General features: G+C 33.8%; 2 protein-coding genes across 3 annotated transcripts; both read left to right on the top strand.

Moving 5' to 3' along the window:
* Positions 1 to 16,156: 16,156 nt before the first annotated feature.
* Positions 16,157 to 19,900, top strand: LOC107921352 (proline-rich receptor-like protein kinase PERK12). Its single transcript, XM_016851223.2, has 8 exons — positions 16,157 to 17,696; positions 17,779 to 18,225; positions 18,312 to 18,398; positions 18,543 to 18,613; positions 18,699 to 18,775; positions 18,941 to 19,088; positions 19,193 to 19,354; positions 19,433 to 19,900. The coding sequence occupies exons 1-8, from the start codon at positions 16,805 to 16,807 to the stop codon at positions 19,712 to 19,714; spliced, it is 2,166 nt and encodes a 721-aa protein (XP_016706712.1). The 5' UTR covers positions 16,157 to 16,804; the 3' UTR covers positions 19,715 to 19,900.
* A 750-nt stretch (positions 19,901 to 20,650) lies between these two features.
* Positions 20,651 to 59,805, top strand: LOC107921482 (protein furry). Of its 2 annotated transcripts, XM_041086530.1 has the most exons (19): positions 20,651 to 20,778; positions 20,979 to 21,097; positions 43,622 to 43,740; positions 44,837 to 44,882; positions 45,136 to 45,208; positions 45,291 to 45,348; positions 45,591 to 45,686; positions 46,226 to 46,343; positions 46,432 to 46,698; positions 52,403 to 52,504; positions 52,680 to 53,037; positions 53,116 to 53,229; positions 53,516 to 54,147; positions 54,227 to 54,423; positions 54,822 to 55,044; positions 55,273 to 55,392; positions 55,584 to 56,351; positions 56,556 to 58,442; positions 58,568 to 58,690. In XM_041086530.1, the coding sequence occupies exons 2-19, from the start codon at positions 21,002 to 21,004 to the stop codon at positions 58,574 to 58,576; spliced, it is 5,283 nt and encodes a 1,760-aa protein (XP_040942464.1). In that variant the 5' UTR covers positions 20,651 to 20,778; positions 20,979 to 21,001; the 3' UTR covers positions 58,577 to 58,690. The 2 variants fall into 2 exon arrangements, with proteins under 2 accessions (XP_040942464.1, XP_040942463.1); XM_041086529.1 differs by having other exon boundaries at positions 56,556 to 59,805.
* The last annotated feature ends 12,284 nt before the right edge of the window (positions 59,806 to 72,089 follow it).

The raw sequence follows: 72,089 nt of genomic DNA, 5'->3' as shown, positions 1-72,089 counted from the left end.
TTAAACCATTTATTTTCAAGCATGATTTTGTTCATGATTAACTAAACTTTTTTTAGCTTTAACCCGAAAATTGTTCTAACAAAACAATCGTGAGATATGAACCCACTCAAAAAAACCTCTCAATACAGTATTTTCTATTTTCTAGTATATGGGATAGTACAAATTCGTCCCTTAAAGTTGATTTGGCTTCGATTCAAAAAGTGCACGTTGGGTTGGAGTTGTTTGGCGTACAGTTGGGAAAACGAATTGGCCGTGCTGTGTTCGAATTCCTGCCAACAAATTAGCCTGTCTAGGTGGGAAAAGCCAGTTGGATTCTGTCAAGGGAGATAGAGATCAGATTTAAACGACCCATGCGGTTGAGGCAGTTGATTCGAGTTGGGCTTTTCAGATTGCAAGGCTGTCGAAATCTTAAATAACGAACATATGTATCGCAGTTAGAAATTTGGCAAGAGTCAGTTTGCAAGTCGTACCGGGATTGACTACATCAGGAAAAGTTGGTGATCGGGACGTTTTAGGTCGCTATAACCAGCTTATTACTTGGAAGGGAAAATCTATTTCAAGGATGGATTCAAGATTGGAGTACACTAAGGCTAAGACTAAGCTTAAAAAATATTTTATTTATCCATTTATTTTATTTTCTTAAATTTATTTTTGCATTTTCGAATCTATTTTTATTTTATTTTTCGTATTTCCTTATTTTATTATCTTAATCAATTTAAACCCCTATTTTTATTTTTATTTTTATTTCCAGCATTTCTACGCACAGGTCGTGGGCATGATTGTGACCACGACAACGATTCTGGTCATGGAAAAAGGCGAAATTAGATAGCCAATGCCTGTAGATTCGACCCTACTGCTCTATACTACTAATTACTGTATTTTGTCATAGGAATTTTAAATTTGATGGTTTCGACGCCCACCAAAATTTGGCGCCATTACTAAGGATTGGTAAAAATTTCTAATTTTTGTTTATTTTCTTTATGACCAAGTCAGAATTGGGGACTCTAGCATTTGAATCAAAAATAGAAAAGTTGGTTCGAACACTTCGAAGAGAAGCTATTCAGCGCGGTAAACAACCACAACCCGAATTTGAAGAAGGATCTTACGCCGATGATATTTACTTATCCAAAGATTCAAACGACATGGTAGATCAAACTATACGCCAACTTGCAGCTGCACCAAATGGACAACAACCACTATGCATAACTTATCCAGCGGGCGAAACACCGTTCGAGTTAATGTTAAGATTAATACATTTATTGCCTACTTTTCGCTGTTTGAAAAATGAAAACCCTCATACTCAGTTGAAAGAGTTGCACATGGTTTGTCTGAGCATGAAACTAGAAGGAGTAACTGAGGATTAAATAAAACTACTAGTTTTTCCTTTTTCATTAGCCGACTCTATTAAAGAGTGGTTGTTTTATTTACCTCTGGGATCTGTTAATACCTTTACTGATATGTCTTGATTGTTTCTTCACAAGTTTTTTCCAGTAGCTCGAGCAGTCGAAGTAAGGAGAAGTATAGTCGGAATACAGCAAAAAGGAAACAAAGTCACTCTATGAATATTGAGAGCGATACAAGAAGTTGTACGTAAGTTGCCCACAACATGGCATGTCTGAACAGTCACTTTTACAGTATTTCTACGAGGGGTTACTCCCAATAGAAATGTAGATGATTGATGCCACTAGTGGAGGGGCTCTTGTGAACATGACTCCCCAAAGAGCTAGGGAATTAATTTGGACCATTGCTGTAAATTTTCAACAATATCGACCACCTATGAAACCTATGAGAAGGGTTCATGAGCTAAGTACTCCTTCCATAGTAAATAAGATTGATGAACTTACTAATGTGGTTAAAAATATGCTTGCAAGATAGACAAATCAAGCTCGGTTATGCGGGATTTATGCTAAGCCGAATCATCCTACCGACTCGTGCTTGATTTTACTTGAGGACACAACTGCACAAGTATATGCCATTGGGAATTTCCCAGTGCCACCGCAAAGGTGCTATGATCCATACTCGAACACGTACAATCCAGGGTAGAAGGACCACCCAAATCTAAAATATGGATCGAATTCTCGATATAATCAATCATATCAACCAATACCATGTCCGCCTCAATAGTATCAACCTCTAAAGTCATCTCTTGAAACCATAGTAGAGAGGTTAACCTTTAGCACCGAAAAGTTCCAACAAAAGACTGAAGTGCATCTCCAATAAATGGATCAGCAAATAAGTAAGTTAGCACTTATGATAAGTCGTTTGGAGAACCAAGGAAAACTATTGTCTCAAACTGAGCCAAATCCATGTCAAAATGCAAGTACTGTGATCGTAAAGGATGGAGCAGACTCAAAACTAGTGTATGGCACAAGTCGTGACCACAACGCTGAACAGGAAGAACAAGAGGCTGAACCAATAGCTCTCATTGAGCTGGCACCTCATAAACCATTTGTTATAGCTCCCCCATACCTTGGAAGGCTCGCCCAAGTTAAAAAAGAACGAGAGGAAAAAGAAATCCCTAATATATTCCGGAAGATAGAAATTAATATTCCCTTACTTAATGCAATTAAATAGGTTTCACGCTATGCGAAATTACTTAAAGAATTGTGCACCAGAAAAAATAAGCTCCAAGGAAACTAATGGGTAAATATAGGGGAAAACATTTTTGCAGTACTACAAAGGAAAATCCCGCCTAAGTGTAAGGACTAAGGTATGTTTTCTATATCCTGCAAAATAGGTAATATTGGTATAAAGAAAGCCATGTGTGATTTAGGAGCACCTATTAATGTAATGCCTTTATCTATTTTTAAATTACTAAACAAGAGTCTTTTGAAAGAAACAAGGGTGATTATTCAATTGGTAAATAGGCCATTCATATATCCAGAAGGGGTATTGGAAGATGTCATCGTAAAGGTAAATGAACTAACTTTTCCTACAAACTTTTACATCATTAATACGGAGGACGACCGCTCAAGAAATGCTTCTGATATTTTACTCGGGAGACTATTCCTAAGTATCGCACATACAAAAATTGATGTTCGAAGTGGAACCCTCACTATGAAATTCGACGGTGAGGTGGTAAAATTTAATGTTTATGAGGCGATAAGCCAACCTAAAACAATGTCGAATATTTCTAGTGCTGATATTATTGAAGCACTAACGAAATTTCATTTTGAGTATTATGAAGAGGATGGGTTACAAACTGTACTTTGCAATAGTTTAGACCTCGATACGATGGATCAATTGGAAGAGTTAAGGACGTTCAAAAAATCGATTTGTGAAATCGTTATTCTATTGGAGACTCCACAATTTCCTAAAAGTCAAGGTAAATATTTTGAACTTTCTCCTTCTAAAACTAAACTCTTGCATTATATTTTACAGGTTTCAGAACTGGAACTCAAACCACTATCGAAACATTTAAAGATTTCAATAGAGGAAAAGGTAAACTTGAACGGATAAGCTCAAAGGTGCCTTAATCCATCAATAATTGAAAATTTCCAAGTGCACATAATGAAAGAATTAATTCTTGAGAAACCAAACTAATAACACTCAGGTCATCGAGCTAATGACGTTAAACAAAAGCGTTTTATGAGAGGCAACCCACATTTTATTTATTTATTTATTTATTTTAATTTTAAATTCTAGTTTAGTTTGAGAATTAAATAAAATATTATTTTAATCTGTTTTATCGTGCTATTTTGCAGGAGCAACCACCTTCAGCTGTAGATGAACGACTTCATCGCATTGAAGCTCGCCTCAAAACAATGGAAGCCAACATCTCAAGCATCCTCACCATTTTGCAAAGCGGTCACTTCCTCCGTCCTCCGGCCTATTAAATATAAATGGGGAGTATGCTTTTCTCCACTCTTGTTATTTTTTTTTGCACATTGGAGGCAATATGGGTTTAAGTAGGGGGATTATGATCATGCCATACTTTCTTCTTTGCATGTGTTTTGCTAAGAATAATTTCTTAATTCGTTTCGAAAATAAACCTCCAATTCTTATGTTTAGTTTATTTAAATAAGTGGGTGAATCATAAATAACTATTGCTTTCTTGATCAATGAATGTTTTGTAGAATTGAAAATGTTATGCCTTAGTCGATATTTCATGAAAATTGTTGGGTTTTTTTTAACTTGCCTAATGAAAGTACTCGTTTTAAATAAAGTTGCTAATAGCTTGGTTAAGAGTGAAGATTCAAAAATGTGACCAAGTTGAGTAACTAGAATGAGGTGCTTGGGTTGTCATCTCATTTCGCGTCAAAAGGTTTGGTGATGAGCCGAAACTTGTAACACTCCGCTAACCGATTTGCCTTGAGAAATGAGAAATAAACCAAGTAGGGACATATGAAATTGAGTAACCGGGATGAGGTGCTTGGGTTGTCATCTCGTTTTGCGTCAAAAGACTTGACTACGTTTGAAAAAATAAAAAATAAAATATTGATAAAAGTATATGTTGGGTATGATCATTTCGCATGTTTGGTTAAGCCTAAATTTAGTGAAATAGTTGAATTTGACATACTGTTCAAGATTTTATAAAATGCTTATTGATTGAGTTTAACAATTGTTTACTTTTTATTCACCTAATTGTACCCAATTGTTTGAAGTATGCTAGACTAGGAAAGAGGATTTTGATTTTGAAAAGGATTGACGAGTTATTTTTAGTGGATATTATGCTTGAAGTCAAGCATCGGCTAAGAAGGGGAATTAGATAGCAAGATAAATTCGTATTTTTAATATATTTATTTTTGGCTAATTATCGAATAAAATGCTATTAAATTTGGATTTTTCTAATCAGGAATGAAGTTAGTGTGCTAAATTCAAACTCTTACAAAAAGGAGCTAAATTGGAACAAAAAGCAAAGAGGAGGGCTTGATTGAAAGATTGAAGATTCAAGGATGACTGGATAAAGATTGAAGGGTTGAAGATTTCTTTTAAAAAGTGGCTGGATAAAGATCGAAGGATTTTTTATATTGTTACAACTCTGCAATTAGTTTAAATTTAGTCTCTAGTTTAAATTTAATTTTTAAATTTTGAATTATTTAGTGATAATATTTAGAAGTATTTAGTAATAATATTTAGGGTTATTTAGGGATAATATTTAGAAAAAAATTTAGCTAAATTTTAACACTAAAAGTGTTTATAAATACCTAGTGACTACAGTCAATTGAACACACACTTTACCTATGGCATTTAATAAATTCTTTATTTTTTTTCTCCCTTCCTACTTGAATGCTCCATTATGCTATTTTAGTTCTTTTTCTTTTACTTTCAACTTTTTGGTTATTTTCCTTTCAAGCCCTTCCCATTCCCACTTTCAACAATTCCATTTAAATAATTTATTTTCAAGCATGATTCTTTTTATGATTAACTAAACCCTTTTTAGCTTTAGCCTAAAAATGACTCCAACAAAACCATCGTGAGATACGAACCCGCTCAGAAAAACCTCTCAATGTAGTATTTTCTATCTCTCCAGTATATGGGATAGTACAAATTTGTCCCTTAAAGTTGATTCAGCTTCGATTCAAAAAGTACACGTTGGGTTGGAGTTGTTTGGCGTACAGTTGGGAAGACGAATCGGCCGTGTTGTGTTCGAATTCCCACGAACAAATTGGCGTGTCTAGGTGGGAAAAACTAGTTGGATTTCTTCAAAGGAGATAGAGATCGAATTTAAATAACCCACGCGGTTAAGGCCGTCGATTCGAGTTGGGCTTTTCAGATCGCAAGGTTGTCGAAATCTTAAATTGCGAACACGTGTATCGCAATTAGAAATTTGGCAAGAGTCAGTTTGCAAGTCGTACCGGGATTGACTACATAAGGAAAAGTTGGTGATCGAGACATTATAGGTCGCTATAACCAGCTTATTGCTTGTAAGGGAAAATTTATTTCAATGATCGATTTAAGATTGGAGTACACTGAGGTTAAGGCTAAACTTAAAAAATATTTTATTTATCCATTTATTTTATTTTCTTAAATTTATTTTTGAATTTTCAAATATGTTTTTATTTTATTTTTCGTATTTCTTTATTTTATTATCTTAATCAATTTAAACGCCTCATTTTTATTTTTAGTATTTCTACGCATAGGTCGTGGGCACGACTGTGACCGTGACAGCGATTCTGATCATGAAAAAAGGCGAAATTAGATAGTCAGTCCCTGTGGATTCGATCCTACTGTTTTATACTGCTATTTACTATATTTTGTCGCAGGAATTTATTTTTAGTGGTTTTGACGCCCATCAAATGTAATTATAAAATATTTAGCTAATTTAGAATAAATTATATTAACGTTATTTAATCTTAAAAAATTAATATTACAATAATAAAAAAAATTATTATGGTTTGAAAATTAATATTAATATATTTATAGATTATTCATATATTTATAGATTATTTAATTTATATATTGTTAAATTAATTTATTTTAATGTTAAATTTATTAATATTTTCGTTTAATTAAATTTTATTATATATTTGAAAAATATAAATTTAATTTAATAAATGATGTTAATATGTTTTTTTTTCTAAAACTATATTTTAAGCTTAACAATTTAATATTTTATAAATTTAATATTATTTATTTGTAAAATTATTTTAATTTTGATATAATGCATTTAAATATGGTGACTAATTTTTCATTTGGGTTAAATTTATAATAATGTTGACTAAATTTGAAGTGGAATAGTACCATAAATTTTCACTGCGGGATATTATTATATAATGTTTAGTTTTGTTCAAGAAAAATGTTTAGTTTGAGTTTTGGGATTTTTTTTTTTTTGAAAAGTCAAAGAAGTAACATTTTTTTATCATAAATTATCCTTTCGTATGGATTTCAATATTCTCAATTTAATGCAGAATATAGCATATTTAAATTATGGAATGTGAAAACATTTAAAGCTTTGAATTGGATATATTATAATCCAAATAATTATCTAATCATTGTGTGACAAATGTCAATCATTTAACTTATTTAGAACTCATTATTACCATACATGCTACTTTGGATATATATACGATACCTCTAATTGTAACCCTTAAATTATATTTTGTTTTCACTTTGATATTTAAAATATTTGTTTGTTACGTTTTTTAATCCTTTTTTTTAATAAACATTAGGAAAAAGAAATTCCACCAACATGTTTATCGCTTTAAGTTATATTTAAAAAAGATATATTTTAATTAAATGGAAATAAAAATTTCTATCTCTCCCTCTGTCTCATCATTTTTCTCTTTTCTTCTCACCTGCCATCACTTCCGGCAGCCTCCTTCGATCAGCCCGCAAAATGGAATGATGGACTCTTCATTCTTTCTAATTACTTCAATTTTCACCCTTCATTAAAAATTGAAAAGTAAAATACACTCAATACAGTGAAACCTATTAATTATAATAATTACCTTAATATATTACACATGTATAATTATAAGTAATTTAATCAAATTTAATTAATAAATAACTTTACAAACACACTTAAATTATATCACATTACATTTTGCAAACAACAAATCATCAAATCAATTCAACTTAATGTTAATTAATCCAAATAATTTAAACAGCTCGAGTTCTTCAGCAAAATATTAAACATATAAAAAGTCTCTATTGGATCTTTGGACCTAAGGTGCTTTTTATTGTACATAGTCGTTGGTGCAAAACTTTAATATAGGTGTTTCTTTTGTTGTCTTTCGTTGCTGTTTATACCTGTTTATAAGTTGGGATATTCGTTTAAACTTGAAAGTCAGTCTGAAATTTAGAAGGGTTTAGATAAAAATATTAAGCTTAAAAAATTGACTTAGACAAAAAAATTAATTCTAGTTAAAATACGGGCTTGAACATTTAAGATTTGAGCACAATTCGACTCGTTTTTAATGTTTATAATATATTGTATTATGTTATTTTTGTATTATGTAATTTATAACAGTTAAATTAAATCTATAGTAATATATAACAGGCTTATTGGTAAAATAAGCCCTCAAAATTTCTTGAAAAAATCTATTAAGCTCCTCCCAACCTTTTGCACCCAATTTAACAAAGTCAACATTTGAGATTTTGATCATATTTGAATTTTTAAAATTTTTAAATTAAAAATTATAATATATTAATAATATTAATTGGAGATATATCTTTAATATAATTTAAAAATACAATTCCATTTATTAACTACTATAAAAAAATATTATTATATTATTATATAGAATGTAAAAATTTTATAGAAATAATATCTTCACTAAATTTTCTTTTTTTATTTCATGTAGAAAAAAAAACTAATTTTACTAAAATATAAGACGATATCGTGTTATAGAAAACTAAATTAGTAAAGATATACTTCATACTTTATGGTTGTTGATATAGAAGAAAAGTTATTATAGAGGGTAAAAATAAGACATAAAAAATCAGTTCTACAACAAACTTGGTTATATTGGGTGATTGTTATAGAAAGGGTTTGCTGTACATCATAACATGTGTGAAAATTTGTAATAGGTCCTACTATAGAGGCCGAACTAAATTAGTCACTCTATTATTAAATGGACCAATTTAGTCCTTATACTATTAAAAGGAATTAAAAAAGGCCAAATTGTAACAAAGTTGACATTTATTAAATGGACCAATTTAGTCCTCATATAATTAATAAGCCCTCAAACTTTTTCGGAAAAATCAATTAAGCCACCCAACCTTTTGCACCTAATTGAGCCCCTTAACTAACAAAACTGGCCAAAGGCCATTTGATCAACATTGATCATTAGTATTTAACGAAAACGCTGATGTAATTGTTAATAGGTGTCATGTCAGCACTATTTGCTAGTGCGGCACTGTCACGTTATTGCCGAGTGTTGGCGTGGCAGTGCCACATCATTCTTTAATGTTGATGTTGCAATGTTACATCATCACCTATAGTTGATGTGTCACTGCCACGTTAGTAAATAAATAACTAAATAAAAGTTAAAGTTGTTTTTAAAATAATTACACAATAAATTTGGACAAAGAGTTGTCCATATTCGTTTGAATATGGATACCCATTTATCTAGATTGATTCCAGAAGTATAAAAAAATATAAAAAATTATAAAAATGATTATAAATTAATTACAATTCATAAAAAATATAAAAATATAAAAAATTATAAAAATTATTAGAAATTAATTAAAAATCATAAAAATTTATAAATTATTATAAAGCAATTGAAAACATAGTCTAACACAAACATAGTTTAACACAAGCTCAAAGATGAATGAACCCTGAGCAAACTGTCTCTCTCTATAGATTTTAACATAGGTGGATACAAATTCTTTAAAATTCCATTAAATGCTTTTTTATATTCTGGTTTTAATAAAATTTTATAAATTTTTTTTTGGTTACGGTAACTCTAGTTTAACTGGAGTGTTTCACTACCCACCAATGCTTCAAGTAGATAGGCTTCTTCATGTGTTCCATGAATCGGGCTAGTGCAATTGGATTAAATGAGCCCTATTTCACCAGTTGACCTCTATGGGATGGTTTGTGTGCATCCATCATGGGCTTTGATCCACGGCTAGTGACATTCTCTCTTACCCATTCTCACGATGTCCTCTTTGCGTCCTCAGAATGACATTTATTTTACTCATCTCGAAATTGTCTTAATGCCTCAGCCAATTCCCTACTAACCTCTCTATCAGGTAGTTTCGCCCCTCGGAAGATTCGTTTCGGCTTATGTCTCTATTGTCGCCTAACTCGAACTGTGTTTCTCTCTTGTACATCTCGATCGTAAGAGGTCACCACTCTTGCTTTCCTTCATTATTGGGATCCCCTTAATTAGAAAAAATAGGCTTCGACAAAACCACGTTGTGTTGGAAAAAATCCTATTTGAAAAATGTTTTCTTGTACAGTAAAAAATTAAAAATTTGAAAACCGATCCTATTTATGATATTTATAACAATAAACCCTAACCGAATTCATACCTATATTTTTGGTATAGCGAACGTTCGTTGTTCCTGGCTTTCAACCAAATGATCTTCTCCACTATTCTCGTACCACAAATTACTTCGATTGTGGGCTCAAACCAATTGAATCAAAAAACATAACTAGAAAAATTTTCTTTCGATTATTTGGGGTGAAAAAGAAAATTCTCTCTTCCTTAACAGAAACTGGTAGAACTGTTATTTCGAAAAATATATTTAATAGTTGAGAATAAATTCTCTCTATTTTCAACAGAGTAACAATCTCTCAAAGTTATGTATACCGGTGCTATCTATTTATAAGAAGAAAATGTAGAACCCTTATTGAGTTGTAGTGGTTTATTTCAAATAGAAAAACTTCCTACTTAGAGTAGGAGTGGAGTGGACGACACACCCTAGTATTTCTACTAGGGTTGTCGCCCCTTCATGTTATATGAGAGGTTTTGGGCCTCTCTCACATTGGGTCCAATTACGAGTACTTCATGGGCCTTTCGACCCAATACTTTATAATGTGATCCAACCCGATTCAATTTTTCTATATCCTAAAATAAACTTTAATGTTTTATATTAAAAAAATTTTGTATCCCTATTTTACCCTAAATAAAATTTTGACGATTTTACCCTTGGCAAAAGTTTGACAATTTTAACATTGATAAAATTTGGAGAAAATATATTTAATATTTCACAACTCAACATGTCCACTGTGACCGGATGGTTTGTTTTAATTTTCGAGCTTCAAAACAGTTCAAAAAATATAAACTCATTCTTCCGATAATTTTTAAGTAATCCATATAGAATTGCAAATGAATAATTTCCATTTCCATTTCCATTTTGGAAACCTACATTCATTTCCAAATGATTCCATTTTTCCATTTCGAAAAAAACCATAATCATTCCTGAATGTTCCCCATTTCTCTTTTCCTATTCAAATACGCAATTCATTTCTGGTTTGAATGAGCTAGCTGAGGGACCGGTTGGACATATCTAATTAGGGATCAAATGATTTATAATTAAGTTCCGGCCTTTTACCTATTAATTATAAACTCATTAAGTCACAAAGTCATTCCACTATAGTATCGTGACTGAGCTCTCCCTACGACATACCATTATGAAAGTGTCACGGGACTAGAACTTTAGTTTCGCAATCCGTGTGGCCTTAGGTAATTTTTTCGCTCAAAAAATACCTATGTCAGCCCAACTCCCAACAATTAATGATTCAAACAGAATTCCTCCAAAGCAACTCAAAATTTGAAAGATCTCGAAAGATGAACAAAGCCACAAAAGTAAGAACACAATAGAGAATGTTTGAGTGAATGCTCTCAAGAATTCTATTACTAAATGAAGGAATTACAATGAGGGAGAGAGACTTCTATTTATAGTTGAGCCCCTCTAAAATCAATGGTACAGATTAAAGTACATCAATGGCTAGAATTAAAAGCTATCTACAAATCAAATCTCTAAGATTATAGAATCATATCTTCTAAGATTACAAATTATCTCTAAGATTGCATATTTTTTAAAATTGCGTTCCATATTGGCCCTGCTTTGTAGATAGGTCTTCAATCTCTCCAAGCAATGAGTCAGTCCAGTTGGGCCAAATGACCTCCCTTGAACATGATGGATCACACAATTGTGTCATGGTTGTGGGCTCCCATGCGCAACCCATAAGAAAAGTATTTACTTAATGCATGTCTAATGACCATATCATAAGTGTGTTACCCTCATAGTATATTCTTTATCTCTTTAGGATAATATTCGTTTTCCCAATATGATCCTATTTTATCTCATGGTAATCATTACATCTTCCTTCATGAAAAGTCAATAAATATCAAATAGTGATCAAGTCATCCATCACAAACACGAACGACCAACGACCACGTTTACTTTTCATCAACCATGTAATGCCTATGAGAGGATATCATTTAACCATGTCTTGGGCTATGAATTCTATTATTGTAAATGATGTTACATATTGAAAAAGTTATACGCCCAACTCACAGCTTTTGGTTCCTTATCTATTTGAACTCAAACTTTTACTTACAGTAAAGTGTACGAGTCACACATACATAGTCCACCATCCACTCAAGATTTAGGTATGTCACACTATGAACTTCACAAGTGAATAAATCCATAAACGGATTCAAGATCTATTCTGCTTGGGTCCTGTCCGAAATGTTGTCAATCCAGTCAGTCACATCTATATTTTTATATTCTGGGAGTCATCCGCTCATATGCCCAAGACAAGGCATCTCCCCAATTGGAATTGATAGATGATTTATTAGTATTTCAATTGGTTTGCTCATGTTTGATTAGACTAAGGACATGTTTAGGTTCGTTTGCTAATACAAGTTGTCTTTCTATACTACAATCTGACCATTTAATGTCGCTTTGTATTATTTGAAATAATAGACAACCAATGAGTAACATTTTCCTGTATTTTACTTTGCTTACAAAAACCATTTGAGAACAATATTATAAATTATATTAATTGTAAGAAATAAATGTGTTTTATTAACCAATCTGTTCGAAAAAATTACAAGTTTACAAATAAATATACTACACTCGAGGTAGCAGATCTAGTAGTCTCCTACTTGCCCTAGTGAAGTAGATGAGTTGTATTCCACATTCTCATGCTTTCCACGTGTTTCTCAAAGCTCCTAGCTAGTAGAGTCTTGGTAAACGGGCCCGTAGGTCGTCTTTAGATACGACTTTGACTACATCCACGATTCTATCTGCAACTATCTCCCTTATGATATGATACTTTCGGTTAATATTTTTCATCCTCTTGTGGTTGTTAATATTTTTCATCCTCTTGTGGTTTCTTGTCTCCTTGGTATTAGCTATTGTCGTACAGTTGTCACAATACAATGTGATAGTTTTTTCCATACCAGGAACGACTTTCAGATCTGTGAGGAACTTTTAAAGCCATATTGCTTCTCTGGTAGCCTCAGAAGCAGCCACATATTCGACCTCCATAGTGAAGTCAGCAATACAAGTCTTCTTTATACTCTCTACACAATGGACTCGCTATCTAGGACAAAAACACAACCAAGGCACATTCATAATGCACAAATAACATGTCATGATTTTATCTGACTGAATGAACAACCAAGGCACATAACATCACTAACAACATTTTAATACATTTAAGTTAAGAGCATAATCAATGATTATGATTAAGTTGAAAACAAAAAAAAATTGACAAGCATGTTCATCAATGCAAAACAAACTAAAAGTAAAAAGAGGAAGAACAATAAGACAAATTCAATGTTTTTCTACTCGTGCTCCCTTCCTTCTTTCTTTCTGCTTCGCTCATTTTGCACAAATCTCCTTAAGAATGCCAAAATTTTACTACCCAACATGCCTTTAGAATTGCTTCTCTAAGCTTTTTATGTTTTTCTCTCAAATGGGAAGTAGAAAAATGGAAGAGAGGAGAATAGAAGATGAGTGAGTAAATGATGAATTGAGTGATCATTTAGGGCCTATTTATACATGGTGGGAGTGGCTATTTTTAGCAAATTGAAACCTTGAAAATATCTCCCCCCATGGTCGACCTTTAGCTTTAAGGGAAGGGTGTTGATAGCTTTGCAATTTTTAGCTTGGTGCGTAAGAGAAAAAACTTGAAAAGATGAGGGGTTTGAACGGCAGTATGATAAAGTTTGTGGTTGTTTTTTAAATATTTTAAATCAAATTTGGATGGCTGATTTGGGCTCTTTGATGGACGATTAGGCCTCTCTCCCTTAATGGGTAATTTCAGGCTCTCTTCTCTTTAATAGACTGTCCAATTTTTTTTCTGCCCAATTTCTGAGTTTGGTCAAGCATATCCCATGATCCAATAATCCCTTAATTGGGGCGTCCAAAGTTGATTATTAATCATCCCTCCTTTGTATGGCTTGTGCTCTAGGGATGCTACAACATTTGAGCTCCAAAATGTGACCTCCAAAACTGTCATTTCTTCAAATGCACCAAATTGCTTCAAATTGACAAAATTGTGTAAGTTTAACATATAAATAATTAAAAATAAAGATTTGTCTTTAATTTTGTCCAACTTAGATATTTTGTAGTAAAATTACAAAAATATGATAAAAAAACACTCGGAATTTACATGAATTGTTAGTCATAAAGTGCTATAAAGGTCTATATGTTTTGAAGTTATCAATATATAAGTTCTAATCGTATCTGCTCTTTTTGACAAAATACCTAGAACTATCCATAATCTCTACCAACTCATAAATAAGAATATTTTAAAACAAAATTTTAATTCAAAGTTAGTATGCTCAATTATTAAATTATTTTTTAAATATTAAAATAATGTGTACATATTTTACTTTTCGTACTTAATCAGTGCATTTAAAACTTATTTTAACTACTGACATATCTATTTATTATTACCATTGTAATATAATATTTGGAAATCATAGAATAAAACATATATTGATTTTGTTATTAATATAGAGTCAACCAATTAAAGTTTAAAAACTAACTAAATGTAATTTTTTAGAACTATTTAAACAATATTACATTGACACACATTAAAACAAATTAATAAATAACCTGTAAAAAAATTCTTAATAATATTTTAAATTATAATATATTAATATTAATATCCAAATCATAATAAATTTATATATTATTTTAGAGAAATTGTTTGATACATTGTGAAGGTTTTAGACTCTACCAGCAGGATCATGGGTTGATAAGTGTCTTATAAGAGTAATTAAAAAAATAAATATGTAAAAAATTTAATACATTTTTAATATTTACATTACGGTATAGTATTTTTTAATTTTAATATGATATAAATTATATAATATATTAAATAAATAAAAATAAAATTATAAATTTAAAAACAAATTAAGTTGAACTGGACTCAAGCTTTAAAAAATAAAATATAAACTTAATTCATATTTTAAATAGACTTATTTCTTTTTTTATCTAAACTCATTTTTCAAATTTAATTATTTTTATTCGTATCGTTTGAATTTTTTAATAAACTTTGAAGCGATTAACAGATTTACACCACTATTACCGAGGAGTTAATCACCCAAGACTCAAACCATTTTGCTTATCTTCAAATGCATGCATGAAAGCATGAGACATGGGATCATATAATTGTTTTTTTCTTTTCATATGTTGAGTCAGTTTTGAAAAAGCTAGATTAGGAGTTAGCACAACTCAAGCTCTAAATTGTGCCTTAATTAGCATCCATAATCAGTTGTACATTCTCTACTTAGTACGGATGGCGGCTTCCACATTAAGCATAACTCAAGTTTGATATAGGCTGGTCTAAGCAAATAATGGGACCTAATTTTGGTGTATTTCACGAAGAATAATACCAGATTGCTACATGCTATTTTGGGTAATATGATTATTACATTTTGGGATAATTTGACACATTCTATAAAATCAAATCACACTCAACATTAATTAATATAGAATGCCAAATGTTTATTGTAGATGTCGGAATAAAATAACTCTAAGAGAAGTATTTCAAATAAACTAGAGGAGTTAAAAGTATTATGAATGTATCTTTATTAAGAGTTAGATTACATTTTACCATTTTTACTAAAAAAAATGAGTAAATTAATAATTGTACATTAAATCAAAAAGCAAATTGGTCATTACGTTAAAATTTTTATCTATTTTTGCTATTAAAAATTGATTTCTGTACTTCAGCATGGGGTACACCTGACACAACACATGTCATTGTCTAGTTATTCCATCAACTACATAAGTTTTTAACAGTAAAAATGGATGAAATTTTTAATTGCAAGGACCAAATTGCACTTTAGTCTAATGTACATGGACTATTTGTCTATTTTTTTTAAATAGAGGAAGCAAAATACAATTTGACTCCTAGTACAGGGGCCTTCATAATACTTTTACCACTAAAACATATTCATAGGTTGAGAGTGAGTTTGGATGGACGGTGCGTTTATCTGCGGTTAGTATAAAAGAAGCGGTGGTGATAAGATTAAATACTATAGCGCAAGACAAAAAGTAAGCTAAACATATCGTATCACACCTCAACACTTATCCAAACTCACCCTGAGATAGGAGTTTAAGGAAGTATTCCATTTTGAGCTGCACTGTTTTATATTTTGGTTTAAATTTATCATTTAACATAGATATTATGAGACGGCTAAGGAACAGACAACATTGTTGATGGATGATTTTATTTTTACAAAATAGAACAAAACTTTCTATGTTGATAAATAACAATAACAATATATGCAAGTGTGTTGGGATTATTACATATATCAAATGTACAAAATGAAAGACAACAAAATAACAAAAGAGATAGAAGCACATTTAAGTTGGACGGTAAGCCGAAACTCTAGGAGAATTTCTCTCAAAAAAAGAAGAGCGGCTGTTACTACTAACAAAAACCCATTGTGCCTGCCTAAAGGCTACAACTATTAACTAACTATACATAATGAAAATTTTCCTTAATTTAAGTAAAGCAGAGAATTTCTCATGGTTTAGGCTCCCTGGATTCTCTCTTTCATTTTCTCCTCCTTCAACGCCCTTCTTCTCGACCTTTAATTTGGTTTCAACAAATTTTTTTTCCTTTTGGGTGTTGAAGACAAGGGTTTTCTCATGGTTTTATTTTGCTTCTTTCCTCAATGATTATACGTGCCGATAGATTATATTTTACCAAGCAATGCTAAGAAGTTTGAGGAGATAAAAAGGAGTTGAAGTTGGATGGGTATAGGATATTGAAACACACAATTTTTGTCCGTGTGGGGAGGGACATATTATTGATTTTGTTGCATTTTGGTCCTTGAACATATATAGAAACATTAGGATTGTGATTGAGATATATAGAGATAGGAAAGGAACGAAAGAGACAATTAGTTAAAGAGGAAGCTGGAATTGGGGAATGTCAGAATCGGGGGGTGGTTCTTCTCCGCCAGCGATGTCAGGCTCCTCCCCTCCTGCAAGCGGCGCTGGCAACGAAACCAACAAGAATACACCAACAGCACCCTCTCCGACTTCAACGTCAACTTCATCACCTCCTCCTCCTCCTGATGATTCTTCAAATAACCAGTCATTTTCAGAAAAGAAGTCACCTGAAACCTCTCCACCCCCTGCGCCACAGGAAAACGAATCACCCCCGCCTCCATCGTCTTCTTCAACGCCATCATCCTCCAAACCACCTCCTAGCCCTCAAACTCCTAAGCAGCAGCAATCACCGCCAGCGACACCTCAAACGCAAAACCCTCCTAAACAGCAGCAGCAGAAACGTCAATCACCACCAGCTCCCAACACCCATTCTAAGGAATCATCTCAGTCTTCGTCGGGAGGTTCTTCTTCTTCTTCCTCTAGTTCTCCAGATAATTCCACCAAAAGTAGTCCTTCACCACCCCGACCTTCACCGGGAACCTCACAATCACAATCTTCAGCCAACTCCACTTCATCGTCTCCACAAATATCTTCATCTGCTCCAGCAAATGGATCTTCTACTACATCATCGTCTACTTCTTCTCCTAAAGCATTAGGTCCTACGACTCTAAGTACATCAAAAAGTCCCAGCTCTAACTCAAGCGATGGATCCTCCCCTTCAGGAGGCTCCAATAATAGTAAACAAAACAATGTTAGTGGTCATGACAAAACTCTCAACTATGAAGGTGTGATTGCTGCGACGGTGGTGGGTGTTTTGGTCGTTGTATTCATTATCTTGTTTTTTTATTTAAGGGGAAGAAAGAAGAACCGAAAAAGTCCCTATGCTAATTATAACAGGCCACCACCGACTAACTTTTTAGTGACTTCAGGTATATATAAACGTGACTCTCTCTTTTTTGTGTGTGGTGCGTTAATTTTTAGTTGATTTTAATAATTATCTTAGTCATACAGATGCTCAAGTGGGACATTCTCCCCAACATGATGCCTTCCATTATAATTCCCAATTACATGGCCAAGAATCTAGTATGGTAAACAGCCCTCAAAAGGAACAGAATTACCATGGTCCCGACTCGGGTATTATGGCTGGTTCTAAGACATATTTCACGTACGAAGAGTTGATGGAAATGACCAACGGATTCGCTCGTCAGAACATTATTGGTGAGGGTGGGTTTGGTTGCGTTTTCAAGGGTTGGATGGCTGATGGGAGAGTTGTGGCTGTTAAGCAATTGAAGGCAGGTAGTGGGCAAGGGGAGCGAGAATTTCGAGCTGAAGTTGAGATTATTAGTCGCGTTCATCATAGACATTTGGTCTCTTTGGTTGGATATTCTATGGCTGAAAAACAAAGATTGCTAATCTATGAATTTGTTCCAAATAACACTCTTGAGCATCATTTACATGGTAAGAATCGTTTCATTCCCTTGCCCCTAGAACGAAACCCATATACTTGTTTAGGTTATAAAATTGGGAATTTTGTTGTGCACCAGCTAAAGAACTGTCGTTGCTTGAATGGGACAAAAGAGTCAAGATTGCTTTAGGAGCAGCAAAGGGTTTGGCATATTTACACGAAGATTGTATGTATCTCTTCCTCCTACTCCTAAACATATGGATTCAAATATTAGAAGCACTACATACCCTTCAGAAATTAGTACTCAACTGATACTCATATCTCTGTTCATCGTATTAGCATTTCTTACCATTCCTATCATGTGCTATAGGTCATCCAAAAATCATTCACAGAGACATTAAGTCGGCAAACATTTTATTGGAGGACAATTTTGAAGCAAAGGCAAGTTAACTAATTAACTTGTGAATCCGCAAGACTAATTTGTGAAGCTTAGCATTACATGCAAATACTAATTTGTTGAAAACAGGTTGCAGATTTTGGGCTTGCCAGACTTAACGACACTAGTCAAACGCATGTTTCAACTCGAGTGATGGGGACATTTGGGTAGGTAATGGTTTCAACAGTTGAGGCTCTTTCATGGGTTGGAACTCTTGTGTTTTTTCTCCGAGCATTATTTTGTGTCTCTATAATCCGCAAACTTTATAACCTCTTATACTAAAAAACCGAGTTAAGACTATGCATGGTGATATAATTAAAGGGTTTTTTCAGGTACCTGGCACCAGAGTATGCTTCAAGTGGGAAGCTAACGGATAGATCAGACGTTTACTCATTTGGGGTGGTGCTTCTAGAGCTTATTACAGGGAGAAAACCAATTGATTCAACTCAACCTTTGGGAGACGAAAGTTTGGTCGAATGGGTACGAAGGGATTAGACCAATAACCATGTCTTTTTGAGTCTGCTATATATGATACGATCAGTGTCGAACTGAGAAATGTCAATCATATTATATAATTTTGGCAGGCACGACCGCTCCTTATACATGCCCTTGAGAGTGGTGATTTTGGTGAACTAATAGATCCACGGCTTAAAAAACATTATGTAAAGAGTGAGATGGTTAGGATGGTCGAGGCAGCTGCAGCTTGCGTTCGGCATTCTTCTTCAAAGCGGCCTCGCATGGCACTGGTAATAACATTAGCCAACTACCTCTAATATATATAATTACACTTTGATCATGTATGTATGTTCGTATGTATGTTACAGGTCGTAAGAGCTTTGGACTTCGAGGGGGATCCCGATCTCTCAAATGGGGTGAAATACGGTGACAGCATAGCATATGATTCAGGCAAGTATAGTGAAGAAATTGCCGAGTTCAGAAGGATGGGACTTAGTAGTACTGAGAACAGCTCCGAAATTGACATGTATAGTAGTGAGTACAATTCGAAGGAAATGGAACGTGGACAGTCCGACTTTTGGAAGTCCCAAAACAGTTCGGGTGACTACACTAGTGGGGAGTTAGAAACTCGAGCCTTAAAAACTAGATAGTATAGGGAGTATACAGGAGGAAGTGCCTCTAAGCTACACTAGTTTTGCCTTCAGATGAATCTTAATTAATTATTCCCACATCTAAATCCTACTTTGTTTACTTCCCCTTGATGGAATATCGGTGTGGGAAAAGCTTGTAAAGCTTAATAATATAGGTAAAACTAACTTCACATGCTTTCAGAATTACATTTTACTCCATTTATCTAATAAATAGATAAATTAGTTTTTAAACCATAAAACTTGAGGTACTATCATTGTCTGATTATTCTGTTAACCATACCAGTTTTTAACCGTACAAATGAATGAAATTTTAAATAAAAAGGATCATTTGCTCTTTTATCTAACCTATAAAAACTAATTTATCTATTTTCTGAGTAAAAAAAGTAAAATGAGATCTGGCTCTCGATAAAAAGACCTTCATGATACTTTTACCCTTTCACTTCTCACCAACAATCTTTTGATTCCAATGTAAAATCTTAGGTTCTAATTTTTATTTTTATTTTTTAGAAATTATGTAACCAAATTGCATTTCTCCTCATTCATAGAATTGCCGACTTAATGTAGAATTTGGAAACACATCTAACATACCAACTTGTCTTGCAGAAACAAAACTATGAAAAAAAAGAAATCCTAACATTTCTTTTACTAACAATGTCATTTTAGAGTGTATCTCATTGATTAATTTGCATATGTCAAGTTTAAAATCATTTTATTATAAATATACTAAAATATTTATAGTTATATATTTTTATAATTACTTTTAAAAAAAATAAGTTTTATTAATTAATAATATAGTTAATCAAATTAGACTAATTTAACCAAAAAATTCAAAATTTGATGGATTCAAACCGAATTTATCGTATCTGCAGTTTGCAATTACGCCTTATTTATTCCATAAAAAGAAAAAGAGAAAAATCACAAATAGTTTTTTTAATTAAAAAAGCTCGATTAATTTAATTACCGACATCAAATTGAAGCCAATAATTTTAATTAGAGACGTCAAAATCAAAAGTATTAAACTCATCTTTAACCATCATCGATCAGGAAAAAGGAAGTAACAACAGGTCTAATCCTCTTCATCTCTATCTTTCTACAAATTTAAAATGTTTTATTATTCATACGAACCCTAATTTTGGTTATTACTTTGTCTACCTCTTTCCCATTTTTAACTCGTTTCCTGCTTTTTGATTTAGCAAATACACATACATATATAGTAATTGCTTTTTGAACACTATTTTCTTCTTAATGTTTTGAAAATTTGTAGGTTGAGAACAAAAGCGACAAAAAATGAAGGCAGGAAGTGCTGCCAAGCTGATCGTAGATGCATTGCTACAGCGGTTCCTTCCTCTCGCTAGGCGCCGCATCGAAACAGCTCAAGTTCAGGTTTTTCTTTTCTTTTTCTAGTATGTTTTAGCTCAAAACCTCTTTCATTTGGAAATGTTTTAGTGGAAAAAGATTTTGAGCAGAAAGTACACAGTTGGTTTGAAAAATGTTTTTTATATGAAAAAAGTTTTTTTAGAAAACTTGATCATTGTTGTTTTTTGAAAATTTAATGATGGATAAAAAAGTAATTCAATTAGAAAAATATTTTTCTAAAAATAAAAAATTAAAAGTTTGAATTAAAATCTCACAGTTTAAATTATTTTTGTTTAAAACAAAATTTGAATTAAAAAAGTGGTTTCCCGTAGAAGAAGAATGGATTTTGCTCATAAATGACACTTTTTTTAAACGCGTGGAGTAAGGAATTTTTAATTAGATGCGCATACTTTGTTCTTAGAACATGAGTTTGACTATCCTCTATAACGAGTAAAATGCTTGGATAAGAATATTGTTGTTCTATAACAACAATGTCATGCTTAAATCTTATGAATTAAAACCACTCTTGTCCTTGGTGGTAGTATCTAATGTGGATTGGCTTTGTTTTACATGAGGTTGGTGTGGGTCGTTAAAATGTACACAAATTTTAAATGGGGTTAGATTAAAATACAAAGTGTTTGATAAATTAAAATTTTCAAAATTAGGTTTTCAATATTTATTGTTAAGTTATATATAAGCATATATATTAAATTTGTGAATATTAGCATATTATTTGATAAATGTAAATATTGATTTTAAAAATGATTTATTTTTAATTTTTAATTCTATTAATATAATCTTTTATATTATTTTAGATAGTTTTGGATAAAAGATATATATGATACTTTAAATATCTTTTTTTTTTAATTTTTAATAAAATAAAATTAACTTAATATTTTCTTAGTTATCTATTTACTTATCTTACTTATGTTGAAAATTTTTATATTAAGTGAAAAATTAAAATAATTATCTTTAAATGTTGAAAATTTTTATTTTGAAATTAAATATGGTTTATCTAACCCACCCTAAATCATAAACAAGATAAGGACTGTGAAAATTGTACGACTTAAGATTAAAGGTCTGTACTAGGCATTGAAGCATGGGAAGGTAAAATCATATAGGATAAACTACATCATAGTTACTCTAAAATAGGATTCATTTAATTGTATTTATCAGAAAATTTCGTTACTCAATAACGGAAAACCATAGCCTCAACTGAAAACTCTAACCTCCCCTTTGTGCGACCAATGCCACCACCGCCTAAGCTCCAACAACGTCAAGGGAGATTCTTTGAAAGTTCCCAGACAACTCTACCTTTGATTTTGATAACACCCAAAGCATGCTTTGGTCTCCTTTGTGCCCTCACGCCTACAACCCTACAGACATGGATTTTGGTCCCATCGCCTTCGGTAATGAATCCGGATCTGGCTTTGGATTGGAAATGGAGAAAAGCAATTGCGGTGCCAAGAATCTCAGACCCAACAATATAAGAAAATAGATAGCCACCGTTGTGTTCAACATTAGTCTTAATCTTTTGAGAAACAAAAACAAGAAAATGAAGAACATAGCTTTTGAGTTGTCCCTGGTTGTCGCCTCCCCACTAATCACCATCACTTACTGCTTCCTAAACCATCGCCATTGTCGTGAACCATCGCCCCACCCATTGAAGTCCCTGTACCCCTTATCATACTCAAACAACAGCAACAGTGAGCCAATAACCAAAAAGCCTCAATCGAAAATAAAAAAAAATATATATTCCCTTATTTTGAAGAGTTCCGAAAAACTCAAAGTGGAACTCAAAGAAGGGGACTTATGGTAGCGGTGAGTTGGGAAGCAACAACCAGGGGTTTTAAAAACAACAAATAAAGAAAGAAAGAATAGAAGGGGACAACAACAGTGAGCACGGCCGAAAAATGTAATTGGAGGTCGAACGACGGTGCTGGAGCTTAGGCCGCGAAGGCATTGATGACAGAAAGGGGATGTTGGGGTTCTCAATTGAGAGAAGATTGTTAATAATCTAAATCCATTAGGAATTATCTAAATTTTTAGTGGAGTGATTAATTCGAAATTTTATTTTAATTAGAATGATTAAATTAAAAAAAATTAAAATGATCATAATAAGATAAACCTTTTTTTAGAGTTATCATGAGTATAGTTTACTCAATCATATGCACAAACGTCCGCATAGGGAATTCAACTATGGCTTAAAATCTTTTAAAGATTTAGGTAGAATTTAGATGAGTAATTGAGTGTGGTGTGGTACATTTAGTTTATTTTTTGTTTCACATTACAGTATCACTATAATATCTAATCTCACCGCTACCTCTGTTTTTACACTAACCATAGATAAACGCATCGTTCATCCAAACTAAACATTACTTTCTAATATTAAATTGTTCGATTTTAAAAGAAACCAAAAATAAAAAATGGTGAAAAAAATAAAATTCCCAAAGTTTAAATAAAAACAATTTTTTTAGAAAAGAAATCAACTTATTACTAAATTAAGTTACAAATTTATAAAATTAAAATTTAGCTCAATTTTTTCGTTATTAAGATTTCATTTTTTTAATTTGTGAAAATGAAAGCTGACGACTTCTATAATTATCTTTTTACTCAAAAGATAAAAAATACAAAATATAAGAAAATTAAGTATAGATATAGTTGAAAAGAATAGATAATATTTTTTGTTTATGTTTATCTAATTACAATACGAAATAAAATACATTAATTAAATTTTCGAAAATATTAAAATTTATTAATTTATTTTTAAAAATAAAATAAATATTCGATTTAAATATATGAAATTTCTATTTTCGCGAGTAAATTGAATTGTTGTTAAAAATTCAAATATCCAAATATTTGTATTAAAATCATAATAAATTGAAGTGATAAAATTTTTTGCCTCATTTTTCTATGCACTATAAATTAATATCAAACAATTAATTTAATATTTAAATATGTAATATATATAAATCCATAAAAAGTATATTGAAAAGTGTTGAATATTTAATTTTCTATTATACATTAACTGATAATATATTTAATGAACGATTGTGTTAGGTATAAGATTTTCTTAAGCCATTTTATAGTATTGATCATTGTACTATGCTTAAAATTATGATTTAATTTGTATATTTTTTATTTGATCTAAATTGCTGTCAATTATTATAATATTATTCGTTAGTTTACCTTGTTGATTGAGTCTTAATTCGATTGGTATTTCTATTGTTGCCAATATAGGAGGATGTGGGTTCGAGTGCATTGAAGCACATTATCTTCCCATTTATGGGTTAGAAGGAGCTATGAGTAGTTCTAAGAATTGTATAAAAAGAGTAGATATGATTAGAACTTATAATAAAATTGTTCAAATAATAATAATAATAATAATAATTAGCACCCTTGATGATTTGTTAGCAAACATAATTTTTTTAAAATATTTATAAATGTCAAAATAGAACTTTTGTTTTCTTAGAATAGTTATAATAAAAAATTACCTCAATATTTTAATCTAAATAGTTGATGATATTAATTATTTGAACTAATTAATAACATTAAAAATATAAAAATTAAATTATGTTAGAAATTAAAATAAAGAAATTAAATCTCAAATCTAAATCTAAATCTAAATCTAATAGAGAGAACAAAATTAAAATATTATCATTTTATTAGAATGTGAAAAAAAGAATTAACAAGACACAAGTCAATTAAGGAAGGCCCAGTGGCCTTTTATTTATAATTTAGAGATTTCTTTGAGAAATCAAAACAATATTTTTATAATTATAATGCAAAATATTTAAATAGAGTAATAAATAAAATAAAAAGAGTTTGGAGGAGAAGGAAGGTTGACTTTCTGCCTACTTTTCTTTCTCCACCTTAGTTGAAGAAAGTAGGGCTGAGAAAAAAATTGAAAAAATTGAAGATTGGTTTGAATTGTTTGATTTAATTTTTGGTTTAAAAATTAAAAAATTGTTGAATTTTGATTTAAGGGTATAACTAATGAATGTTGATTTTTGTTGGATTAGTCTATCTCAATGTTAAGGAATGTATACATATATAATCGAATGTTAGCTAATTACTAGGGAGTTGATTTTATTCTCTTTTATTTCTTTCCCTATAAAGTAGGTTCTAACTTGTGTATATATATATGTATTATTTTATAGTGTATAATGCATAGAATTTTATTCTCTCTTTCTCCTAATGTTTTGTTATTTCGATTCTAGCATTTCGTACATGGTGTCAGAGCCTATCGGTATCAAAGTCTTTTGGCTCAATTTAGTGAGTTTGTGTTTTGTTGTTTTGAACGTGAATGGTTTGGATTTTTTGTGGGTCACTTGTGTGAAGTGACTTTTTGGGTTTATCGTTGGCACAAAGAGGTGCACCGTCATCTCTTCACATGATTTGTAAATTTCAACTATTGAAACCTTGCGTGTGAAGTTTACGCACCGCCTAAAGGTCAATAGTCCACTTTCACGAGCTGACATGTGTGGGCATGTGGATGTGGAGCATAGCTAAGTGGTTGACTGCTCAATCGGTGAAAGGCTTGTGGGTCGTTTGTTGTTTTTTGAGTTTTCGCATTGTTCTGGTACTATTTAAGTGTTGGTTACTGTTTCAAGACCCTTTTTGTTGTTGTTTGACTTGGATTGGATTGTTCGTTTTGGTATGATTTCAATTTTCTTGTTTATTGAGAAATACATTAGAGGAGACGGAAGTTAAGGTGAATGATATAAATCATATAATGTCTAAAATTACAAAACATAAGCTCAATGGAACCAATTGTTTTGATTGGAGTAAGATGATCTTTATTTATTTTAGAAGCATTGACAAAGACATATCTCCTATGTACGAAGTGTGTCAGGCCTTTTATTGTCTAGAGAAGCATGATAAATCATTCACAGCTTACTTTATGGATTTCAAGAGAGCGTATAAAGAACTCTATATGTTGTTTCCATTTAGTTCAGATGTTAAAGTGCAACAATCTCAGTGGGAATAAATGGTGGTTATGAGTTTTCTTTCTAGTCTTCCTCTAGAATTTAAGGCTACCAAATCTCACATTCTTTCGGGTTCTAAAATTTCATCTCTACAGGATGCCTTCACAAGATATGGTTCGTGACATGTATTGATCATACTCATAGTAATGTTTTGATGAGTTGTGGCAATAAGATACGAGGATCAACTAGTCATGACAAAAGTAGTGATAATCGCGAGATAGGGGGAGTTGTGTGCTACTATTGTCATTAGCTTGGCCACACTAAGCGTTATTGCCAAAAGCATCATAATAAGGCTAGGAGAGCACAGTTAACACATGTTGCAGAAACAAGTATTGAAACCATTTCATCATCTAAAAATTTGCTCCTCCTATCACTGTTATTACCAAGTTAGGTAACTCTACTAAATGTTTCCTTTCCTTATCCTCCAACTAGGTCATTGACTCTGGTACTATAGATCATATAATAAGTAATCCAAGTCTCTTTTCAACCTTTAAACTCAATACACATACTTCTAAAGCTATTTTAGATGATGGATCCACCTTTCGTGTTCTTAGATCTAGCATTGTTAATCCTACATTATCTATTTCCCTCAATCCTATGTTAAGCCTAACCGATTTTTCTTTTAACTTATTATCTGTCAGTTAGCTTACACGTGCTTTCAACTATTGTGTATCATTTTTTCTTGATCATTATATCTTTCAGGATCTTATGACAAAACATATTATTGGTAGGGGTTGTGAGTTTGGCGGTCTTTTACATACTTGATACAAAAGTTCGAGAGTTGTCGCATATTCTAGCATGGAGTTTCCTTTTGAGGTACATTATCGGTTGGGTCATCCGCCATTACCTTCCTTGAAGTTGTGTCATCAATTTCAATGTTTTTCATCATTATATTGTGAACCATGTCAATTTGCTAAACATCATCGTCTACCTTATGTTCCTAGAGTCAATAAAAGAGTTGAGTTTTGTTTTGAATTAGTCCATTTCGATGTTTGGGGTCCGAGTCCTATTACTTCGATGTCTGAGTTTTGTTATGTTGTTATATTTGTGAATGATTATTCATGTGTAACTTGGTTATATTTAATGAAAAATCATTCTCAGTTATTTTTTATTTTTTATACCTTTTGTGCTGAAATAAAAACTCAACTTAATGCTAATGTTCGTATTTTGCGAAGTGATAATGTAATGAAATATTTTTTGATACCTTCAACTTATATGACAAAGAATGGTATTATTAATCAATCATATTTTGTTGATACTCCGTCATAAAATGGCATAGATAAAAGAACAACCAAACACTTTTTTGAAGTAGCCAGAGCCTTTTTTTTTCAAATGAGTTTGCTAAATGTTTTTGGGATGATGCAGGTTTAACATTTTCTTTTCTTATTAATTGTATGCCATCTTTTTTGCTTAAAGGTAGCATTCCTTAACATATCCTCTTTCTTTGAAAACCTTTGTTTCCTATTGTGCCCAAAATATTTGGTAACACTTGCTTTTTTTTTGTGATGTTCATCCACAAGTCACAAAATTGGACCCAAAGTCTCTTAAGTGCATGTTTCTTAATTATTGTCATTTGAAAAAAGGTTATAAATGTTATTATTTTTATGTTAAGAGGTATCTTGTATCTATTGATGTCACTTTTCCTAAAAACACACTATTTAATCTTGTGTCGTATGTTTATAATACTTCCTTAGAAGATGATGATATATTTTTATATACTGTAAGCCGTCCTGTTAGATCGTCTAAAATAGGTATGCTAGAACATGAAACAACTCGACCACTAATCATTCATGTTTATTCAATACGACAAGAACTTCCAGACATATGCCCGCCACCAGTCTCTTTGTCGGAAGATTCTATTCCTAGTCAACTTGATCCTAATGTTAGGGGGCTAGAACTTTTGTCTTGCAATTCGCGCAGCCTTAGGACTTGCAAAGTGAGAATTCTCGATAAAAATTCTCTAAGGCACTAAAAATAAAGCAGAAGTAACTCAAAGACAAAATAGCAATGAAAGAATAAAAAAAAAGAAAGCAACACTCACAATGTGTTTGAGTAAATACTCTCAAAGTATTTTATTACTCAAGTGTGAAGTGATTACAAATGAGTGGGAGAGACTTATATTTATAGTTGAGCTCCCCTAGATCCATCAGTATAGATTAAAATACATTAATGATCGAGATTAAATGCAATCTAAAAATTGGGATTCTTAAGGGATCTTAAACCTTTAAGATTACAGAATCTAATCTTATAAGATTACAATCTTCTAATATTAAGATCTTTTAAGATTACAAAATCAAATCTTCTAAGATTATAATCTTCTAAGATTACTTCCATATTTACTTGGCTATGTAGATAAGCCTACAATCTCTCCAAGCAATGGGCCAGTCATGTTAGGCCAAATGACCCCATTGTGAATAAAATGGATCTTTCAAGTTTGCCTTGGTCACTGGCTCCCTTGCACGACTCGTGACATTCTCCCCTACCTGTTTCTATGACACACTCATCTCATATTTGGAATGGAACTAGTCTATCTTGTCTTGAAACTGCCACAAAGCCTCAATAGGTTCCCAACTAGCTTCATTGTCAAAATATCCCTTCTATTAAACAATATATTCATGTTTGGTCTTATAGTACTTCCATTGAATCACTCGATTTTCTATTATGTGTTCAAATTCATGATCATAGGAGACCTTTACCCTAATTGTCACTCATACAAGCGTGGCTCAATCTGGATCTTCCTAATCCTTATGAAAGGGCTTACGTATACTAACATGGAACACTAGATAAATCTTGAGTTTTGCTGGAAATTCTTGTTTGTAGCCACCTTGCCTACTCTTTTCAAAACTTGGAAATGTCCCTCGTACAAGCCATTCTGGTGAAAAATCAAGTGTAATTTTGAAAGGACCGAGTCACCAACCTAAAATTGTACATCCCTACGAGTCTGATCAACCCACTTCTTATTGCACTTACTTGCCTTGTATAAGCAATATCTGGCTAAGTCGTTATACTCTTACCAATCCTTCAAAAAATTGATAAGCTATTGAATTTGGTCCTGCTTAACGGGTTGGAACAGCATTGGGTGTGAGTGATTGTTGCCCCAACACTATCGTAAATAGACTCTAATTCGTGGCCCCACTTCGCTACAAGTTATAAGAAAATTGGGCTACATCCAAAATTTTCGGTTAGTTCTTTTGTATGGCACTTACATAGTGTCGAAGATACATTTCCAACAGAGAATTTACTCTATCAGTTTGTCCATTGGTTTACAAATGCATGCTAGTGGAAAAGTTCAGGTCTGACCCCATCAACTTGAACATCTCTTTTTAGAACGGTCCATGAATTGCCCATCTCGATCACTAACAATAGATTATGGTATGCCCTAATATTTTACCACATGTCTAAGGAACTAATGCCTCCTCAATAGGGTACTCATTGGTTCCTGGAATGGAGATTACATACTTGGAAAATTTTTTCACTACAACAAAAATACTCGCAAACTTGTCAGATTTAGGCAAACCAATAATAAAATCCACAGATACACTCTCCTATGAGAATTTCGAAATGGGAAAAGGTTGCAATAATCTAGCCAGAGTCTTCAACTCTACCTTGTCTTGTTGGCACATTAGACAAGTTTCCACATAGGTCTCAATATCATAACCTATGTGAATAATAATGGTCCTTTAAAAGAGAAATTGTGTGTTGCATACTTGGATGGTCGACCCATCTCGAATCATGACACTCATTAATGACTTTCTTGTACAAATTCATGTATTGAGGCACATAAAGGTGATGCCCCTGAGTGTACAACAACTTTTCTTCAAGCCAAAATCACCTTGTTTCCCCTTTATCGGCAAACTCTATCAAAGTTTTGGCCGTGGGATCATGGGAAAATCCCTCTTGAATGCACTTCAATAGAGAGCTATCAGGCTGATTGATAACTACAAACTCTATTTTTTGGCTTAATGCATCAACCACTACGTTGGCTTTCCTTAGTTTATACTTAATGTTGAAATCAAATTCGGCCAAGAAAACCTGCCAACGAGTCTGCTTAGGAGATAACTTTTTATGGGTAAAAAGTTAACTATTTGCGACATTATCCATAAATACTATGAACCTGAAACCCAACAAATAGTGTTTCCATATGCACAGGCAACACACCACTCTGGTCATCGCTATCTCTTGAACCGTATATTGACGTCCCGTATCATTAAGTGTTCAACTCTCAAAAGCAATCGAATGCTTATATATTCCCCCAATTACATAGTTTGATGTATTCATATGTATTTTATACAGTTTCAAATAATATGAAAAAACAAGAATGGGCTCTTTCAGGTATTATTACCTGTTTCATTTAATTAAAGGCTTTTTGGCACTGAAGACCCAATCTCATACCCTTCCTTTCTTCAACAAATTTGTCAAGGGTGCAGTGATTCTAGAGTAGCCTTCAATGAAGCGTTGATAATAATTTGCCAACCTAAGGAAAGGCTATAACTCTATTATCTTGTTAGGTGGTTCCCAATCAATAATAGCTCGAATATTGCTCATGTCCATCCAAATTCTTCCACCTCCCACAATGTGACCTAAAAAAGGTACCCCGTATTGAGAAAATGAGTATTTCTCCTCTTTGACATAAAGCTCATTTTCACACAAGGTTTGGAACGCTTCCCTCAAATGTTCTACGTACTTTCCAAGTGGCTTATTGTGCACCACAATGTCAACAAGATAAACAACGACAAAATGATCTAAAAAGGGTTGAAGTACGTTATTCGTCAGGGTACAAAATATCACTGGAGCATTCATTAGTCCAAAGGGTTTTACAAGGAACTCATACGAGACATAACGCGTCACACAAGTAGTCTTTCGCTCATCCCCTTCGGCTATCCTGATTGATTGTACCTTGACTAGAAATCCAACTTGGTAAACCATTTTGTGCTACCAAACTAATTAGACAAATCTGCAATGAGTGGAATTAGGTACCCTTTCTTCACAATAATCTTGTTTAATGCTCAGTAATCGGTGCACAATCTTAATGACCCACCGTGCTTCTTTTGAAACAAAATGGTAAGCTAAATGGGGCTTTAGATGGTTTAATGAACCTAGCATCTAAAAGTTACTTTAATTATTTTTGTAACTTTTCTAATTCTGGCAAAGACATCGATATGGGGCCCTAGCTAGTCGCTTAGTATTAGGCATCTACTCGGTCTTATGATCCACCTCTTTATTTGGTGGTAAATTTTTGAGCAACTCGACAGGTCTCACATCTAAAAAAAACTATAGTAACTATTCTACTTATTTAGGAATCTCACTAATGGGTTCAATAATTTCATTGACTTTCAAGGTTACTAAGTAGGAAACTTCATCTCTGCGTACTCCCTTGCGAACTGGATTGTTAATAGTACTTTGGCTTCCACATCGTCGTCCCGTTTAATTGGTCCACAAATTGACGTGAGTCTAAGATGCATATACAATCGACAAAAGGAATGAGAAGTGCATTAATCCAGCCAAAAAAATTATTCCAACCACAAAGTTGTAATCATAAAATGATATTACCTCAATAGTCTCCTTACCATTCCAACCATCGAGTTGAAGTTCAACTCCCTTTGCAACACCCATTGTTGGGATGCTTTTTGAATTTATCATCTTAATCTAACTCGACTCTTTATCAACCTTGGGACCAAGTTTCTGAGTAGGCTCTTCAGACATGAACAAATCCTATGAACTTGTGTCAACAAGCGCACTTAATCATCTACTAGCCACAATAATGTCTACAAACATCAACCCTTTTCTCTTCTAACCCTTCTTGACTTCGACGCCACTCAATATTGAACCAAAATTCAATGGTGCTTTTTCTGGCTCATCATCCCCGTTGACAGAAAAAAAACAAAGATCGTTTTAGACAACCCCATACCTTATGCAAGCCTTCAAAAAAGAAGAAACTCATTGGTTTTTTTTTTCTCCTAAGGCTTGTCTAGCTTAGTTTTTTAAATAGTTTGGGTCTTACCATCGTCATTCCTTATTGACTTATTTTTGTCTCATCTATTATTTCCATTTGGTCTAAATTTGGGCTTAGAAGACTTAGATTTTTCCACATTTTTAGCACCCAGCTCTAGAAGCGACTCTACAATAGTCATGGTTTTGGTAAGTTCCTCAACTCCACGACATTCCAATTCTTGCAAAAATCATGCCTTTTATTACTTAGATCAGTGAAAAAGAATAATGTCTCATTATTACTTAGATTAGTGAGTTGGAGCATCAACACACTGAACTCCTTGACATACTCCCTAACCGTGTCTTGTTGCGAAAACCAACGGAACTTAGCTCAGGCCTCCTTCTTGGCATATTGTGGGTAAAACCTTAAACTTTTTTTGGAACTCCTCCCAAGTTCTAATTTTGATCCCACATTATTGTTCACCTATGGACCTATAACGTCACCACAATAGAACAATATCATTCTTAATGCCCATAGCACAAAAGTATTACTCCATCTCCAAAGTTGTCCATTCCCCTCGCGGACCTTACCCCATCGAACTTCTCCTACTTGGGGACATAAAAATCTTATGGTTTAGTGTCGCATCCAACATCCCTTTCCCACAACAAATCGGCACACAATGAGCTCTCTTCGAGCTCCTCAATTTTTGTGTTCAAAGATGTCACCGTTGCTTTATTTTCTGCCTTTATAACTATCATCATAGCTTTCAGAGCCTCATTCTTTTCTATCAACTTACCCACAGCGGTGTTGAAGAGCACTTGGAATGGATCTATAATTGGAACTAAAGGCCTCCACCATATATTCCTTGAGTTGCTCTTTCATTGAGTCTAGCTCATTGGTGCATCTTTCCATTATTTTGAGTGTTTCCTTCACATCCCTCATAGATTAGTTGAGATTGACCACTTGTAACACCCCAAGCCTGGTCTAGATGTTATGGCCAAATCCGAAGATGTCACAAAGAAGAGTTTTGAAATCAGAGTCGTTACGATAAATCATCCTAGCTTTTTAACTCATATTCACTTATATCAATTGTCAAAAGCATTGTTTTATTATTTTATTTTCCAAAACATGATTTACAGCAGAAGTCATCGAAAACGTTATTTTTTGAAAATCCATTCGTAATTTTGGAAAATCCTTATTTTAGTAAAATCCAAGTTTTAGATGTCTGCCGCAAATAAAATGTTAAATCGAAATCCAAATCCCAAAATAAGAAACAAACAGTCCGGAGATTCCAATTATTACAAAACTCCCAGAATAAACTTTAAATTAAATTAAAACCATAATCATAAACCGTTTACAAACTCGTGGTCACCGATAGTCTCTGCCACACTGATCTGCCTAAGTCTATGGATTACTTGAACAGAACAAACAAACATATGTGAGTTTTCGTAAACTTAGTGTGTAACCCAATAGAATTAGACATGCAAAAATCTCATATACAGTCAGAGACGGTTCAAACTTACGTTCATTTTAGATACAGATAACAGAATCAGATAAGTAGTACAGATATGCAAAATCCTACCCCTATCCTCTGTACACCATCTGTGACCATCCCATCACACCATGTTGGGTTAAAAATACCCATCCAGCCCTACATACTATATAGTGTCGATGCGACACATTATAGATAATATGCAGCTAAGCTGCTAGAATATAGGTAACGTGTCGCCGTACAGATCACTTCCTCCACATATACAAATCCACCCCAATCATAGATACAGAAATAACAGTTACAGAAATATCATGCATAACATGCTCACATACTGATAGCATATATATATTTAAACAGAACAGATATACATATCAGTATCCTACACAATGCAGACTATAAAAATATCAGACCATTCATTTTAGGGTTTGGTTAGCCCTTACCGACCATACGGTAGGCCTACAGTCAATCAGAATGAATCGTGCGACCCTAGGGAAAATTTTAGAAATATGGGCCCATATGCCCGTGTGGGCCCACACGCCCAGATTGACCTTACCCATGTAGCCCACATGGCTTGGCCCAAAACCCACACACTCAACTTGGCTTAGCCCGTGTGGCTCATACGGCTACACTCACACCACCACATGGTCGAGTCTTGCGCATGGCCATGCCTTCGTCAAACACATAGTCGTGTCTCGCACACGGCCAACTACACGGCCAGGCACACGCTCGTGTGGCGTTGATAGTGTAGTTTTTCTGCTTTCACCGAAGCTTATTTTTTCGTGTTTTGGGCACCTGGTACGATTTTAATGTGAAAACAATCCCGAGCCTTCCGAAACCTAAAAGTAGAGTACCCACAACAAATTTAGCAATCAATTCACAAACCCCTCAAAACTAAATCGAGTAATGTGCACTCACTTACCGCCAACACACCCGTTCACTCGCATAGATTAGACCGTTGAAAAGGAACTGCTGCTTCACCGATGTCTCCTACGTAAAAGATACAACAAATTTTCAACCTTCAAAAATCAAACGCTAAAAGAATACAAACAAAAGCCCACTTACCGATTACACGAAAAACCAAGGATTTGGAACGCCCAAAAGCAAGGATTAGTGGCAGAACAATGAACGAAAGAAAGAGTTTAATTTTCTATCAGAGAATAAAGAAAACGAAAAGAAAATTATGGGGATTTTGTTTTGGAAGAAGAAGAACGTCAGAAAAAAAATGAGGGATTTTTGGGGAGAGAAAAAATAATAAAACAAAATATAATGTAATTCAAACAAAATCCCAATTGCCCACTAACCAACAACTACTTTAGAATTCCAACTCCACTGAAACTCTGTCATGCAACTGAGCGAAAATAACGCCCACGATCGCGTAGGGACTCGAACATAGGACCTCCAACACATTGATGCCTTACCACTCGAACTAGCAGCCTTATTCTGATGTGGATTTATAGGAAATTTTATATAACCCCACTGAACAAGGGTAAGGCTAGAATTAGAAAAATAATAAAATTTAGCAAAAGTGGGACTTGAACCCAAGACCTCACACACCCACCCATAACACTTAACCACTGAAGCAGATACTCATTTGTGTAAGATATTTACAGAAACATAAATATATTATTCAGGGCATTACAACTCAACCCCCTGAAAGAAATTTCGACCTCAAAATTTACCTGATCAGAACAGATGAGGATACTACTGACGTATCAAGTCATTAGGTTCCCACGTGGGTTTCCCATTGCCGTGATTCTGGCACAGAACCTTTATTGACGGAATGGACTTCCTCCTCAAAACCTTAATATCATGATCTAGAATCTGAACTGGCTTCTCCTCAAAAGTCAAATCCAGTCTAACCTCGATCTCCTCGACAGAGACAATATGAGATGGATTTGACCAATACTGCCTCGACATCGAGACGTGAAACACATCGTGGATATGGTCAAATTTTGGAGGTAGCTCTAACTGATAAGCAATCGGTCCCACACGCTTCAGAATCTGATATGACCCAATAAACCTAAGTCAACTTGCCATTATGACCGAATCACAGAACTTTCTTGCACTGAGAAACCTTAAAAAACACGAAATCACCCATAGAGTACTCGATATATCTCATTTTCAAATCTGCATAAGACTTCTGTCTATCAGAAACCACCTTCAGACGATCCTGAATCAGTCTAACATTATCTTCGGTTTCAAAAACCAACTCAGAACCCAAAATCTGTCGTTCACCCAACTCAGTCCAACATAATGGAGTACAACTCTTACAACTATACAAAGCCTCGTAAGGCGCCATCTAGATGCTATACTTGAAACTGTTATTGTAGGTGAACTCAACTGATGACAGAAAATCCTCCCAACTACACCAGAAATCTAACACACAATTTCGAAGCATATATTCTAATATTTGAATCACCCTCTCAGATTGACCATCGATCTGAGGATGGAACGTAGTGCTGAAGTCCAATCTTGAACCTAGAGCCTCGTGTAGTTTCTTCCAAAATCAAAAAGTAAAGCGAGGATCTCTATAAAAAATTATCAAAACAGGAACCCTATGCAGTGTTACAATTTCAGAGATATAGAGCTTCGCTAACATTTATAGAGAGTAGTCCGTTCGAACCGAAATAAAATGAGCGAACTTGGTCAACTGATCCACGATGACCCAAATAGAATCTTTCTTAATGGGTGTCAAGGGTAACCCACTAACGAAGTCCATCGTCACTCGTTTCTATTTCCATAAAAGAATCTTAACCAGCTGTAGCAAACCCTATGGTAATTGGTGCTCAGTCTTAACTTGCTGGCACGTCAAACAACAAGCAACAAAATCTGTAACCCTACGTTTCAAACCCAGCTACCAGTACAGTTAATGGAGATCCTAATACATCTTATTACCACAAGGATGCATAGCATAAGAGTTACTATGCGCCTTCTTCAGAATCGACTACCTCAAATCAGAATCACTCGGCACACAAATTTGACCTCGAAAACACAAAACTCCATCCTTATTCAATCCAAAATCAAAAGTGTTGCCACTCTCAATCTAACAGAACCATATACCTAGAGACTCATCCTCTAACTACTTATCTCGAATCTGATCAATCCAAGTCAGCTTAACTTGCAATTCGGCTAACAAACCTCCATTATTGAACAAACTAATACAAGCCAACATCACTCTTAAATCAGCCATCACTCTATGATTGAGAGCATTGACCACCATATTAGCCTTACCAGGATCATACTCTATTGTCCTGTCATAATCTGTAAGCAGCTCGATCCATCGACGCTGTTTAAGATTCAACTCTTTCTAAGTAAGAAGGTACTTGAGGCTCTTGTGATCGGTGTAGACGATACACCTTTAACCATACAGATAATGCCTCTAGATCTTTAACATAAAAATCACAGCAGCCAACTCGAGATCATACGTTAGATAATTCCCTTCGTGTGCCTTTAGCTAACAGGATGCATAAGCCACAACCTTACCATCTTACATCAGTACACCACAAACACCTTACTAGATTTAGGCTGTATCAGAACGGGAGCCTGAGTTAGAACAAACTTGAGCTTCTCGAAGCTCGATTATTGCGCATCAGTCCAAACAAAAGGAACTCCCTTGCGCAAAAGCTTAGTCAAAGGAGTTGCAATCAGAGAGAACCCCTTAACAAATCACCAATAATAACCCGCAAGACCCAAAAACTACAGATCTCATATACGTTCTTCAGGTGTTTCCAATCTAGCACAACTTTAATCTTTCTAGGATAAACTCGAATCCTCTCAGCAGAAACTATGTGACCTAGAAAAGTTACCTCTCACAACCAGAACTCACACTTACACAACTTAGCGTAGAATTGCTTCTCTCAGAGTATCATCGATGAATACCATAATGAATTGATCCATATACGGCTGAAAGACTCGGTTCATCAAATCCATGAATGCAGTCGGAGCATTTGTCAGACCAAAAGGCATAACTAGGAACTCGTAGTGCCCATAATGAGTCCTAAATGCAGTCTTATGAATATCCACCTCCTTAACTCTAAACTGATGATAACCAGAATGAATATTTACTTTCAAGAATACTGAAGCCCCTCAGAACTGATCAAACAAATCGTCGATCCTCGGAAGTGGATACTTATTCTTCACAGTCAGTTTATTTAACTATCGATAATCAATACACATCATCATGGTCTTATCCTTCTTCTTTACAAACAGAACTGGTGCCCCTTACGGAGACACACTAAGGTGAATGAAACTACGATCCAAAAGCTATTGAAGTTGAGCCTTAAGCTTTGTAAGCTTCTTCTGTGCCATACGATATGGAGCGATGGACACCAGAGTTGTACCCAGTAGAAGCTCAATGCTGAACTCAACCTCTTGATTCAGAGGTAAACGCGGTAACTCTTTAGGAAAGACATCCAGAAAATATCTTACTGTTCTGATATCTTTGACAGAAGAGTCCCCAGAAATAGAAACATTGACATAAGCCAAATACGCCTCACACCCTTTCTGAACCAATTTCTTAGCAACAAGAGCAGAGATGACATTGGACAGATAATCCCGATGCTCACCAATCACAACCACTTCCTTATCATCCTCAGTCCTCAAAATGACCCTCTTATTTGCGCAATCCAAACTAACACAGTGCTCAACCAACCAATCTATTCCCAAAATCAAGTCGAACTCCCCAAACGGTAACTCTATCTAATTTTCCAGAAATACAACCCATTGCACTTCTAACAAAACATTCTTATAAAGTTTGTTAACCCGAACAGACTGCCCCAACAGACTCAGTACAGTAATCTCACTAGAAGTGCTCTCAACACAAATCCTCAGGTTTTAGAAACAGTACTAGCTACATAGGAGTGTGTAGAGCCTATGTCTATCAGAGTAGTATAATGTATATCAAAAATAAAGAACGTACCCATGATAACATCAAGAACATCTCTATCTTCTCGGCGTCAAGCAGCATAAACTAATGTAGGCTGCCTCGCCTTAGTCTGAGTAGCACCTCGACCCAATGCTCTCTGTCTTCGGCCCATAACATTACCACACCTAGCCGATCCATGGCTCCTAGGTGGCTCTTGAACTGCCCTATAAGGCTGTGCAAAACTTGGTTCTGAAACTTGCATCTGCTCAGCCCGCTGTAGACACTCTCTAATACGATGATCCAAAGACATATACCTTAGACAAGCCTCCTCCAACACTCGCCCAGATTGTGCCTACCATAATCACCACATGGCTGAATACTCGTAGGATCAACAAGAACCCCCACTCTAACCTACCCATTAGGTTTGACCTGTTTATTAGGCCTTTGAACAGAATTAGAGGGCTTTGAATCCCTCTTATTCTTTCCTCTCTCTCGGTCCTTATTTTGGCACTCCACGGACTTAATTTCTTCGGTGATCTTCGCCTTATCCATAAGAACAGAAAACTCACGCTCCCTTTGCGGAGCAATCAGAACCCTAAAATCGTCTTCAAAATGGTTGCATTTCTCATACTCAGACGCCACCATACCTCAAGCGTAGTAACTCAACCTCAAAAACCTGGCCTCATACTCGGCCATAGATCTATCACCTTGCGTGAGATTTATGAATTCATGCCTACGAGCATCCACCACATACTTTTCCTAGAAAGTAGTCTTAAAGAAATCCCAATTCAAACGTTCCGCCTGAGTACCCTCCTCAACCGATAACCACCACTGATATGCCTCGTCGTGAAGCAACGAGACTGCACCTTTAAGTTTTTTCTTGGGAGTATAGTCTATGTCATTCATAATCCTTTCGGTGGCCTCCAATCGATACTCGACCACAATAGGGGTGACTCTAGTGACACCCCTAAATAGCTCAGCTCCATTGGACTAGAGTCGTTCAGTTACCGACCCACGACCCTCAGATCTAGAGTGGGGTCTAGCGACCCTCTCCAACACCTTCAACATGGCTTGGGACAGTGCGTCGTCCCCAGTCGAACGACTTTAGGACATAGTTTCAGTAGCAGACGAAACTGATGTCTCACTCGTATCTAAGTGTGACATACTACCCAAAGAGGAAGACTCAACTTGAGCCCCCTACGACCTCTACCACGCCCACGAATACCACAACTGCAAGTTCCGTGAGCGTTCATCTTAAATTCAAATTTGTCTACATTATAAAATTTTATGCATTAGTTCTAGTATTTATTAAAATATATTTTATGCATAAATTATCAGAATGTTCAGAAATGTTTTTAGAGGTTTCAGTCTCTAACTAACTTAGTATAGTTTTAGAAAGTACTAACTATAGTGTTTTCAGAATATTCTATCTAAGTTCAAAAATACTTACAGGTTCGGCGCTGGAGACTCGGTGTACCACATACTTTCTCAAATTGTCTAAATTATTTGAAAACCAATTCTTTTTGAAACATAATTTTGAAACCCAAAATTCACAGCATAAATTTTACAACCTGGCTTTGATACCACTAAATGTAACACCTCAAACCTGAGGTAGATGTTATGACCAAAACTGGAGATGTTACAAAGAAGAGTTTTGAAATCGGAGTCGTTACGATAAATCATCCTAGCTTTTTAACTCATATTCACTTATATCAATTTTCAAAAGCATTGTTTTATTATTTTATTTGCAAAAACATGATCTACATCGGAAGTCATAGAAAATGTTATTTTCGGAAAATCTATTCGTAATTTTGAAAAACCTTTGTTTTAGTAAAAACCAAGTTTTAGATGTTTGTGGCAAATAAAATAATAAAAAAATGCTTTTGACAATTGATATAAGTGAATATGAGTTAAACAGCTGGGATGATTTATTGTAATGACTCCGATTTCAAAACTGTTCTTTATGACATCTCTGAATTTAGCCATAACGTCTAGGCCGGGTTTGGGATGTTACACCACTCCTCTTTTTGTATCCCTCGATTGGATAGTTTTCTTGGCCCTTCCACAGGTCTCAATTTGTTTTTTCACTTCTTTTGACGTCTTGCTCGGTGCCTTCGAAACCTTGTCTCTTTTACCAACTCTCACGGGGCTAGCTTTTTCGTTTCACAATCTGTGCAACCTTAGGCCATTTCTTAGGTTCAAACCCGTGTAAGTCAGCCTAACTTTTGTAAAGTGAGAGTTCTCGATATAAATTTTCTAAAGCGTCGAAAATAAAACAGAAACAACTCAAAAAAAAAGTAATGAAATAACATAAAATCCACAAGAAAGCAATTACAAAGTGTTTAAGTCAATGCTCTCAAAGTATTCTATTACTTAAGTATGAAGTGGTTATGAGGGGGAGAGACTTCTATTTATAGTTAAGCTCCCCTAGATCCAATGAGACAAATTAAAATACATTAATGGTCGAGACTAAAGGCAATCTACAAATTAGGATTCTTAAGGGGTCTTGTTACAAGATCCTTTAAGATTACAAAATCAAATCTTCTAATATTACTTCTCATATTTAATCGGCTATGTAGATGGGCCTACGACCTCTCAAAGCAACGGGTCAATCCTGTTGGGCCAAATGACCCCTTTGTGAACAAGATGGATCTTTCAAGTGTGCCTTGGTCGCGGGCTCCCTTGCATGACCTGTGACACTAGTATTGACCTTCTCATTACCCTTCGAAAAGGTAAATGATAGTCTACTTATCCCATTTTCTCTTTTGTCTCTTATGATCAATTATCTCCTGTCGCTAGCTCTTTTATTTCTTCATTGAACTCTATTTCAATTTGTAAAACTGTTAGAGAGGCTTTGTGTATTCTTGGTTGGCGAGATGTAATGATAAATGAGATGATTTTTTTAGATAGTAATGGTACTTGGGAATTGGTTAATTTTCCTACTAGACAAAAGGTAATTGGATGTAAATAAGTGGTTACGCTCAAGGTTAATTCTGATGGATCAGTTGCGTGACTAAAAGATCATCTTATTGATAAAGCATATGCTCAGACCTATGAGGTTAATTACTTGGACACTTTCTCTCCTGTGGCTAAGATGACTTTTGTGCATATGTTCTTTTCTATGACGACTACATATTAGTGGCCTTTGTACCAACTTGATATAAAAAATACCTTTTTACATGGTAAACTATAGAAGAAAGTCTATATAAAGCAACCATTCGGTTTTGTGCCAAGGGGAGATGGTATGTGAAGCTATGTCATTTTCAAAAATCTTTATATAGCTTGAGACAGAGCCTACGAGCATGTTTAGATGTTATAGAAAAGTTTTTGTGGTCACTTGGTTTTATACAAACACTCGGAGGCAAGTATAATTCTACTAGTGGTTTATGTTGGTGATATTTTTATTACTTGGAGTGATGATGTTGACATCCTTGCTTTGAAATCATTCCTTTATAATTAGTTTCAAATGAAGGATTTAAGGTAATTAAGATATGTTATTGGAGTTGAAGTTACTAGGAATAAGAAAGCTATTTTCTTGTTTAAGAGGAAATATACCCTTGACTTACTTGAAAAAAACTACAAAGTCGAGATGCCAACCTTTAGCATAGTAATGGATTCCAATTTGCAACTTATGTAGAGAGATAGTAATCCTTTTGAGGATCCTGAGAGGTATAGGGGACTAGATGGGAAATTGACTTATCTCACATTTACTCATCACATTGGGTAGCATTAGAAAAAATCTTATATTACCTACAAGGGGTTCCAATTCATGATTTCTATATTAGAACTATGGAAACATAGGTATTGAATGCTTCATATATACAAATTGCGTAAGATTGAAGATGGATAAGAGGTCAACTATAGATTTTTTATGTTTTCTGTGTGGGAATCTAATTTCTTGGAAAGTAAGAAGCAGAGTGTAGTTTCCCAGTTTAGTGCAAAATCTGAATACAGAGTTATGAAACAATCTATGTGTGAGATTATGTTGTTACAATAGTTATTGAATGAACTAAGTTTTAAAGTGTCATTACTAGAAAAAAAATGGCGTGACAATCAAGTTGCTCTCCATATATCTTTCGATCCAGTAGTTCATGAGCGAACCAAGCATATTGAAGTCGACTGTCATTTCATTCGTGAGAAGATTCAATAAAAACTTATATCAACGAGTTATGTCAAAATAAGAGATCTATTAGGAGATATCTTTTAGAAACCTCTTAATGGGCCTCGTATTAATTATATTTGTAACAAGATGGACAAGATTAATATCCATGCTCCAGCTTGAGGGAAAGTGTTAAAGAATGTGTAGATATGTAATTGTAGGTTAGTTAATTATTAGGGATTTGATTTTCTTGTGATTTGATTTGATTTTATTTCTTTCCTTACAAAGTAGGTTCTAACTTGTATATGTATATGTAGGGGTGAGCGCTCAATCGAATTGAGTCGAATCGAGTGAAAAATTTCGAGTTAATAAAGTTCACGAGTCCTATTTATCATCCTAACACAATTTGAAAATTTTTTGAATCGGGTCGAGTGAAATAAAATTCAAATTGAGTGAAATTGTTCGAGTTAAATTAAAAAAAAATAAACTTGTGAAATAAAAATATTGTTACAGTATAACAAATCCTATTTTAGAGCACATAAATCTGAAACCATATATATTTGAAAAATATTTCAAGGCAAAATAAAAAAAAAGATACTTGAGTATGATAAACTTGAATCATTAATTAGGTCCACAAAATTATTATTTAGAAAAATTTTAAAATTTGAACTTTTTTTAGATATTTTTTAGAATTTTAAAAAAAATTATAATTTTTTTAAAAATATAAAATTTGAAATTTTTATAAATATTTTGAATTTAAAAATTCTTTTTAATTTTTGAAAAATATTTTAATTTTATTTGTAATTTTTGTTAAGAGGAATCAATATGCTTATTTTCAAAGTTGATAGAGACTAAAAATGTATTTACACAATTCTATGATTTAAATTATTTGAGTTATTCAAATTGTGAAATTCAACTAGACTCGAACTCGAAACTCGAACTGAGTTATTCGAGTTGACAATAATTCCAATAAATCTATTCGATTAACTCGAAATTTAACTTATTTTTTTTATTTTTTTCAAATCAAATCGAGTTTTGCTCACCCCTATATATATGTATTATTTGATGGTGTATAATACATAGAATTTCATTCTCTCATTCTCCTAGTGTTTTGTTATTTCGGTTCTAGCATTTCATACACTCAATAATATATTTATGTTCTTCCTATTGAATTTTTAGGATGGACAGTGTCTTCGACCATCCGACCCTGCTTATGAACAAGTACTAGATTCCTTGGCTATGGTTGCACAACATACGCCTGTTCCTCTTTTAGAAGCCCTTCTAAGATGGCGAGAAAGGTGAATCATTTTCTTATTTACTTTACCATTTAACTCTTCTTACAAATTCTTATTCTAAAATCCCTTATTAGTTTCTAATAGTGATTTGTCTTAGTATCATTTGTCTCTTATATTATTTTTAACTGCAATATTATTGATCGAAATTGATAGTTTAATACTACTTTTCATACAAAAAAAAAAAGAGTGGAAAAGTTCAAAGGATCCACTATCATATATACATACACACACGCACACAAAACTATGAGGCTTTTTATGTAAAAGTTGACAATACCTCACAGGTTTGGTACGAGTCTCAATGGTACTAGAGAAACAACCAATAAGAATATAAGAGCCATGTGTCGTGTGGGAGCCACCTCTAAAATGATGTGATCCTAGCATTGTTTACTTTATGTTGAGCTTGACAAGGATGCCAAACTTTAATCGAAGAGGAGCTTGTAACACCTTAATACTATGTTGGGAAACTTTGAAGATCTACTATGATAGATATGTAAAGTTTAAGTCCATGCCTGCGGTGCACATTTGGGAAAAAATCGTCAAACTTTTAGTTTGAAGTGGACAGTACCTTGTAAGTTATTGTGGGTATCTAAAAGTGGTATCAAATCAATCAAGTTAGAATATGGGAGGTAAATGCTATATCATGAGAACTACCTCTAAAACCCTGAGGGAGATAAGTGCTACATAATGAGAGCCATCTCTAGAATCCTAGCTCTTTAACTGATTTTGGTTTCGTATGTTTTATGTTGGGTTTAGCTGAGATGTCAAGCTTTAATAGAGGAGTTCGTAACACCCCAATCCCAGTTTGAAAAACTTTTAGGATTTGTAATAATTTATACGTGGAGACTTAAACCAATACTTGTGAAGTGCCTTTAGTGGGACAAAATAATAAGGCTTTTGAGTCAAAGTGGACTGTACTTTACAGGTTAAGTACAGGTATCAACATACTTAATTCAACAATCAATAATCAATCATCTTAAGTTTTCTTTAAGCCAATGTGAAGTTAATGTTGTTTAATCAAGGCATATGGTCATTAATTCTAATTGTTTTATGACTATAGGATTTCATTGTCTTACTTTTGCTTTTGTGATCTTGGTTGTAGTGAACCCCCAAAGGGTGCAAATGATGCATCTACTTTCCAGAGAAAGGTTTGTATTCTTTAATAGCTAATAGATTTTACTACGTAAAAGCTAATGTTTTTTTTAATTCATTCAATGGCTTGTAAAGAGTGTCTTTTTTCCATCCAAAAGAAAGAAACAACAAGTTAAAGGAAACTAAAAATGAATGTTAGACCCATTATAAAATGATGCTTACCTTTTATCTTTTTTTTTAAATTTGCCAAATGGTTTTAATTATTTTGCTTAATTCACTGTGAGTTTAATTTGTCTTCATGGGGACCAGCTTGCTGTGGAGTGCATTTTTTGTTCAGCTTGTATTCGTTTTGTTGAGTGTTGCCCGCAAGAGGGACTTACTGGTTTGTTCATTTCCATTTTTTCTCATTTGCAATTCTACATTTTTTTTTCAGAATTTGGTAAAATGTTAGACTTTCATTGCAGAGAAGCTTTGGTCTGGTCTTGAGAACTTTGTTTTTGATTGGTTAATCAATGCTGACAGGTAAGGCAGTGAAGGATGAGTCTAGACTTGCTCAAATTGAAGTTGTGGATTTAATTATGTTTTTTTTAGTGCTCAGGTTTTATATACAATTTATAGGCATTAGTTTGTATTCGTTGTCATTAATTATATTATAGTCATTGAAGTATTATTATAATATAGGGTTTGCATAGATTAATTTTTTGAACAATTTATTTAGCCTGATCTCGCTGGATTATTGATTTGAAAATACATTCTTATTACAGGGTTGTTAGTCAGGTTGATTATCCCTCACTAGTTGATTTGCGGAGTCTCCTTCTTGACTTAGTTGCACAACTCCTAGGCGCCTTATCTCGGATTAGGTACTTGTGTTATTGTACGGTGGCATTAGAATTTGATAGGGATGTTGTACTTGTCATACCATTATAAAATGGTTGATGATATTTCCCCCTCCCTATTAGTGAGAAATATCTGATGAAGAATCAAACCTATATGTCAAAAGATGGTAATAATGTTGTCTACTAGAGGACATCTCCAAGGGATTTATTCTCTTTTCCTTTTTTTTTTCTCGTGAAATGTCTTGGAATATATATTGGAAGTCTCAAATTAGAGAATTTAGGATTGAAAGGTTGGTATTAGGTTCATGGAATACCTTCTTTTACCTATTTTGGCTCAAACCCAATAGGTTTTCCATGTACTCAAAACAAAGGTAATATCAGTGGGTGAAGGGAAGAGTTTTTTTTTTGTAACTATAAAAGAGAATCATATTTTTGATTGTTTCTAGACTTCTTAAAGATCTAAGCTATGTTTGAAAACTTATTTTAAAAATAGGTGAAATGCTTAATGGTAGTTATCCAAAGTTATTATATTAATACGTATTAATTGTTCTTTTCTTTCACAGGTTTACTTCTGTAACTGAGCGTTTTTTCATGGAATCTAATACTCGTCGAATAGACAGTAGTGTTGCCAGAAGTGAAACACTTAGTATCATAAATGGGATGCGCTACCTAAAGTTAGGGGTATGATACATTTTGTTTTTATGTTTTTCTCTTACCTCAAAGAAAAAGACATCATGATGACCAGTGTTTGACAATAACTAGTTTCCAGGTTAAGACTGAGGGAGGATTGAATGCATCAGCTTCTTTCGTGGCAAAAGCAAATCCTCTTAATCGTGCTCCACATAAACGAAAAAGTGAGTTGTATCATGCACTATGCAACATGCTTTCAAACATTCTAGCACCACTTGCAGACGGTGGGAAAAACCAATGGCCTCCTACAGGTGTAGACCTTGCTATCACTCTATGGTATGAAGCTGTTGGGCGAATCAGAGAGAACCTCATGCATTGGATGGACAAACAGAGCAAACATATAGGTGTAAGGGCATCTGTTTATCTATTTTTCTTGGAATTTTGAATTGGTTGTCTGATAAGATGACAGAATAAAGGTTAGCCTCTAATTCTACTTCACAGCCTAGAAAATATTCATTTACTAGTTACACAGTCTATAGGAATAAATTGACTAATATCTAATAGATGCTTCTAAAGCTTAGGCAAAAATGAAATCTACTCAATCATAAAATAAATTGTGTTATTTGGTAAAGGAGATACTACATTGTTGAACATATTTTTTTATGTCACTTTGTTGTTGGTAGGTCTTTAGATGTTCTCCATTTTTACTCGTTAATGTTCTAGATTTCACACCCTAAAAAACTAGGAAGGAAATTAGTAAATTAGTTATAAAGGAAGAGAAATTCTAAGAATTTTGTTTCTGTAGAATTCCTAATATAGAGAGAGCAATAACAAAACTTTTATCCCTTTCCAAAGGCCCTATTACTCCTTTCACCACCAAGTTCATGATAAGTAGGGGAAGTGTAGAATTAGTTATTTTTAAATTTCAATGCTTAGTTAAAGTGAAAAAAAAGGTTCACTAAGACTCCCAACTGTGTAGGATTAGTTATATTTATATGTCAATGCTTAATTAAAATGAAAAGAAAGACTCACTAGAGCTCTCACTTGTGCTGCTTTCATGTATGTTTTCTTTGATTTTCATTATAACTGGAATTTTGAGATGAGCAAGTAATTCATCATTCAAGACACATTATCATTTAAAAAAAATTTTATTTACTGCATACTTTCTGTGAGATTATTGACAATTTCCATCAATTAGAATGCTTAAGTACCTATTTAACTACTTTGCTATACTTTATTTTGTTTCTCCATGAACATATTTTCAGGTAGAGTGATAGAAAGTTGTCCATGCATTTAGATTAGATGTGAATTTTTATTTAAAATGTATTCTTCCCCCTTTTTTTGTAACATTGTAAAGTTCTCGTATTGATGATGCTTGAACACTATTGTCGGATAATGTACTTGAGTATTTGAGTTTTGGTGGACTGTATATATCATATAGGAATCCTTTTTTTGTAAGATACTAGTTAAGTGATGTTTTTCCCTAGTGTGATAAAGATTATAACTATGTGCATAAGAGTCTGTAATATCTCTAGTTTTTTAATGATTAAATTAATTCTCTACACGATATCAGATATTTTTGGTTCTTTCTTGAAAAGATTTTTTACCAACTAAATTTATGGTTTCTTTTGTTCATCCAATTCCCAACTCCTTTCTTTACCCTTGTTTGCTTCATTTCTAAGCAATCATGTTAGATTCCACTAAAACTAGTTCTACTTTAAAGACTACCATGATTCAAAACACAACTACTTCAATCATTAAAAATTTGAAAATCATTTAGTCATCCTAACGATTGAATGAAAGAATTATTTAAATTGGTCCCCAATTTTCTTTATACATCTTTGAAGGGTCAAGGGAAATTAAGTCATTTGTTGGGCACAAATCTTCCAAAAAATATCTTAAATTAGAGGATAAGGATGCACAAGATTCCATGGTTGTGGAATCGATGCTTTCGGAGATTAGTGATATGTGTATGTTCCTTATCATTGCCAAGGAGATCTAGGATTTTATTAGGCTAAGATATTCCAAGGTCAATGATATTGTCCAAATCTTTGGAGTTAAGACAAATTTCAACAACCAAGCATTGGAATCGATCTATTATTGAATATTTGAGTCTTTTGCTAGGTCTATGGTAGGAAATGGATCTCTATTAGTGCATCCAAAGGAGATATTGCAACCTTAAAGAAGTTCATAGAAAAGGATCATATCTACAACTTTCTAAGGCCTCAATTCTGGGTTTGATGTTGTGAGAGCCCAAATTTTAGGGAAGGAGGATTGACCTTTGAATGAGGCAATATTTTATCACTTGCACTGAAGAAGAATGATGAAGTGTTATGTTGGACACATTAATGGGAGATGGATCTATTGTTGTCACCAAGATTGCAAGATTAAAGGATTATGGAGTTTTGCAATAATTTAAAGGTAGTAAGAAACACTCTAATTTGTCCAAGTCTTTTAATAGGGACTTATTATTGCACATACTGCTAGAAACATCTTATATAAGAGATAAGTCACAGAAACTTAATGGACAACCCTTAATGATTAATAGAGATGTGACAAAGGACTACCACATATGGCTAGTGCTTGCTTGTGTAATAAAGAAAACTCACAAGGTTGAATTTTTGAGTTCAACGAGGACAAAATTGAGAACTTTTTTATTAATGCCTCAAGGGAACTTTTTTCAATGATTTGTGCCATAGATTTCAGATCTATGGATCAAATGGCATTTTTATGATTCCAAAGCCATAGAGCCTTTCATAGCAATCTTCACACAAATCTTATACCAAAAAGTTTAAAAAAATAAGAGGTAAGTGAGAGAATGTTATGATATAGGAGATGAAAGCTCTTAAAAATAACAAAATGCGAGAGTTAGTAGAACTGTCGAGAGGAAATAAAGTTGTTGAACATAGATAGGTTTTTCCGATGAAGCACAAGTCTAATGGTTCAGTAGAAAGGAATAAGGCAAAATTGGTTGCCAGATGGTATGCTCAAACCTATGTCATTGATTACCTTCATATCTTTTATCTTATTGCAAAGATTAATACTGTACATGTCACGTTGTCATTGGCTGCAAATTTAGGGTGGAACCTACAACAGTTTGATGCAAAAAAAAAAAAAATCATTTCACCATGGCGATTTAAAAGAGGAGATTTGTAAGAGATTCCTCCAGGCTTAAATCTAGAAAAAAAGGTATGGTCTGTAAGTTTAAAGACCTCTATAGCTTAAACAATAATTAAGGGCTTGGCTCGAAAGATTTATAGATCTAACGACTACCTTGGGATATAAATAAAGTGAAGGTGGTCACATTCTGTTTGTAAGGCACTCAAAGTTAAGGTGCATGATAGTGTTGTTGGTATATGTGGATGATATTATCATAGTAGGTAATGATACGGAAGAGATGCAAAGTTTAAAAGGGTTCATGCTGAAAAATTTTGACATCAAAGAAGTTGGAAAATTAAATTACTTTTTTGGTATTGAAGTAGCACATTCAAAGCAAGGAATTTTTATTTCAGAGTAGAAACACTTGCTTGATTTATTGAAGCAAGTAGGAGTGTTGAGTTTTAGACTAATTGATATGACAATTGAGTAAAACTATACACTATGTGGTGCTCAAAATGATTTTGTTGTGGGTAAAGGTTCTTACGAAAGACTTGTCGTAAGATTAATCTATTTGACACATACAATACCAAAAATCACATTTGTTTTAAGTGTAGTCAGAGAATTTATACACAATCCAAAGGAAATGCATCTCAAGACTTATTTAGAATTTTGCAGTATTTGAAGGGTAATATTAAAAAACAATTTTATTCAAGTGAAAAAGCATGACTATAAAAGCTTATATCTACATTGAGTATGGTAGACCATTAGTTGACTGGAGGACAACTTTGAGCTATTATACATAGAGGAGGAAAAATAAAAATGTGATGGCAAGGTCAAGTGCAAAGTTAGAGTTCAGGCGAATGGCACTATGAATATGTGAATTAAAATAATTCTTGATGATCTAATGATAAAATTGGAAGGTATTCGATAAATATCGCATATGCAAGTATACATATTGTAATAAGTAGTATAAAATATCATTTCCACATAGAGTTATTAAATGCTAATCACCAATTATTATTCTATAACTCATCTAAATAAATCAACAATAATATTTTTAAAATTAAATTAATAAATAAAATTAAAAAAAGAAAACCTAATTGAATAATCAAATAATAATAAAATCTTAAGATTATAATTTCATCTAATGCATAGTTATTTGTTCTAATCTCCACTTTGTTTATCTTAATAAAGTTGATTACTAACATGGGTATTAAAAATTCCTTAATTATCTTCCATGCAATTAAACAACAAATTTAATCTAATTATTAAGCTATATTTTTATGCCAATGATTTAAACGAAATTGATTAAGAATAAATTACAATTTTAGCTAGATAATTAAGTATATTCTTATCTTAATTATAGATCAAGATTTAACCCATTTAATTTAGAGTAAAAATTATTAAATTCATACCTAAAATGTAAAGTCATTTTTCACCTTTGTTTAATTTTGTCAAATTAATAGTTAACCAAACTATTATAAAAAAACAAAGAATGGATAAATATGAACCCTAATAAGGAAATTTAGTTCATGCAAAAATTAATCATAAAAAATAAAAGCAAAAAAAAAAAAGAGATGGAGAAATTGAGTTTTTATTGATTTCTGTAAATTATTGATGCTTCAAAGCTGTCACAGCTTTTCTCTTCTCACTCTCTCCTCTTGAGGTTTTGCTTCTTTTTCCCTTTAAAATTTGAATCATTAAAGAATCGCCTTGTAATTATTTGTTAGAGTAAAAATTGGTTCTCAAAATACTCGCATCAAATGCAGGTTCTATCTAAAGTAAGATCTGTTAGAGTGAATAAATAATTTCTTGCATAAGTTAATCTCTCCTTTTTTCATTCTTCGCCTACAATGTATAAAAAATTTATATAAAACAAGTCCAAATCAACACTAATAGTATATTTTAAAAAACCCAAAATATAAATTAAACATAAATAATAATAAAAATTCATATAATCTATTAAAAATTAACCTAAAAACTAAACTTTGGTCCTAAAGTATAATAAAATAAAAGACAAATAATTCTAAGTTATTGAAGTTATCAAAAGTCCCTATGCAGTTGTATTGTGACAACAAACGACAATCAATATTGCATATAATGTAGTGCAACATGAAAGAACCGAACATGTGGAAAAAGATAGACATTTGATCAAGGATGAACTCACAATGAATTTATTTGAAGACCATTTATTTCAATAAAGGATCAACTAGCACCAAATAAATGTTTTTCAAGAAATTGTTAACCATCTTGGAATGGAGGATAACTACTCACCAACTTGAGAGGAAGTATCATATATTGTGATAACGTGAGTATATAAATTTTGGTGGATTGTATATGTTAGATAACAGTGTATATACCATATAGGAATCCTAATTTTATAGGATGTTAGTTAAGTGATAAGTTTCCCTTAGTTTTGGTGAAATAAAGATGTGTTTGATAAATTATTAGAAATTTTTATTTCACTGAAAATGAAAATTTTAAGGTTTAATTTGTTAATTATATTTCATCATCATATTAACTTTTTACTTAATATTAAATTTTCAAAAAAGTGTTAAATACAATAAATGAGTGATAGCTATTTATTAGTTAATATTGAAAATATTCTTATGATTAAAATAAAATATTTCTAAAGCTATTCCAAATAATCAATAACATTAAAATTATGAAATAATGAATTTTCAAAAATAAAATTTATTATTATAATCAAAATAATTATATTCAACAATTTATTTTTATAAATGCATCAAATAATTTTATAATATAAATTTAATTTTATAAAATTCAATATTAAAAATTTAGCACTTAATTTTTTAGTTTTTTAAGCTTACAGTAGCACACGGTCATAATGTAATCCTGCTTCCAAGATGATAATAACCTTTTTGTTTCAAATTTTTACTTTTTGTTGGAAATTTCTATTAAACATTGTTTTCATCTGTCTCTAATGTATTTTGTGCATTGTGATCAGTTTTTGTTTCTCTCTCTTTCACATAAACAATTCTCTGTTTTAGGTTGGTTATCCTTTGGTGACTCTACTTCTATGTCTTGGAGATCCTCAAATATTCCACAGCAACTTAAGCTCTCACATGGAGCAACTCTACAAGCTTCTACGAGTAAGTTGACTTTTATACACCCAGACACACACATATATCGTCTGGGCCTTGAGTGCTGGACAGGCACGCATAACGTGAATTTTCCAACTCTTCTTATGCTTTTAACCTCTGTTCATATTCATCAGTTTCCATTTCAGCTGTCCTCGTAATGAAGCATCTGGTACTATATATGCAGGACAAGAATCATCGTTTCATGTCTTTGGACTGTCTTCATAAAGTTTTAAGATTCTACTTAAACGTTCATGCAGCTAACCAACCACCAAACCGTATATGGGATTACCTTGATAGTGTAACTTCTCAACTGTTAATACTTTTGAGGAAAGGAATGCTAACTCAGGATATACAACATGATAAGCTTGTGGAATTCTGTGTGACTATAGCGGAACATAACCTTGATTTTGCCATGAATCACATGATCTTGGAATTGTTGAAGCAAGATAGTCCAAGTGAAGCAAAGGTTATTGGTTTACGAGCCTTGCTTGCGATAGTTATGTCACCTTCAAGCCAGCATGTTGGCTTGGAAATATTTAAAGGTAACTCATAACTTTATTATCCAAATAACAGTCATATTTTTCATACCAATCATTCGCCTATTTATGTTGTATGAGCAGGTCATGATATTGGTCACTACATGCCAAAAGTTAAGGCTGCAATTGAGTCAATATTAAGGTCTTGCCATAGGACATATAGTCAGGCTCTTCTGACTTCTTCAAGGACAACAATAGGTAATTCCTCTCTTAAATCCTATTGATTGTAGAATGAGTATTTAACTAACTAAATTGGCTTCTCATCATATGAAGCAAAAAAGGACAAAGAAGCTAAAAATTTGTGTATTTAGCATTTAGTTTATTTGTTTATCAATCAGTTTGGCAATTATATTTTATGTTTTGTGAGCATCCATCAAACGTTTACTTGCTTCAAGATGTGTTGGTTCTATGAATGCTAGGTTTCCACTTTTGACTTGCGTATTTTATCCCTCATCTGGATGCAAATGATATGTATGCTTTCCAGATGCTGTAACCAAGGAAAAGTCTCAAGGGTATTTGTTCCGATCAGCGCTTAAGTGCATACCTTACCTGATTGAAGAAGTTGGCCGAAGCGATAAGATAACTGAAATAATCCCTCAACATGGGATAAGCATTGATCCTGGTGTTCGTGAGGAAGCAGTTCAGGTACTGAACCGCATTGTACGGTACCTTCCACATCGTCGGTTTGCAGTTATCAGAGGGATGGCCAACTTCATCCTCCGGTTGCCTGATGACTTCCCTCTTCTGATTCAAACATCACTAGGGCGATTGTTAGAACTTATGCGATTTTGGAGAGCTTGTCTTATTGATGATAGACTGGAACAAGATGCTCAAGATGTAAAACGGACAGTGCAGCACAACACTGCATTCAAGAAGTCTTCTTTCCATCAACAAGCGGAAGCTATGGAGTTTCGTGCATCAGAGATAGATGCAGTTGGTCTTATCTTCCTTAGCTCTGTGGATAGCCAGATCCGTCACACAGCATTGGAGTTACTGCGTTGTGCACGTGCCTTAAGGAATGACATAAGAGACCTTTCACTTCATGAGCAGCTAGATTATAACAGAAGATATGAAGTTGAACCCATATTTATAATTGACGTGCTGGAAGAACATGGGGTGGGATATATTTACATTATTATTTCCTTTATTTAATCTCTATCAACTGCTATTCAGAACTTAAAACTAAATACTGCAGGAGGACATAGTTCAGAGTTGTTACTGGGATTCTGCTCGTTTGTTTGATTACAGACGAGAATCTGATGCAATTCCTTCCGATGTCTCTCTTCAATCTATAATATTTGAGAGTCCTGATAAAAATAGGTGGGCAAGATGTCTTAGTGAGCTTGTGAAATATGCAGCTGAAATTTGCCCAACCTCAGTTCTAGATGCCAAGTACGTACAATATGATAGTTCTTATGCATCTTTGCCAAGGAATCTGTTGCAATAGTCTCATTATGTTTTGCCTAGAACCGATTGGATGTTCTAGTGATACTGATAGTAATGTTATCAATAAATGAAACCTAACGAGGAATAATCTTTATGCCTTGGTGACATTTCTAGTACTGGTCTACTGGATGGGTGGAAGAATATAAAAAACCATGTCTATGGTCCATACATGTTTGCGGTCTTTGGGTTTCATTGTTTCATCTTTCTGCAATAAACATGAAGTTCTGAATGGTTGTTTATTGATGCTCACTTTCTATTTGCGTTCTTATAAAACTTTCCAGTTAATTAGTTTTAATACTGTAAAGATTCCATGGATCCTCTTCTAAGCCATTTTCACTTGTCAGGGTGGAGGTTTTGCAGCGTCTTGCTCATATTACACCTGCTGAGTTAGGTGGAAAAGCTCATCAGTCACAAGATTTAGATAACAAACTGGATCAGTGGCTCATGTATGCAATGTTTGTATGTTCATGTCCACCAGATAGTAAGGAAGCGGGAAGCATAGTTGCGACAAGAGAACTTTACCATCTTATTTTCCCCTCTTTGAAATCTGGATCAGAAGCACACATAGTAAGTAACAAGCTAATGAGATCATTCTACTTCATAGTGTTGAATGTATAGATGACATGAGCACACTAACCATGAGATACCCTTTCTGCTAGAGTATTAGAAATTAGGTAAAGTGTCGTCTGTATGCTTTTGCTTTTGCTTTTGTTTATAATGCTCTTCCGCTAGCTTTGCTACTCTAGATGATTCCAAGTTTGTTGCTTAATTGATATATTTTCCTTTTTAACTTAGCATTCTGCCACCATGGCTCTTGGGCACTCACACTTGGAATGTTGTGAGATAATGTTTAGTGAACTCGCATCATTTGTTGAGGAGGTTTCTTCAGAGACAGAAGGAAAGCCGAAATGGAAGGTATGTATGTCTGTTGTAACAGTATATGCATTTTTTTAGTTTTCTCCATATTTCAGGGTTTGTGGCTGCTCCTCCCAACCAGAAAATGTCCAATCCAGCTTGGGATGAAACCTATTTCATTTCCAATGACAAATAAAGGGGTAATTCTAGTTTACAGAATACTTGTGTTGACTCCGATGCTTTGGATGCAGAGTCAAAAGCAGACACGGCGTGAGGACCTTCGAGTCCATATTGCCAATATTTATCGCACTGTTGCCGAGAACATCTGGCCAGGATTCTTGGGCCGAAAGCCTGTATTTCGTCGCCACTATCTCAGGTTTATTGAAGACACATCTAAACAGATTGCAATAGCATCTGCTGACAGCTTTCAGGAAACACAACCACTTCGCTATGCACTTGCTTCTGTTTTAAGATCTCTGGCCCCTGAATTTGTGGATTCAAAATCAGATCGATTTGATCTTAGATATAGGAAGAAACTATTTGATCTTCTTTTATCCTGGTGCGATGAGCCGGGAAGTTCATGGGGAAAGGATGGTTCTAGTGACTATCGACGTGAAGTTGAACGATATAAGGCTTTACAACACAGGTCAAAAGATTCTGTGGAAAAAATTTCATTTGACAAAGATTCGAGTGAACAAACCGACACAATCCAGTGGGCCTCTATGACTGCTATGGCTTCACTTCTCTATGGACCTTGTTTTGATGACAATGCTAGAAAAATGAGTGGCAGAGTTATAGTTTGGATTAATAGTTTGTTCAATGAGCCTGCAGCCAAGGCTCCATATGGTTACTCACCTGACCCAAGAACTCCATCTTATTCCAAACACACAGGAGAAGGACGTGGAGCTGCTTCTCGAGATAGGCATAAAGGTGGCCATCATCGTGTTGCTTTAGCAAAATTAGCTTTGAAAAATCTTCTTCTTAATAATTTGGATCTATTTCCTGCTTGCATCGATCAGGTATGTCAGGCACCTTTTTCCCCACAAACAGCATATGCATTTCCTTGTATGCCAATTATACGATGTACTTAAATTTTAGGTTGCTTCTTGTCTAGCACATTTCTCTTAAGTATGCTAGTGGAATGCGGCATCATCCTGTTTTTTTTTTCTTTTCCTATTAGGCCTATGTTTTTGCATTTAATCATTTCACTTTGTGATTTTCAGTGCTATTACTCTGACCCTGCTATAGCCGATGGTTACTTCAGCGTACTAGCCGAGGTCTACATGCGACAAGAGATACCAAATTGTGAGACTCAAAGGCTCTTAAGCCTGATCCTCTACAAGGTTGTAGATCCGTCTAGACAAATCCGTGATGATGCCCTTCAGATGCTTGAAACACTCTCTCTACGTGAATGGGCTGAAGATGGCATTGAAGGATCAGGTAGCTATCGAGCTGCTGTTGTTGGTAATCTCCCTGATTCATACCAACAGTTCCAGTACAAGCTCTCTTGCAAATTAGCCAAAGATCACCCTGAGTTGAGCCAACTCCTCTGTGAGGAGATCATGCAAAGACAACTTGATGCTGTTGATATAATTGCTCAGCATCAGGTGTTAACCTGTATGGCTCCATGGATTGAAAATCTAAATTTTTGGAAACTCAAGGACTCAGGTTGGAGTGAAAGATTATTAAAAAGTCTTTATTATGTGACGTGGAGGCATGGAGATCAGTTTCCTGATGAAATTGAGAAACTCTGGAGCACAGTTGCCAGCAAGCCCCGGAACATTAGCCCAATTTTAGATTTCTTGATCACCAAAGGAATTGAGGATTGTGATTCAAATGCCTCTACTGAAATAAGTGGTGCTTTTGCCACATATTTCTCAGTTGCTAAGCGAGTAAGTTTGTATCTAGCACGTATATGTCCACAGCGGACAATTGACCATCTAGTTTATCAGTTGTCACAGCGGATGCTGGAAGATAGCATTGAACCAATTCGGCCAAGTGGAAACAGGGCCGATGCCAATGGAAATTTTATTTTGGAGTTCTCTCAGGGGCCTGCAACTGCCCAGATTGCATCTTTTGCAGACAGCCAGTCACATATGTCACCATTACTTGTCCGGGGTTCCTTTGATGGTCCATTGAGAAATACTAGTGGAAGCCTGAGTTGGCGTCCACCTGGTGTTGCTGTGCGAAATTCCTCAGGCTCACTAATTTCCATGCCTCCAGAATTAAGCATTGTTCCAGGAACTGCAGGAAGGTCAGCTCAGCTCCTACCAGGATTGGTAAACATGCCAGGGCCTTTAATGGGGGCTTGGAATTCCACAGGAAGTTTACGAAGCCGCCATGCTTCCAGGGACAGTGGAGATTACCTAATTGACACTCCCAATTCTGTCGAAGATATCATGCAGTCTGGGGTAGGTATGCTTGGTGTCAATGCTAAAGAACTTCAATCTGCTTTGCAAGGGAACCAGCAGCACTCACTCACTCGTGCAGATATAGCATTGATTCTACTGGCAGAAATTGCATATGAGAATGATGAAGACTTCCGCGAGCACTTACCTCTGCTATTTCATGTCACATTTGTTTCAATGGATAGCTCTGAGGATATTGTATTGGAGCACTGCCAGCATTTGCTTGTTAATCTACTATACTCACTTGCAGGTAGGCATCTAGAGCTGTACGAGGTTGAAAACAACGATGGAGAGAACAAACAACAGGTTGTTAGTCTGATCAAGTACGTTCAGTCAAAGCGAGGGAGCATGATGTGGGAGAATGAGGACTCTACAGTTACAAGGACTGACCTTCCTAGTGCTTCACTTTTGTCTGCCCTTGTTCAGAGTATGGTTGATGCAATCTTCTTCCAAGGAGATCTTCGTGAGACTTGGGGAGTTGAGGCACTCAAATGGGCCATGGAGTGCACTTCCAGACACCTTGCCTGTCGTTCTCACCAGATTTATCGTGCATTGCGGCCTAGTGTAACGAGTGACACATGTGTTTTACTCCTTCGTTGCCTACATAGATGCTTGGGAAATCCAGTACCTCATGTTCTGGGCTTCATTATGGAGATTTTACTGACATTGCAAGTAATGGTTGAGAACATGGATCCAGAGAAGGTAATACTCTTCCCACAACTCTTTTGGGGTTGTGTGGCAATGATGCACACAGATTTCATTCACATCTACTGCCAGGTCCTTGAGCTTTTCTCACGCGTGATTGATCGCTTATCGTTTCGTGACAGAACAATTGAAAATGTTCTCCTTTCCAGCATGCCTCGAGATGAGCTAAGTAATGTTGATATTGGTGACTTTCAGCGGATGGAATCTAGGTTATATGACTTGCCAGCAACTAGCGGCAATCTGCCAGCATTTGAAGGAGTGCAGCCTCTTGTACTTAAAGGCCTTATGTCCACTGTTAGTCATGGTGTAGCGATAGAGGTCCTCTCTCGTATGACAGTGCACTCATGCGACTCCATTTTTGGGGATCGTGAGACTAGACTGCTGATGCACATTACTGGATTGCTTCCATGGATTTGTTTACAGCTCAGCAAAGACCCATTGGTAGGACCAGCTTCACCACTCCAACAACAGTACCACAAAGCTTGCTCTGTTGCTGCCAACATCTCGATTTGGTGTCAAGCAGAATCAATGGATGACCTAGCTACCGTGTTTATGGCATACTCCAGAGGTGAGATCAAAAGCATTGATAATCTCCTTGCCTGTGTTTCACCCTTGTTATGCAACGAATGGTTCCCTAAGCACTCAGCCTTGGCTTTTGGACACTTGCTAAGGCTACTGGAGAGAGGTCCGGTCGAGTATCAACGCGTTATATTGCTCATGCTTAAGGCACTGCTCTTGCACACTCCCATTGATACGGCTCAGATCCCATACATGTATGCCATTGTATCCCAGCTAGTGGAGAGCAGTTTGTGTTGGGAAGCACTAAGTGTTTTAGAAGCTCTTTTTCAGAGTTGTACTTCATTGACTACCTCGCACCCATATGAGTCTGGGTCATTTGAAAATGGGACGGATGAGAAGCGGCTAGCTTCTCAGACCTCCTTCAAGGCTCGAGGTGGGACTCTACAGTACGGTTTCGGAGCTTGTTCTGGGATCAGTTCAACATCATCCACCGAGTCAGGTATGACACCTAGAGAGGTGGCTTTGCAAAACACTAGAATGATCCTCGGGCGGGTACTCGATAGCTGTGCCCTGGGGAGACGAAGGGAATATAGAAGGCTGGTGCCTTTTGTGACCACAATTGGAACCCCATATCCGGCAGGCTTGCACTTGTAATTTCAGTTTTTTAACACCTTTTGTCCATGTAGCTGATGTTATATTTTAGATTAAGCAATGCCTTATATCTCACCAATTTTTGATGACGTGTGTAATAAGTCCTTATTCAAAGGAGCTTGCTTAATCTATTATCAAACATAGACTTCATTGAATTGCAGTGCTATCTATTGAGATGATATTTTGCAGTTTTGAGACTAACTAGTGTTACCAGCATGACATTGATCATAGCGACACTGATAAAACTATCTCTATCATCATATTTAATTGAGTGAAACTGAAAAAACTAAAATATAATTTGAAAATCAATAATTGAACATAACAACACTGACATAAAAAGATATACCATCCTATCAAAATCTTATATATAATGTATATTACTAAATTATCAAACTATATAAAAATATAAAATATTTTAAAAATATCCTAATGATACACAAATTACTAGTAGGAAATGATCTTGAATTGAAGGTCGAGTCAGGTTGAGACTCAGAAGTTACCAAAATTGACTTAAATCTTGTTTTCAAAGATGTGTGACTGCTTAATTACACCAGTTGTCTCTAAATTTTGTTTGAAATTACATTTCAATCAACTAACTTTTAAAAGTTACATAATAATAAGTGACATTATGAAATTGTTAATTTTTTATCACTCAACTATTAACTTTTGTTAAAAGAGTAATGTTTCACCTCAACTCAAAGGGCTAATAGCTAATTCGATTCCTGAGCTATGGTTAAAAAAATTTTAATATTTTTAAAATTTTCTTAACAATAGTTGTAAATAAAATTAAAAAATGTAAAAATAAATAAATAATTCATATAAAAAATCAATTGTAGCTAGGAAAAACCAAGAATTTTTTAGTTATTTTTTCCACATCCAGTCTCTTTAAAAAATTTGTCTTTGTTGTTTTCTCACTTTGGTCCTACTCGGTTTTTCATTTACTTTGTTGTTTTATGCTCTCTTCATTTTCATCTTTCTTTGCCCTCCATTTTTTTTTCTTTTTTCATGCAAATCGACATCATCTCTGCTCTTCTCAGATCATAAAAAATAATATATTTTTTATTTATAGCTGAAAGTAAAATCTTGACTTGAATTGTGAGAGAATAAATGTTGGGTTTAGAGAAGAAGAAGAGAACTTTGTGATGTGATTTCTCGAGCTTGGATAGTTTGGAAAATAGCTCGAATGGAAGGACTGTCTTGAATTGGTTCAATTGGTGGAAACATTGACCCAAAACACTTGAATACTTTAAGGAACCGTAGCTATATTAAAACTACGACCCACTTAAACTTGACAGAATACTCGAACCTTGATAAGTGAAGTTGTCACATTCCGTGATGAGAAACGAAGTGATAAGACAATTGGGTGAATGCCACAAACTCGTAAAATTTTGTTAAGTTTAGTTTAGTTCAATGAAGAACCGAGAGAGAATAATTGTCACAAATCAAGTTTATATTCAAAGTAGTCTAACCTTACCATTGTTCTTTTACAAGCTATATATAGGCTCTAATATGACTATTCAAATTCGGCATTCACATCAACCATTATCTCAACATTAAAAATTCGGTTATAACTCATGATGGACAGCCTATAAGTCATGACTCTTCACTTGATTCGGGTTTAGTTGAAAAGTCATGTCTCTTCACTTGTTGAAGGCTTAATGCTCTTTAACTATGTTGTTTAGTGTCCATTCACTTGCCTTATGGTCGAATATTACAATGGCTTGGCATTCATCTCTTTTATTGACACCATAACTAGCTTTAAGTGCATGAAACCAATTAGACTGAAGAGTAACTCTTAGTCCATTTGAACAGTCACAAGGAATCAGTATGAAAATCTGATTCTTGAATGACTTTTGTGCATTTATTCACCTTCAATATCCATAAAAAATGTCCTCTTCATGTACCGACAATTTAAATGACCGAATGCACACACTTTCATGCAAAAATCAAACAGCCTTTGTGTGTGAACATCCTTAAATCTTTTTATTTGCCTTAAATCATCCTTAAGACACATTAAACATGCATTAAGACAATTTAATCATGCTAATAAGCTAAAGCGAAATGAACAATCACCTACATCATAAGTAAATAGACATTAATCATTGGCAACTTTTCATAATCTTATTCAACTAAGACACTTAACTAAAACACACACAATTACACATATTTAAAACATACTATAAACACATACATGGACAATATAACTTATGATAAAAATCAATGTGACAGCCCAAAATTGACCCTAGTCGGGAAGTGGTTTCGGGACCGCTAAACCGAGTCATAAAAATAATTAACCGTCATAATTGATGCTCATTATATGTACATGTGCATGTGTGAAAATTTCGTGTTTGAATTTTGTTTAATTGTAAGTGAATTTTAGTAAATAGGACTTATGTGAGAAAATTTTGAAATGTGATAGGTCAAAGCATAAGGACCTATTAGTGCATGAAATAAAAAGGGGGGACTTGCATGTCAAATTCCCCCCTAAATAGTAGTGGCCGGCCATGACAAGGTGGATAGACAAATTGTGATGGGTAAAACATATTATGAAAAGTTTATGACAACATGTTGTGTTAAGAACAATAAAATATGAGGGGAGTGGGAGGAGAAACCAAAGTTGTTTCATCCTTGCTCCCCCATTTTGCCGAAACTAGAAGAAAAAAAAGGCTTCATCCTCTTTGTTCTTCTTGACCGAAAAATCAAAGGAAGAAGAAAGAGTTCTCTTGCTTTATGTTCGGTTTGGATGAGGATTAAGAAGAGGTAAGTACCTTGAAATTCTTAGAAAATTTTGTATAAAGAAGGTGGTTAGTTCAAGATCTAATCATTCCATGGCTTAAGTTTTGATTGTTAGGAGGTTTGATATTTGGCCATGTAGTTTGAAGCTCTTAGCACATATATTTTTTTTCTTCTTTCTTGAAGGTTGAAATTTGAGTTGTTATTAAGGAGGTGCCGAATGTGGTCCTTGAAGGGCCTTGAGGAACAATATATGTGGCTTGGGTTATAACATTCGGCCATGGTAGTTTGAGGATTAAGGATTTTACTTCTTGTTAAAATTGGATGAATCTTAGTGTGTGAGTGTTTGAACTAACTAAGGATCAAATAGATGCATGGGTACAAAGTAGGAAGAATCGGCTACTATGGTTGATACTAATGCCGAAGGTGAAAATGTTATATTAAATAATGTATGTGATTTGAGTTAATAATATGAAAAGAATATCTAGATGTATTATAATTGATTAAGTACTAAATCAAAAGTTGCTAAAATTGCCACTTCTTTAGCCGAATATGCGTTTGATCAATGAAGAATTTGTTGAAGAATATAGGTGAACTTGGTAAGAGTATTCGGCTTAGTGTATAAATGATATAAAGATTTTAGAAATTATTTTGGTTAGGTGTATGTATGATTAAGTATATTCGGCAATATACTTAAAGTGAGTACATGATATTATATTATAATTATTGAGCTTAAGTATATGGATATGTGTATATGTGGTCATATAATGACATTTTGGTTTGAAAATTTAATGATATGTGATTGCCGAATGTGATTAATAAATTCATATTATTGGTTTAAATATTGAATACTCCTATTTGTATTCTTTAAGCTCAAGAGCAAAGGGGAACTAGATCCGATAAAGGGAAGGAAAAAGTAATTGAATAGCCATTAAAGTTGTTCGACAACATCCGAGGTAAGTCTTCGAGTAATGACCCTACTTGAATTATATTGAAATGATTAGTCATACTATGACGGATAGCCGAATGTGCATAGAGACTATGTTATAAAGCCAATTGAAATCATGCTCTTTGTGTGTGGCTATTGAGCCGAAATTGGAAAGGTTAAATAAATGCTTTGTGTTGAGCCTTAGTAACGAAAATGAAATATGGATGTGTCATGATTGTTGATATATGTGTGCATGAGCATTTGAATGATATCCGGGCTAAGTCCCGAAGGCAATTGTGCTAGTGATTTTATCCGGGCTAAGACCCGAAGGCATTTGTGCGAGTTGCTATACCCGGGTTAAGACCCGAAGGCAATTGTGCTAGTGATTTTATCCGGGCTAAGACCCGAAGGCATTTGTGCGAGTTGATATATCCGGGCTAAGACCCGAAGGCATTTGTGCTTGTGGTTATATCCGGCTAAATTCCGAAGAAACTTGGGTTCGAAGGTGAGCATGTTGTGCTGTAATAAATTCAATTAAAACGCTCGAAAAAAACCCAAACAATAAGGTATGTGTTCGTATGCATCGGAAAAGTCGATTCGTTTTAATAGTATTCGTTCAATCGACTAACGAACTTTCGACTTTTAGATAGGTTAACACCTTGTGTGTATATGTTGATGAAGTGTGAAGTAAGGATGTGTATGAGAATGTGTATTAATAAAGTGATCCATTTAGCTATGTGAATGTAATACTTTAGTCAAAGCCGATTTCATTACTTGAAACTTACTAAGCTTTAAAATGCTTACCCCGTTGCTTTGGCTCTCTGTTTTATAGATTTTGTTCGTCGGATATCGGATTCGGGATCATCGAAGTCGAAGTCATCCACACTATCAAAGCCCTTTTGGTACTCTTTTAGTTGAACTCTGGATATGGCATGTATAGGACTACCCTTTTGTTGTGGGTCATGGACCCTTTGGACTTGTATAATTTTGGTTAGCCATGCGAAAATGGCTTAAATATGTTTGAGTATAATGTTATAATCATTTGTTATGGATATGGTTATTGAGAGGTGTAGATATGCTTAACAAGGATTGGCCATGGGAATGGTTAATCACTATCATAAATTGTGCTATTTATGCTAAAAGGGCTAGTTGAATCATGGAAACTATGAAATAGGTAAAGTCTACCTTAAAGGCAGAGGCTGACAGCAGCAGTGATGTAGATTTGGAAAATCACTAAAAATAGTAGGAATGGAATTAAATAGTGAATAAATTATGTAAACGAACCTTGATGAATCTATTTTCATAGGAAAGTAACGAAACAATCATATGGATAGTATGTTAAGAGATATTCAGGTTCTCGTGAGACAGGGCCAGAACGGTTTCTGGATTCCCTGTTCCGACTTTGGAAATTCATTATAAATTAACCAGAGATAATTAGGAGTCATGCCATATATGTATAGATTTCTCTCTGAGTCTAGTTTTTATAGAAACAAACGGCATCAGTATTGAAGCTCTGTGCAGGGAGATATCCAAGTCGTAATGCGCAAAGGTCAGTGTAGTCGATCCCTGTAACATGGGAGACTTTGACTAATAAACTGTACTAATTGGCCCAACCAAAAATTCTAGAAAAAAATATGTAGATGGGCATATGAGTCTAGTTTCAGGGAAAATTTACGGAACTGGATTCCGAGTTTCTGAACTCAAGATATGATTTTTAAAGCGACTAGTATGCAGATTGGCAGTGTCTGGGAAAAATTTTTTATAAGTGGTTTAAAGTCTGTTAACACCTCGTGTTCGACTCCGGTGACGGTCTCGGGTTCGGGGTGTTACAATCAACATACTATAACTCTCACATTTATGAAGAGAAATAGCCAAAATAAATAACACTTCACACACTTATGACATTAACTCATGCTTAAACTTAATTAAGATATGAGTTACATAATACATGACTTAATTAAATGCAGAACACATAATGCAAGTTATAATTTAAAGATGTAAACTTATTAAACTGAAAACTTAATTAAAGTCCTTTAAATTGTCTCATGATTAATCAATTACATCACTAAATTCGTCCACACTTGAACTCAATTTAACCATCATAGACATTGGGCTCGACCCAATTTGAATGATAAGCCTCATTTGACACTTGGTTCGTTCTCGTTTGGGCCAATCTGAACATTTTCAAATTGCATCGTAATATGATGTGACTGGAATCACATCACTTTGTATTATAAATTTAAAATATCCAAAATTTCAAAACTAAAAGTTACTAAAAAAACTCAATCAATCTAGTAAATATAGTTACAGAAAATTAGGGTACTTTGTATTATAAATTAAAAGAAAAAAATCTTAAATTTCAAAAAATTGAAACTTACGAAAGAACTTATACAATATAATAGAACATTTTTGCTTTTATCTCTTACCTTCTTCTTTCTTATTTTTCTTTCTCATTTCTTTTTTTTCCATAATTATCAGGAAAATCCTACAAATAAACCATCGATGGTAGAAGCTTTTACGATTCTCAAGAATGGAACTTGTGTTGCAAGCCTATATTTTTATTTCTTGAAAACTTTAGTAGAAATAATCGATCTAATAGTGGAATTCAAATAGTGCACTGAGATGTATATTGTTAGGGTTTTTAGGGCTTTGAGAAAAAAAATAAAACAAAAGAAAATTGCAAAGCAATTTTTGGGTAAAACAACATGCAATTGTTGATGTGATTGAAGGTGTTCATCAACGGTAGAAAACAAATGAAATTGAGTTTGAAAATTTGAAGATTTTTTTATATAATAATTTACAAGAAATGTTAATTTATGTTGTAAAATAAATAATAAAGAGAATAAAAGAACATGAAGAGAAGAATGTATTTTATTCATCAATAGGAATATTTAGAAAGCTTCTTAAAATTCTATATTTATAGACATAAAAAGTATACATGATATAAAACTCTACTTCTAATAGACATTAGAGTCCTAAAATACATCAAACTTATCTTAATCTTAATGGACATCCACTTAATAATAATATATTCATAACAATCCCCCTAGGATGTCCATCGATAGATAATGTGCCTTGTTAAAACCTTACAAAGATAAAAACACTATGAGAAAAATTTCTTAGTGAATGAAAAAGAGTACATTTATCTATAATACGCATAACATGTTGGCTCATTAAAAACCTTACTAGGAAAACCCAGTGGAACAAAAATCTCGATTAAGGAAAAAAGAGTAATTACTCCCCTTCATGATAACATCACACGATATCTAATATTCTATGTATTCCAATCTTGAATACTAGCTTTTCAAATGATCACTTGAATAAATTTAATACACGTTTATGCCACCATTCTTCTAAAAGTCATGAGTGAGGACAAATTATGGGGAAATATATTTTGATTTCTTCAGGAGTCCCAACAATAATCATAACAAACTTTGATCATGATCCTTTTATAAAAATACAAATAGGTATTTTAGATCATTTTATAATATTTCTTCAACTACTATTCATTAAGTCAAATTTACCACATATGTTAAAATAATTTCAATTCATATAAATGTTTACAGAAAAATATTAAAAAATTCCCCAAGAATTTCTATATACTTCCAGCATTCTAAATCCTTCAAGGATTTTAATATAAAATTCACTATGTAATGATTCATATAACAATCGTAAGACACATGTCAAACTCATAAGATATTTAAATGTTATTGCATCCACCACAAGAATATTATACATTTTAGAGTCAATGCTAGGACTTAATGAAAAACTTCATTTTATTTATTTCGTTTTTGCAAAACTCATTCATTTGTACCATTGGTTTTATACCTTTAGATGTTTGAACTGCTAGTCTAATGACCTGCCGCCAAATGTAGTAGTAATTTCAATATATTTCTACACTTGAGGAGTTTAGCCAATTTAGTATTTATTATTATGTTTTCAGTATTTAGTAGTTAGTATCAAAAGTTAATACAAATAAATGTTTTTAACACATTTTGTGAGTGTTGTGACCTATTAGGCCGACACAGGCCTTAGGTAGTTCTAATTTTTGCAATTGAGTGTTTAGGATGATGAATTGTAGGCCCAATTGATGTAAGAGCAAGGGACGAGTGATGCATAAGCTTTTCGAGACGTTAAATCATGAAACGAACCATCGAAGGAACAAATCGACTGTTGTGCCACGCAATAGACCTTGTATGGTGCGACATAGGGTCGGCGTGCTGCCTAAGTATATCAAGGCTATTTTTGTCCGCACAATTGAGACATTATACAAAGATCTAGGACATGCCGAAGACTTAATTTGGGCTACTAACACTCCTATAAATAAAACCTTAGGGGTTTGATGTAACTAAGTCATCTTAGACTCCTTCAAAAACCCTCGTAGATTAGGAGTAGGGTTAAACTTAGTTTTCTTTCGGTTTTCATAAACTCTTTATTCTTTCCTCTTGGAATCGGTTTTGATCAAAGAGTTCCTTTATAATATTGAAGCATTTCAATTATTTCTTCTTCGCAAGCAACGATTTGATTATTCCAATCGAGAGATTCGTTACTCCGCACTCTACTAGACATCAAATCCAGAATTATTCTAATTTATTCTCTTGTTGATTCAATCGTGTTCTTTACATGTTTTATTCAATTGAGATTAAGATTATGAATAACATGAGTGGCTAAATTCCTTAAGGGAGATTAACGAGTGGACGGAGACGTGATTAACGGAGGATTTAGGTTTTTCGAGAGGATTAGTTGGTATAAGTTACACATTCCTAAACCTTAGGCTTGACAACCTTAGGAAGTAATCATTAGTTAAATAAGATCAGGAGATAAGTGTAGCTGATTAAATTGTAGTTTATCCTGATTGAGAAAGTGAGGTCGGGAGATAAGCGTGTATCAACCAACCGATTAATTAATTAGAGGCCAGAAGGTAATAATTGGTTAATTGATGACGAATCCACCCTAAAACCCTAATCCGAAGTTAGTTACAAACCTTAAAACGAGTTAATCTTCATGATTAATTTAATCTATTTAGTCGTTTGCCTATTTTATTATTTATTTATTTTAGTTATTTAATTTTTCATTTTTAATCTATTTTATGATCTCTCGTAATATAAGATCTAATTATTACTATTTAGATCTATTATTGTAAAGAGATTTTCTATATATTTCTTCCATCTTCTTTCGGGTACGATCCTTGGAATACTTTCCTATGTTCCATTGTAACACAATTACTATATTACAATTTGACCCGTATACTTGCGGACACCACCAATTTAATTTCTTATGTTTTTGGTGTGATATTTTTACAATAAACAAAATGTATCAGCTCATTTTTAGTGGTGTTGAAAACATTGGTTTCGGGACCTTAATTCCGAATAGTGAGTTAGTAAATTTTACTTATTAAATATTTATAAGGTTCTTAGAATGTCGTATTGAAATTTGGTCTGGTAATTTTTATGTTTGGATAGTTAATTGAGTAAAAAGAACTAAATCGTAAAAGCTGTAAAAGTTAATTACCATTAGTTTACATGTGCTTAATGGCTATAAAATCATGATTCGAGGGCTTTAAAAGGTAAATAGACCTTTGTTAATAGAGTGGACGGTTTAAGTGAGGTAATTTATGAAATTGAAGTTATTTTTAAAGGGTAAATTAGTAATTTAATAAATAAAAACATAAACTAAAACAAAACCAAGGCCATCATCTTCCTCATTTGGAGTCTACAACTGAATTCACCATTTTTGGGGTTGAGAAGAATCGATCAAGCTAGGTTTCTTTACATGTAGGCCATTTTGATACCCATTTTTAGTAATTTTTACATTTTTGAGATCATTGTAGCTTAATGTAGCTAACCTAGGGACTATTTTGTAAAAATATTAAAGGTTTTGAAATTAGCCATTGATGATTTTTTAGATGTTTATGAAGTGGAATGATAAATTTAGGAGTTTGGTTGTTAAATAGGAATATTTTGTAAAGAAATTTTAGTTAGTTTTGAGTTTAAGGACTAAATTGATAAAGATTTAGTTTAACATGCAATTCTTGTAAACATTTAGTCATTTATAGGCTGATGAAGGACTACATAGAATTCAGTACAAGATTTTTGGGCTTAATTGTAATAAATATGTAAGTTTTGGTTTTAAGGACTAAATTGAATAAAAGGTAAACATTTAGGGTAATAATGTAAAATTTTGTTAAAGGGTCAAATACATGAATTTTGCTATTTTAAGGTATTTTAATTGGATAATTGAGCTAAATTATTATATATAGATCAAGAAACAAATCAACCAATCGATAACCACGGAAAATGAAATATCATCGAGTAGTCTTTGTGGTAGTGTTTGTTGCTATTTGATTTAGGTAAGCTCGTATTATGTTTATTTAAGTTATTGATTTTTTTTGAATTCAAATTACATATGTGTTTATATATATTTGACATGGTGTACTGATGTAAGTAATGAATATGAAAATGAAGAATTGAATTGTAAAGTATGTCAAATGTAAATTGTATGATTTGAATTTGTATAATCTTATGAAATGTTTATGATCAAGTTGAACATGATATAATGTAACACCCCAAACTCAACCATAGATGTTATGACCAGATCTGGAAGTGTTACCTAAGTTCATTTGAAAATCTAGAAACTTTTGTGAGACTTGTAAAATAAATAGTGCTACTTTTGAAGGTTAAAATTCCAGTTATTTGGGAAAATACTTTCTCGTAACTAATTCATTAAATTTAGCGGGTAAATACTTATGAAATCACTTAGTTTTACAGCGAAAATTCTTTGTTACATAAAGTACTGGAAAACACAGTTTGATTTTGGAAATTCAATAGTTTGTAAACAGAGTTAATATAATTTAAAAACGTTAAAACGATTCAAATTAAAAATAGTCCCAAAAGTCCAAAACAGTCCAACGAACCCAAAACATAATAAAAAAAAGTTAAAAGAATCACAAAATCAAATATATTTAACCGAATTTCCGTCGCACCAATCCATCCTATGTCTATGGATTACTTGAGAGCAAACAAACAAAAGTGAGCCTACAAGCTCAGTGTGTAACTAATTTCAAACAGTTAATCAGACACATATGCTTTATCAGATGATGTATCAAATATATACTTAGTTACAAATTAAACATGTTTCCTAATCAGATATAGGTATAGATGTATATCAGACACAGAATCAGATCCTACCCCCATCTGCTACACACCATCTCTGACTATCCCTATACACCACTTAGGGTATTAAATACCCATCCAGCCCTGCACACCGCTAAGTGACTGTATGTCACTATTCAGAAATTTTGCAGTCTAGCTACCAGATCAATAGGTGATAACTTGTCAGAAATAGATATACCTGGTTGAGCCACCGAATAAGATAGATAAATTAAATTGTCAACACTTCCTCCGTATACATAATCCCATCATAATGCACATGCAAAATTAAATAGATATCTAAAGTGTGTATGACATACATGTTATACACATTAGATTCAGATCATATTAGCATATAACAGATCATGCTATCACATATAACATACTACTTATGTGTTCATAAATCATATTTAACAATAACAGAGCATCAGAAATCATGATTTATAGACAAACTTATACTATACGGACCCTACGGAAGGGCTAAATTCGAGTTGGACGACTAATACGACCATAGGGAAAAAAATTAGAATTTGGTCCCACAAGCCCATGTGGCCCACATGACCCAGTTGACCCAGACTGTGTGTTTCACATGAACGTGTGGCGTTAATTGTCAAATTTTTGGCTTCGTGTTGTTTGCTATTTTTTGGGTTTTTTGTTACACATATGGTCAAAATCTGATGTAGGCTAAAAATAACATATTCCAATACCTAAAAACATCACACACTGAACGAATTAGCCAACGATAGCGAATAGATTAAGAGGATATAGTGCTAAATATTCCTAAAATACCAATCAAACCAAAATACGAATAACCCAAACAGCTACAACAGCCCCAAATTGGCACTAAACACTTACCCTTTCACATAAACAACAACACATGTAACACCCCTTATCGGGACCATTGCCGGAGTTGAGCATGGGGCGTTACTTGACTTAACTTATTAGTTCAGGGCATAAAAATTTGCTTTTAAAATTTATTTCACTATTCACCATAATGTTATGCACCTGCGCAGCAGTCACTAATTTAATTATAACTCAAGTTACGAAACTCAAAATTTAGATCCGTAAATTTTCTCTCATCGGATTTGTGGTCCCGGAACCACTATTTCGACTAGGCCCAAAATTGGGATGTTACATTTCTCCCCCTTTTAGGGATTTTCATCCCCGAAAATCTTACCTGTGAAGAGATTTGGGTACTATTTTCACATAGCCTCTTCGGGCTCCCATGTAGCCTCATCAACCCCATGCCTATTCCATAACACTTTCACAAGTGCAATACTCTTGTTCCTTAGTTGCTTGATCTCTCTATCTAGAATTTTTACCGGTTCTTTAACATAAGTCATGTCTGGCTGAATCTCAACCTCTGTTGGTGAGATCACATGTGACGGATCGGAATGGTAACGACGTAACATAGACACATGGAATACATTATGAATCTTCTCTAACTCAGTTGACAAAGCTAACCGATATGCTAAGGGCCCAATTATTTCAGTCACCTCGAATGGTCCAATGAAACGTGGACTTAGTTTGCCTTTCTTGCCAAATCTAAAAATTTTCTTCCACGGTGATACTTTCAAAAACACTTTGTCACCAACTTGATACTCGATCTCTTTTCTTTTTAAATTTGCATAAGACTTTTGTCTGTCTGAAGCTGCTTTTAAACAA

The sequence above is a fragment of the Gossypium hirsutum genome, chromosome D01 (assembly GCF_007990345.1).
Source record: "Gossypium hirsutum isolate 1008001.06 chromosome D01, Gossypium_hirsutum_v2.1, whole genome shotgun sequence".
Lineage (NCBI taxonomy): Eukaryota > Viridiplantae > Streptophyta > Magnoliopsida > Malvales > Malvaceae > Gossypium > Gossypium hirsutum.
The sequence above is the reverse complement of the archived record's forward strand: the minus strand, read 5'-3'. Positions and strand labels throughout refer to the sequence as shown.

Bases quoted from the DNA above. Each gene is read 5' to 3' on its own strand.
- LOC107921352 (XM_016851223.2), top strand. From the start codon at position 16,805: ATGTCAGAATCGGGGGGTGGTTCTTCTCCGCCAGCGATGTCAGGCTCC. The intron at 18,226-18,311 runs GTAAGAATCGTT...GTTGTGCACCAG, and splicing joins TCTTGAGCATCATTTACATG to CTAAAGAACTGTCGTTGCTT. The intron at 19,355-19,432 runs GTAATAACATTA...TGTATGTTACAG, and splicing joins AGCGGCCTCGCATGGCACTG to GTCGTAAGAGCTTTGGACTT.
- LOC107921482 (XM_041086529.1), top strand. From the start codon at position 21,002: ATGAAGGCAGGAAGTGCTGCCAAGCTGATCGTAGATGCATTGCTACAG. The intron at 46,344-46,431 runs GTATGATACATT...ACTAGTTTCCAG, and splicing joins TGCGCTACCTAAAGTTAGGG to GTTAAGACTGAGGGAGGATT. The intron at 46,699-52,402 runs GTAAGGGCATCT...TCTCTGTTTTAG, and splicing joins AACAGAGCAAACATATAGGT to GTTGGTTATCCTTTGGTGAC.